Consider the following 72,089-nt stretch of genomic DNA (forward strand, 5'->3'; position numbering starts at 1 on the left):
CAAAAGTTTTCCCTGAATCAAAATTTCAGTACACTTTTTTATGTTTTAGCAATTTAATCCAGCAATTTTCAACTGATGTGCCATGTGTGCTGCAAGAATTATTAAAACATGCAATACCTATTTACTCCGGGGCACTGACCCCATTTCCCTTAGACTGTCAAATTAAAAAAAAAATGACAGTAGTCAACACAACAATAGCTGTCCCATGTGAATGAATCAATATTATACCTATTTTTTGTCAGATTGGCAAAAAATATATTTTTTGGTGTGCTGCAGAATTTTAGTAATTAGTTTACATGTGCCATGAGATGAAAAAGGTTGAAAATCACTGATGTGATCAATCATGCCAATTAGTAAAGCCTCCAGAGAAGTGCAAAAGAACAGGGCTCAGAGGCTCATGGGTTGGTGAGGGGGGGGAAGTGCTAACAGGGCCATGGCCCGGGGGGGGGGGCGCTCTCCTTCCCCCACCCCTTGTCCCGTGCATGGCTTCCACTGGCTGTGCCGGAGTGATATATCCTTTTATAATAAGCTCGTAACTTAGTAAGTAAACCCTTTTCCTGAGTTTTGTGAGCCCCTCTAGCAAATTAATTGAACTCAAGGAGGGGGTTATGGGAACCTCTGATTTATGCCTTGTCAGTGGGATGCACAGGTAACAACAAACTTTTCGTTAGCATCTGGTGTGAGGATCAGGGACAGTCTTGTGGGACTGAGCCCTGAACCTGCGGGACCTGATGCTGTCCTAGGCAGAGAGTGTCAGAACTGAGTGAAAACGCGGGCACACAGCTGGCGTCTGAGAATTCTTGGCGGGGAAGCCTCCGCACATTTGGTGACCAGAGTGCTCAGGAAGAGTATTGGAAATGAAGGGTAGTATTGTGAGTTATGAAGGGAAAAAAAGTTTTTTCCTTACAGTTGAATAGTCTTTAGTATCCATTTTTTTCTCTATTGGCTTCTTATCTGTACCTCCTTTGATTATTTCTGGTGGTAGCTTTAGGGTTAGTAATACACATACTTAATTTATCCGTATAGTAGGGTCGACACTTTACCAGGTCACACATCACCCTTCACTGCTCACAGTTACTATATCACAATTCTTTCTTCCTGCTCCCCTCCATTTTTCTTATTACGTTTCACACTTTAAAACCTCCATTTGTGAAATGTAATAACTTACAGTATTATCGTTTAATCCACCTACCTCTTTCCCGTTGTGCTATTACTATCATACCCTATACTTCTCTATGCATTATTAACCCCGCATTAAAAATTCTATCATTTTGACTTTTATAGGCATTTTCTTTTAAGGAATAAATACATTTCTTTCTACATTTATCCACTTCGTTATTATTTGCAGAGCTGTTCGTTCCTTTCTGAGTTTCTATCTGGCATCTTTTCCCTCCAGCCTGAGGCCACGCTATTGCATTTCTTGTAGTTCAATGCAGCCAAATACAAATTTTCTCTGATTTGATTTGTTTGTAAATGTTTTTAGTTTACTCTTGTTTCTGAGAGGTATTTTTGCTAAATAATGAATTCTGGGTTGATGAACTTTTTTCTTATAGCACTTTAAAGATATCTTTTCACCATCCCCTGCCTTGCATTTGTTTCTAATGAGAAGTTACATATAACTCACATTTTTATTTCCCCTCAGGATTGTGGGGGTTTTTTCTCTTCTGACTGAGTTCAAGATGTAAGCTTTCCATTAGCTTACAGAAACTTGGTTAGCAGTGTCCGCTATTGGCTCTGTTTGCATTGCTGCACTGGAGTTATGAGACCTTCCCCAGGTCTGGGCAACCCGTGGGCTTTCCTTGAGAACACCCTTTCTCTTGGGATTACTCTCTTGTGTGCCAGTTGTCCACTGCCTGGAACAGTTGCCTTGTACAACTTGTACACCGAATTGTTGATTACAGCAAGAAGACTAGTGTGGTACCATTGTCTACATCACAGCCAGAAGCAGAAATCTCTGCACATAAATAGTTTAATGCATTTCCTTCAACCACTTTTCTTCCATGAACTTTAATAAAGATGTGATTGATGCATACATAATTTTTACTTTATCTATTCATACCTAACACTGGAAGCATTAGCCAACATTGCTTAAGACAAGTATAAACCATCTGAAACACTTAATAGAAACAAATAGTGGGATTTGCAATAATTTTCTATAATTATAACAATTCAGAACTGTAGAAATCTTCCACTTCATAACTAATCCCGTCTTATGTTGTAATTATTATTCTTCGAGACTTTTGTGATGTAATCCTTGCTGTCAGTCACCCTGAAGCATGATGCATACAGGTGTTTCAGGAAAAGCAGCTCTGTTACAGATCAATGCTCATAATCTGGAGCGGCAAATGTGATTTATCACTAGTAATGACAAATACGACACTCATCAGCAACAGTAGGTAATGGAAAGTGAAGGGATATGTGGCAGATAAATGTGTATCCCTCTCTGCTCGTGTCCTTATTTTAATGCATTTGCAACCTTCTCTGAATTTTTTAAATGTAGAATCTCCACTAAGGATTTCTGTGGCTTTGCTGAATTAATAACAGACTTTAATATGACCATTCCATTAATATAGTTTATGCTTTTAGGTTCCTCTTTTTATTTCAGATATTGACATTAGTAACAGAATTCAGACACTGAACCAAAGTTATATTCCTTAGTGTATTTCACATGAGGTTTATATTTGAAACCACTGTTTGTCACCTCTGTCCACAACGGTGGAACACACAGGGCACGTCTCTCCATATCTGAAGAAACATACCTTAGGGTAGAGTTTGGATGCAATTCCAGTAAACTCTCCTGCTGCTCCCAACTGGCAGCAACTGGTAATAATGTGCTAGCAAGCATTTAACAACTGCAACTCCAGGAAGGAATAAGGGGGGGGGGGGGGGGAAGAAAGGCCAGAAGACCTGGCTCCTGGCAGGTAGAGTTGCTGCTGGGAAGAAATGCGCACGGTCCCCTTCGTGCCACTGCCACAGGACCTGTTCATCGTTTCTTGGAGCATAAGCAATGTCTCTTCAGGTGCTGAACTATTCCTCCCACCAGGCAACAACTTCAGTTATGCTTGGTGAGCAGAATTCTTCAGTAAGACCACCAGACATTTGTTCTGTTATCTATCACTTCCATGGGTCTACAGAAGAGTCTTTTTTCATAAGGAATATTTAAGCAGTCATCTTTCTGAGTAAAATTCAGGAAACTTCAGATTTGTTTCTCCAGCCTTTTTCCAGCTTTCTTAAGACATCAATGACAAATAAAATGATAGGATATTTAAAGTGTGCAACGATTTGACACACCTATACATCGTGAAAAGATACCCCCATTGAGTTCATTAATACACCTGTCACCTCACACATTCACTTTTCTGTGTGTGAGAACATTTGAGTTCTACTCTCTTAGCAAATTTCAGTTTTAGAATAATACAGTGTTATCAGCAATAGTCACCATGTTATACATTAGATCCTCAGACTTAATTCATCTAGTAACAGAAAGTTTGTACCTTTTTACCAATTTTCCCTTATTTTCTCCAACCCCCAACCCCACTTTTCACTTTTCTGCTCTGTTCCTATGAAGTGGACTTCTTCTTTCTTTCCTCCTTCCTTTCTCTCCCTCTCTCTCTTTTTAAGATTTCACTCTTAAGTGATACTTAGAATCATGCCCTACATATTGTCACAAATAACAGGATTTTCTTTTTAAACAGTACGGTAAAAACATCCCATTGTGGTATATACAAATCCCGTTATATAGATGGTATATTTTCCTTATTTGTTCATCCATCAGCAGACACTTAGGTTGTTTCCACATCTTGGCCACTGCGAATAACGGTGCTATGAAGAGGGGAGTACAGATATCTCTTCAAGATAATGGTTTCGTTTCCTTAGGGTGTATACCCAGAAGTGCGATTGCTGAATCCTATGGTAGTTCTATTTTTAATTTAAGGAACCTCCATAATACTATCCACCGTAGCTGTACCAGTTTACATTCCCATCCACAGTGCCCAAGGGTGCCCTGTTCTCCATTGCCGGCATTTGTCAGTTCTTGTTGTTTTTAACTGACATCCTAACAGGTATGAGATGATATCTCCTTCTGGTTTTAGATTGCATTTCCCTGATGATTAGTGAGGCCGAGAACCTTTTTATGTACCTCATTGGCCATATGTGTTTCCTCGGAAAGACGCCTATTCAGAATCTTTGCCCATTTTCTAATTGGTTTGTCTTTTTGCTACTGAATTAGAGGAATTCCTTGTGAGTTTTGGATACAAGCCCCTCATTGGATATGTGATTAGCACTAATTTCTCCCATTCCCTAGGTTGCTTTTCCATTTTGATTTTGGTTTCCTTTGCTGTGCAGAAACTTGTTAGTTTGATGTTGTCACCCTTGTTTATTTTTGTTTTTATTGCCTTTGTTTTTTATGTCAAATAAAAATCATTACCAAGACCAATGTCAAGGAGCTTACTCCCTATGTTTTCTCCTAGGAGTTTTACAGTTTCAGGTCTGATGCCCAAGTCCTCAATCCATTCTGAGTCAATGTTTGTGTGTGGTGTCAGACAGGGGTCTAGTTTCAGCCTTTTGTATGTGGCTGTCCAGTTTTCACAACACGATTTATTGAAGAGAGCAGCCTTCCCCACACTGTATATTCTAGGCTCATTTTTCCTAAATTGATTGAACATATACGCTTGGGTTTATTTCTGGGCTCTCTATTCTGTTCTACTAACCTGTGTGTCTATTTTTATGCCAATACCATACAGCTTTGATTACTTTGTAATATAATTTGAAATCAGGCTGTTGGATGCCTCCAGCTCTTCTTTCTCAAGATTGCTTTAGCGATACAGGGCCTTTTTCAGTACCACATAAATGTTAAGATTGTTTGTTCTATTTCTGTAAAAAATGCCCCTGAAATGTGATAGGGATTGCATTGAATCTATAGATCACTGTGGAAGATTAATTCTTCCAATCAATGAGCATAGAATACCTTTCCATTTACTTGTGTCATTTTCAATTTCTTTCATCAATGTCTTACAGTTTTCGGTACATAGCTCTTTCATTTCCTTGGTTAAATTTATTCATAAGTATTTTATTCTTTTTGATGCTATTGTAAATAGAATTGTTTTCTTAATTTTTTTCTGGTAGTTTGTTGTTGTACATTTAAATAAGGTTTAATATACCTTCTTGGTGCTTTTCAGGATGACTATTTGGTTTCATTTGTTATATACACTCTCAAATATATTTTGAAGCAGACACATGCACATAATATCCACAATATTTCTTTCAGCGGTTCTAACTTTCCAAACTCAGAGGTTTTTTTTATCAAACATTTATCACTCTCTGATATTATACTAAAATCTTTTCTTTATTGCATCATCAATAGCAACTACAACAGTGTGTGTAGTCACATAATAAGGATATGTTGAATAAATGAGAAATTAACCTTTAAAAATTTAATTAGCATTTGGAGTCCTTAGCCCCCACCAAAAAATCTCCATTAAAATTAGCTAAAATAATTAAATTAACAAATTCCTGAGCTTTACTCATTGAGATGTTTAAAATATTAGTGTAATAATACTATAAAAATAAGAAAGTAATTAATGAGCTACATATAGCCATTCAAAGTTAATTTCATGTGCTCCATGAGCCTATATTTTAGGTTATAACCTCTAGATGTGGTTAAAATCCATTTAGCATTTAACCTGCCATAATTATAAAGAGGGAAAAAAATCATACTAAGATCTACTTGATCATATATATGGTTGCAAGGAACTTTTTCCTTTACATTGAGTTCTTTCTGAAAATTATGTTTAATGATTACATATTTTGCCATAAAATATGTAATTTTTAACGTATTAGTTACCCCAGTTTCTCAAAACTTATAAGGTATAAATGGGACCCTCGTGACATTGCCTCCTTACATAAGTCCTCAGAAGCTGGAAAGTATTTTGGAGAGTCCCCTGTGGTTATCTAATAGTATCTCACATGTCCTCATGAATATGGATCTGATCTGCATCCCTGTGATTGCCACGGGCACGGACATTCTCTGGCCACCATGGTGCCCACAGGGCGGTGTTAACACCATCCCTGCTGAGTACTGGAATATTGGGAGAAATGCTGGACATCTCCACATTTACAGGGCAGCACTGCTTTCGGCAAATACTATAGCCTCTACTGTGCGATATGAGTGCTAGTTTTACCTCCTTCCAGGTGCATAAGTAGCTTACTAGTGTTTACCATGGATTCCCAGGAGCCACCACCATGGTATACTGGAATAATCTACCACAGAGTGGAAAAGAGTGTCATTTGTCGGGTTATACCAAAGCTGGGTTGGTTGTGCCCTGATACCGAAGAGGTAAATTAGCTTTTTTTTAAAAAAAACAAACAAACACCTAAATAGTCTCTTCCTGGGAACACAGAAGCCCTTGGGAATAGCTGATAGTATCCCCAAATGACTGGTTTAGAATCACCCCTTTCTTTGCCTCAAAGTCTTTAATGCAGGGTGAAGACTGGGATGTTTGGTGTTTTCTCCGTAGGATTAGCTCTCTACCAGCTTCATCCCCAGGCACTCTTTCATACTGATTTATAACTGTCCCTCCTTCAAACCCTTTTTCCCACTAGTTTACAGCCTAGAATAACAAACTTAAGCGCCACTGTGTAACTATTATCTTATTGTTAGACAGTAAGTAGTTTAGGTTTTCCCCCTGTTGTAATGGACATCTAGGAGTTTAAAGCTCCTTTCAATGTCAGAGGTTATTTCTTCAGAATAGAAGATAGATTATTTGGTCAAGGTTTTTAAAAAGTTGTAGGATTCTTAATATGTATTTGAAAGTAGATATTCTTATTTGATTTTTGCCTGTAGATAATCCCTTTCCTAATTTCAAGAAAGCCATTTCCTCATTAAGCAATATCAGTGGTAAAATAACTTTCATTCTTCCACAGACTCCCATCACTTTCTGTAAATATAACTATCTATACTGATAATGTGTCACACAAAATAACCAAAACCTTACCTTGTATTTCTCTCTTTTTTTTAAATCCTCACCTGAGGATATTTTTTCCATTGTTTTTCAGAGAAAGTGGAAGGGAGAGGGAGAGGGAAAGAGAGATGGGGGTAGTGAGAGAGAAAGAGAGAGAGACATAGATGTGAGAGAGACACCCTGACTGGTTGCCTCCATGCGCCCCAACCAGGGCCAGGGATCGAACCTGCAACCGAGGTACATGCCCTTGGCGGGAATCGAACCTGGGACCCTTCAGTCCGCGGGCTGATGCTCTAACCACTGAGAAAACTGGCTAGACCTGTATTTCTCTTTTTGAAAGTTCAATTCAACCCCTTTGTTAGCACAATATTATTCTCACAAAGTTTTGCAATTATTTAAACTTTCAAGTTTGAATGCCAAGGTTTGGGATCAGGTTTTGAAATCTTACACCCATAAATTCTGAGTATGTTATACACATAAAACAGTTTCTCCAGCCTAACAAGAGATATTGGTGGCCTTGACAGTATGTCATCTTCCTGACTTACCACTCATCACTGCCCATCTTATCACTCACAACCTTGAGGAGTTTCCATGAGCCCATAGAAAAGAATGTCAACTTATTTATAACCAGCTCTTATGGCTCTAAACCAACCAGTTGTGACCCTGACTCAGTGAGTTGTCCATGCCTATATCATGCTTTGTCCTTGCCTATATCAGCTATTGACATTTAAAGTGACTTTTCTAATATATTTATTATTGCTAAATAATTTTTAATCCTTTCTTCCACCTTCCTTTTGCCTTCCTCTTACTTTTTACTAAAAAGGGAAAGTAAAATGTGTAGGGTAGATAAAGCAGTGTGTATGTGCAGATTAAAACATCCCAGGCTAACTTGCCAACAGAACTGGAAGGCACATTAATGTAACTGTCTTTAAAATGTACAAGCCAGTCAAAACAACCTAAAAGCAGGTCTTACATAGGACTATGACTGTTGAATGAATACTTTGAATCTGTTGACTTATAAAAGAAAATGATCACGGTCCTCTTTCATGACCCTCACCATCTCAGATATGATGATTAAATGCCTCCTGTGTGTCAGGTAGTATCTCAAGCACTTTACTAATTGCATTAGTTTCCTAGAGCTGCCAGGACAAATTACATACAAATTTATTTTCTCACACTTATGGAGAGCAAAGTTGTGAAATCAAGGTATCTCTAGGGTTGCACTCCTTCCTCAGATTATAGGGAAGATCCTGTTCCTTGCCTCTTCCAACTTCTGGTGGTTGCTAACTTCTTTCAGTTTTTTTCTTCTTTTTATATTTTTTAAAAAATCAGGGATAACTGAAAAAAAGGAGAAAACTTTGACAAATTATCCCTTTATTTAGTCTTTAAGCACAGCCACAGCCACACATTGACTGGCGTGTGACTTGTATTGAGCAATGAGATCCAATTTGTTGCCTAGTTATGCTGGTGACTGAAGGCAGCATTTTCCCCCCCAGACAAATTGAGTGATAACTGAGGATGGCCAAAGACCACACTAGAGCTACTCAGTCACTATGGGAATTGTTTTGTGAATAAATCATTCAGCCTCCCTTTTTCTTTTTGAAGGAATTTGGGTTCACTCATTTCAACAAGCAACTAAAATTTTGGTAATATAGAGGACTAGGATTGAAAATTGTTAGATCCAATCTACTTGAGGAGTAATTTTCACAAAGTTGCTATTTTTTTCTGAGCTATTTCATTCTAGGATTTTATGTAGGGGGGCTGTTGTTGGTTGGTTTTGGGGGTTTTGGTTTTGTCTTGTTTGTCATTCATTCATTAGCCGTTCTTATGCCAGGGCACCTGTCATCCAGGTGAATCTTAGTGTTGTATCATAGAGCTCATGTTTGGTTTAGATGTACTTTCTTCTTGGGGTCATCCAACATTGGAGTCCTTATGTGTTCTCTAAACATTTCTGAATTTGGCAAGGAGTCTTCAGGCATTCTGAGGAAGATGACAACCAAATTTTTTATGGTAGATTGGTGCCAGATTCATAGATGTGAGAATGCAGTGGTTTGAAAGAGCAGAGAAACACTCTGGCGTTAGGATTAAAATATAATTGATTTGAAGCATAGCATTGAGGCACCCAAACTCAGAGGTACTTTAAGACATAAGAAACTAAATCATCCTGATATTTCTAATATTGAATTTTTTCTATAAAATACACATTATAACACATTTTAACCAGGGTTCATATGAAATTTAGATGAGTAATAATGCATGTTGAGTGTCTAGCACAATGCCTGAAACATATTAGGTTTTCAAATATTATTATTTATAAGAAATCAGGTAGGGCTGACAATTTTAGGAAGTTTTCTCCATAGCTTTTAGTGAAAATTTATCTTGTAGTTATTAATTTATCACCTGTGTGAGCGTTCCAGTGCTTACCGTTTGCCCCTCAAGCATACTAGCTCAATAAACTAAACTGAGAGAGCAGATAAGATTCTCAGGGAAAATTGCATTAACAAAATCTATGATACTGGCAGGTAAAATCAGAATGCTAATTTCTTAATTTTCTGCTTAAAACATAATTGCAGTTTGAAGCATGTGAGTGCTTATTATTTTATCTCTGTTGGCAGACTTTATGGGAAACAAAATCATAATTAGAATGCTATGTAGAATCTGAATTGTAATTACCATGAGTTTTATGTGGTTTAATAAATTCATCTCCACAACATGGGTGGTCTGGTTAAAAACACTGGAATGTTTAAATTACATTGTCTAATTTTCCCTTTCCTCAGAATGCTGGTGGGTTAAATATTGCATGTGTTTGCTTATATCACTAAACTTTTATGGGCAACCTTCTGGAAGATTGATCTCTTTTCCTTCAAGACATTCTCATCTCTCAGCTCTCATTCACTGTGTGTTGATTCTTACACTACAAATATCAGAAAGCAATGTCCTTTTTCTAATTTCCATAATTCTTGGACCACCCCTAACTGAAGGCGCTACTTATTTCTTTATGATCTTCAGGTTTCTCATTTAGAAATGGAGATGATAATAGTACCTTCCTCATATGGTTTTTGAGAAGCTTAATAAAATAACGCTTTCAAAGACTTAACACAGTGCCTACCATAAGTATGAACTTCGTAAATGTTTTTAAAAACTCCAACTCCTTAACATTTAAAAGTGTTTTGCTATGACCTGGCTTCTCATAAAAAGAAAGCCCTACCACAGCAAGACTTTTCATAATACATACAACTTACTCTATGTCTAATAGCACTTTCCCCATGATCATGTAAAGTGTGATGACCACCTTTATTTTTTTTAACTAGCTGCAGAAAAAGTGTTAGAAAGGCCTAAACTCTACTTTGTAAGGGTATCTGGAAGTTGAAGCCTTAGGTCCCTATTAAAAAGGAGTCAGGCAAGCTAAACAGAATAACGGACATGAGTGTTCTTTAAAAATGGCAAACACGTTTCATGAGAAGAAGTTAATTGCTATTATTAGAAGGATGGTAATTTTGTAGAGAATGTGGGGACAGCAAGTACATGAGTGAAGCTTTCTAGAGTTGGCGAAGAGACAAAAATTCCACAAAGTTTCATGCAATTCCTCTGATAGGAAACCTTGAGCGATTGCTTGCTTCTTTAGCAAGGAAATCATCACCAGGCAATCTAACAACATAACAAAAGCACAGCACTCCAGTTGTTGAGGCCTTCAGGTGACACCTCCTGAAAAAGAATCTCCCCTCCAGGGATTATAAAATAGCATTGCTGTTGCTTCACTATGTTTATAGGCAGCAAGGAGAAACTACAGTCAGACAGTCAGTCAGTCACTTATCCAGCCTCCTCCTTTCAGCAGCATTGTTATAAATAATCTCTTACTTGATTTATTTGATAATTCCACCAGAAGCATGTCAAGGATTATTAGTATATCTCTCCTACAGTAGGTATTGTTGAAAGGCTTAATAGTTTGAAACTTAAAATTATTTCTTAGTTATGTAAATGTTTCTAATCTATCCTTTGTTTATGAAATATTTCATGAATAGTGAGAGGTTAACATGAGACTTTCACTTTGAAACAAGAAACCGTTTACTCTAGGAAGAAAGCAGTCATGGGTTTATCAAGGTGATAGCAGCCAAGGAGCCGTTAGTGAAATACATGCATATCAGAATATACAAACATGGCAATTCTTAGGAAAATGTGGATCTCAAAGCAGGCTGCCTCTACATAAATTAGGCCATCTCTCTGTTAAAGGAAACCTATTGGAAAAGTTGCTTTTTAAAAAAAAAAAAAATTTTCCAATTCCAAAACCCACAAATTTCTCTCTAACAACTTCCCAGTGGGGAGCAGTCCTCCCACACCAACATGCCTTGGTGGCTGCCCTCTTGGGCAGAACCGACTTGAACTAGCTTGACCAAGGCACCTATTGTACGTCACTCCAATTGCCAATTTCTTTAGTTCCTCACATTATCAGATTGGACCAGAGCATGTTAGCAGCTTACCTCTTCAAAGATCAGGGCCTTTATTCTTATATGCTTTGTCCTTGGTTGACTTGAACAATCTGGAGAAATAATCTTTATTCTAATGGAATTACATTCGATCAGTCCATTCAGGTGCAAGAAGTCACGTCCTGACTGCAGAGGAGCAGAGACAGCCTGCATCTGCTTTGGGATCCAAATAGGAGAGAGAAGCAGGCAGGACATAAGCAGTTCTTAGTAGCCAAAGAGGCTTATGCTAGAAACTTAATTGAAAACCATGCATTTAAGTGACTGTCTTGTGTTTTATTTCTGTGGAGAGTTTTTCTGACAAAATATTGACTTAGCATCCCAAAGACAAACAACGCCGGACATTTGAGAGAGCATCTCAAAAGCTGTGGAAGTATCACATAATAAGTCCTCACTTAAGGTCAATGATAGGTTCTTGGAAACTGCGACTTTAAGTGAAATGACATATAATGAAATCAATTTTACCATAGGCTAACCGATATAAACAAGCGTTAAATTCCTATAGCACATTTTTGGTCACAAAACATCACCAATCTCCTAAATAAAGACTCAAAACAGTTTTATTATTAAACATTTAAGTAAAAGTGAGCTATATACAATTTTAAGAAAGATTAATAAAACAAGGAAGGTGATTATTTTCTAACCTGCTTATTCCAGTTCAGGGTCACATGTGGCCAGAGCCTGTCCCAGCAGCTCAGGTCACAAAGGGGGCACCTACCTTGGAGAGGACACCCTTCCACCTCAGGAACCACTAACATCTACCCAAAGTCACTCAGACTGAGACAACAGACACGCCAACTCACCTCACACACACATCTTTGGGGTGTGGGAGGAAACTGGAGGACCCAAAGAAAACCCACACAGACATGGGGAGAATGTGCCATCTCCACATAGACAGTGGTCCTTGCCAGCAATAATTTTTTCTCATCAACTTTATACCAAAATGACACTGAACAAAACGACATTTTTTGAGGACCTGCTGCTGTACATTGATTTCAGGAGCTCGGTTAGGTCTGCCAAGCACAGTTATATGCAGCATGTAGTTGGGCTTCGCCTCCTCTCATCACATAGCTCCTTGGCGTTTAGGGAGCAGTGGTGCTGATATGTAAAATTGCTTGAAAATACCTAAAAGTAAGAGGGTGTGACTGGAACGGTTCCTGTTGGCAAGTATAGCAAAGAGAGGTAACTGCACTGCCACCAAAGGCTGTGTGCGTGTGCGTGTGCGTGTGCGTGTGTGTGTGTGTGTTTGCAGTGTACAAATGAGATGTCTGTGGAAGGGAATGCCTGCTTTTGTCTTAAAATGAACCTCTCTCAAGACCATGTTCTAGAGAAGTGAAGGGACCCCAACAAGAGTGCGCTCTCACAGAAGTTGATGAAACCAGGTAGCCCAAGGAGGCATGTCTACAAGGAAGCAAATATAGGCAGAAATGTCTAAATTCTCAAGAGCAGTTCTGAAAAACCTATATAAGCAGCTCAAACAAACAAACAGAAATCTTAACTGTGTGGCATTCATCTTCAGAAAATACCAGTATCAATGTCAAAAGCATGGCCAGGTAAGACCACAACGTTCCCCTTTAATTTTATCACTCCCTAAATCAACCCGGAAAGTATCAGAAATATCTGGTAGAAAGGTGGGCGGTAAGATAAGAGGCCTGGAACACGAGCAAACAGATTCCTCTCCTCTTGGCCATTGCAGGCTCTCAAACCTGAACCAGCTCAAACAGGGAGCAGCTTTAAATTTGGATTAAGATTGGACTGTACCCTTCATTACCTAATAGTCCCTGGAAAGTCTTTTGGATCTGCCCAAGGTTTTGTCTGGATGTAGAGAAGAGCAGGTCCATAGAGTAAGTTTAATGGTGAGAGAACAGAAAGCAATAAACCTCGAAGATAAGCCGTCCTGTCAGCTCTAGCCCATTAAACCTGTACACACACAATAGCTCTTGCCTATAACAATGAATGACCAAAGAATGAATGAATGAATGAATGAATGAATGAATGAATGAATGAATGAATGAATATCTTAAGATTTAAAAGGTAGTTTCCTGACAACTAGGTCTGGCTTAGTCTAATCCCAGGAGGAAGCAATGCCGCTTTAGGGTTGCTGGAATTATAACTGGATTCACTGCACCCCTTCTTCCTCCTCTGGTCCGCCTTTCTCCCTGGGTTGTGTTTTTATCCACTCAGGGGCCAGCAATATCCTTACAATTGCATTTCCAGAGAGGAAAAGGAACTTAGGAAAAAATCCCAAAGGGAGAGTCCAATGGCTTGTTTTCGGTCGAGTGGCTGCAGTTAGATCACCATGGCGACGGGATGATGCACGGGGATCGCCACACTCACTAGGAAGCACTTGGGTGTGAGCGGAAGAAGTTGCTCCCCAAAGAAAATGGAGCGTGGGGGACTGATTCTGGGAAGACAAAAATGTTTTTCCTCCAAATGTACTCCTAAAAAATGGATTGCTAAAGTGCTCCGCTCACTGGTGAGAGGCTGGCAAATAGATGTGTGAGCACCGAGAGCTGACAGCTTTTGTCAGTGATTGTGATGACTTGCTGACAGCCACGGTTCAAAAGGCCTGGGGAAAAAAGACTAATAAATGCTTGGGAACAGGCAGGCGAGTAACGTTTTATAACAGTATTTCAGGTAAGGAAATGCTGATCGTTTGTTAGAAACCCTCCTTACTGATATGAGTGGCAAGTTCATCAGCCAATTCTAAGGAGACGCTTTGTTTATAAGGTTACATCAATCAATTCTAGTCTCCCCAACTGTATACATTCTGTATAGAACAAGATGCACACATTAAGTGCATTTTAGAACACAGATGTTCTCAAATATTTTATGAAGCATTTGTTTTCAGTTGATTTATTTGTGCTTGCAGGGCAAGACTTTTATAGCCAGTTTCCACATGAATGTAGGTTTCCAATAATTTAAGTAAATTGCCACAGAGAGTGGTATCCTGGGTATGTCTTCACAATCCAAAAACTCATTTTACCGTAAATTTGCAAATAGTATTATTAAAATCATTTTCTTCTTTTATGTATGTAAAATGAGCTCATTTTTATAATAAAGTTGATAAAAATCATTCAAAAATGTTTAAAAATCCAAAAATTACAGAAGAAAGTTACCCATAGTTTTTAATTTTAAAACTTTGGAAACTTACAGAATTCTTTTATTTTGAAGCTTCTTTTTAAGTTCAAGAGCCTCAGGATGTATTTTACTAATTTTCTACACTTGTTTGGTTCTTTTCTGGAAATCAATGAGTCTTTTTATTTTCTAGGTTATCTTTTTTTCCTTTGGAAAAACCTTGTGTAAATTTGGACATTTTCTGTATTTCATTTGTTCAGTTCTCATTAATTATATTTTAGATCTCTCAGTTCTCATTAATTATATTTTAGATCTCTACTGCCTGTCCATTTCTTTGTTTTATTTGTTCTTTAAAAATTATTTTTATCTAGCATGCTTAAAGTCAAATTCCACTTTCTGTAATACTGTTTTTATATGTTGCTGTTTCTAATTTAACTTGAAATTCTGTAGCCTCATTAAGTTTCTTTTAAATTTCTTACTTTAGCTGGAATAACCCTCTACTAATTTTGTTCAACTTATCCTTACCTCCTGACTCTCTTATGCATACTTTAGTCCTGTTCTTTTTTCTTAATAGGCTTAATTCAACCCCTTTGCTGGATAGATGAACAATTTAGGGCCATGAAGGTTGAATGACTTTTCGAAAGTCACAGTGAGATAGATTACTCTACAACTATCTCCATGTCCCTTCTCCATCTCCAGAACTGCCATTGCAATAAAAACACCTTGGTCAGACTATGGAGCTATAATTTTTGCAAATTTAAAAAGAAAAATACAATTTAAACAGGGAATTGTTTATCTACTGGTTCCATAAATAAATATGTTCATGTTAAGAGTTAGTATACCACAAATTTGGGAAGTATGGGTTAAAAAGGCTAAGGGATTAAGAAGTACAGATTACAGTTATTAAAATAGTCATAAGGATGCAAAGTAAAGCATAGGGAATATAGTCAGTAACATTGTAATAACTATGTATGGTGTCAGATGGATACTAGTGTTATCCAGGTGATCACTTAAGGTGTATCAATGTCTAACCACTATGTTGTATACCTGAAACAAATAAAACATTGTATGTTAACTGTAATTAAAGAATAAATTTTTTAAAAGGAGTTAGTATAGCATAAGTAAAATACCAGACACAGAAAGATAAATACTGTACGATCTCCCTTATATGTGGAATCTAAAAAAGTCAAACTCACAGAACCAGAGAATAGAATAGTGGTGGCCAGGGGCTGGGGAGCTGGGGGAAATGGGAGATGTTGGTCAAAGGGCACAAACTTTCACTTATAAGACGAATTAGTTCTGAGATTTTCCATATAGCATGTTGACTATTGTTAATAGTACTGTATCGTGTACTTGAAATTAAGTGTCCTCACCACACATAAACAAGGTAATTCTGTAAGATGATGAATGTATTAATTCACTGGCTGTGGTCATTATTTCACAGCACATATGTACATTAAATCATCATGTGGTGCACCTTAAATAAAAGAGTGAATAGAGCATAGTGGTAATGAACAGAGAAGCTAGAGCTAGAGTCCCTGGCTTGGAATCCCAACTCACCCATTTCTAAGGGTGTGGCTATAAAACCTAATTAACTGCTCTGGGTACAGTGTATTCATCTGTAAAAATGGGCAACAATGCCAGTGTTCACCTCCGGGGTTGTTCTAAGGATTAATTAATCGGATTAATACCTGTAAAACCCTTAGAAGTGTCCTGTACATACTCAGCAGGTGTTATCACAGCATTTCTCTCGCTATAATATTGAAGCCTGGATCTGGGGGCCCTGGCGGATGATCACTGCAGCACAGTGAAGGATGAGGGTGGATCCGACACCCAGGGAGCTGCTTGAAGACACTGGGAGAAAAAAGAAGAGAAAGGAATGTGCCGCCTCACTCAGGTCCCTTGACTGTGCCCAGCTTGTTACAAAAATGAGGTTACACTCTGTTTCTCTCAGTTACCCGCTTATGTTACATAAGCATTGAATTTAAAAGCAAATAATGCTGTGAGAAACAATCAGGCACCTTATGGAGGCCAGAGCCCGGGCAGGAATGAGATGACTCAGTCAGAACAGAGTAAGGAAGGGAAAGTCTTATTTACGAAGGTGCGAGCAGAGTAAAGGAAATCAAATTGGGGATAATGGATGGGACAGGTTAACATCTGGAAGTCACTGCCAAAGTTTTATAGAGCAGGTGCCTCGTAGCAAGAATCCCCAAAACAAGGACTGTGAACATTAAGACTATAGTCAGAGTGTAGAGACCAACACATTAACACCACACAAATATGGAAAATCCAACTCAACTGATTGTGAATGTAACATGCTGGTTATGCTTTGAGGAAGGGTGATAAATATCACTCTGTACAGGATTACTTATACATAAACAACTTTTTAAAAAGTATACGATTTAATTTTTCGTGCATTGGAAAGTACTTTAAATTATAAAGTATCTATTTTTTTACATTTAGAAAAGAGTCTATTAAACAAATCCAATAAAGCACCAGTTTTTAAGTGCCTTTTCTTCCCTCATTTGTTACAGAAAGTAAAAAAGTCTCTAAGAGGTAAAGAGATTAGGGAGAGGCAAAAGAGGAAACCCAGTAAGTTCTGATGTGGTTTGGCATAAGGGAAATGGATATTTTCACACACACACATATTAATTCACGGAGATAGTGAGTTTTAGAGCATCACTGAATGTCATGACCCTTTGAAATGTCAATCTACCAATATTCACAGTTCATTAGCTGGATTAATCCTTGCCCTTTGGAGGCCTTCAACAGAGTAAAACTCTCTTCTGGAGAGAAAACAGCTCTGAAACGTCAACTACTACAGACCAAAGTACATATGAAAATGTGAGATTGCACACACATTGTTGGGCCTGTAAAACTAGCCCTTTAGGGAACCCTATCATCACCTCATTTGTTTCAACTAGAGAATCACCCTTCACAGATTCTTGAACCAAAGCTGCAGTTGCTCCCAAACTCTGTATTTGCGGCACCTGCTGAAGAGTAATACATCGGACACGCACTCCCAGAGACGCTACCTTCAGTTGCTTACCTCAGCTACGGACGTCATGTGCCTGCAGGAGCATTTGTCCTGCTATGTCCCTTTTGTCAGGAGGACGGTGTATTCTCCTGTTCCTTTCCGAGGGGTCCTAACTAAGTTCCAGCAGCTTAATACGCTCCTCCATTTGGTTCCATTCCTCCTCAAACATACCCAGAACTCAAGCTGTTTGCTAAAACTCAGGGCCCTTGTGCTTCTTTACTTTCCCTTGTGTTTTTTGTTGGTTTTGGATCTGATGTTTGTTTTCATTTTATTTTTTATTTTTTTAATATATTAAGATGTTTGTTTTTAAAATACTCCTTTTGATTTTGAACTCTATACTGTCCCATAGTAAGATATATGAAATCAATGAATTCTGTTCAAAAACAAATCATGTCATTCTTCACTCCCCGATTTGGATAACCTTGTCTGGAGGGTTCCAACATCAGCTCTACAACTGCACTGATTAGCTCTCCATTGATATATCTCTGATTCATTGTGACTTTCCTTAATGCCCTAATTCTGTAACTTTCTTGAGTGTGTTCCCTTAGGGAGAGACAGTTGTTCAATCTCTGTTTATAGTAACCATGTTATAGGATCCCATCTAATATGGCTTTGGTAGTTCATGCTAATCCTTTGGTAGTTCACGCTAATCCTTTGGTAGTTCATGCTAATCCTTTGGTGTGTCCCTTTCAAGTCTGAGTTAATTTTTTTTCCTTCCCTTTCAATGTCTGTCTGTCCTGGACTATAAGATTCATTTTATTTTTCCTTTCATATAGCATTAGTTTGGCTTCCAATATTTCAATCTTTTAAGGAATTATCTTCTTCCTCTAACATAATCAATTGGTTTTTATTTATTTTACTTTCTGTCATCCACTCCCTCTACTCTGAAATAAAACTAAAGCATGTTTTACAAAACCCTCTAGATCCTCTGTTATGTCCTGAAAACAGTGCTGTATGTCTGAGACAGCACTGTAGGCACTGGCCTTTGTTGACTTACCTACTTTGAGTGCTTAATGATTTCATTGAGTTGTTTCTCATCCGTGGTTCTATGTATCACATTTATAACAGGGGGCTTCCATTCCTTCTTTTCAATCAGTTAGGTCAATTAAATCATTGTCTCAGTGTTGCGTATGCTTGCTAAGTCTGTGTCTTGTAGGCACATCTGCTAAAGTCTAAGGACACACACACACTCGTACACACGCCACATGAATTCATCAAGCGCAAGGCCCACACAGTTTCCCCATCTACTCCTGAAGACTTTTCAAAACATCAAATAGGAAGAACAGAATTTGTATAAACTAACCTAGAAAGGCCTATTTATGTTTGGCCTTAAATAGTTTGAGCTAAAAGCTTATACAAATTCTGGTATAATACAAGAAGGAGTTTCTTCAGCATAAAATCCTAGCCTAGAGTCCAGTCTCATAAACATCACAAACACAGGGAAAAAATAGTCAGCCCATTAATACAATAACATCTCTTATATCCATCCAGTCAAAGGGTTTGGGTTTGCCAATGCTCAATGAGTTGAAGTTATCCCTACCTTCATCTTCAGGTCTCTCCAACAGGGTCGTGGTCGATAAATATAGCACCTGATGGAAAGAAGATGTATAAGCTCCTGGAGGAAGACCCAGAAAGGGTGAAGCCACTGATTTTTTCCCCATTTCATTAATTTCAGATTTTGTTTCTAACAATTAATTCTTCTTACTTAACTCTGGATTATAACTATTTGTCATATCAGAATCGTGTCATTTTCTAATTTCTTAAGACAGAGCTGAAGTCATTTATTTTTAATCTTTCATATTTAATAATGTAGGCACTTACAGCCATAAATTTTCATAGAATAACAAATTTTATCACTTCATAGAATTTTTTATGAAGCGTTCACTTTTCATTACTTTTAAAACAAAAGTTTTGATAAGTTCGGCAGTTTTTCCAAAGTTGTACAAACAGTAAATACTGGACTCAGACTTAAAAGCTTCAGTTTCCTCATTTGCTTTCATTAAATGTCATGAATTTGTGTCGTATGGTTGTGTTAATGTCTGACATAGACGTTGTCTTAAGCTGAAACTGGAGCCTAAGGAGGCTCTTAACTTAGTACTGATATCCATCCTTATAACAAGTCCTCTTCTTAGCAACCAACTGATTAGGGGATTAGAGCCTAAGCTTCAGCTTTAATGGTAAGATGAAAGATGCCCTCATCTTCCTCTTGCTACCTGTAAGGTCAACTTATCACAGGTACTGCTGAGATCCTGATTAGACATCCAACAAATCTTTCCCAAGAAACAGATATACTCTGAAATCCTAGACCTTAGATCTCTTTCTACGGTGTAGAAAACCTGGAAATAGATACTTAGAAAATGAGTGGAAAAGCTGTACCAGGAAGAACCCAAAAGAGCCACAAAGTATTTACTTTCTTATTTTCAGCTGTGAAGCACTTTTAGTTCACTTTAGTTTTAGTCTTAGAGATACCTTACCACATGCAGCAGCCTTTGGTGTTTTATTAAAGAAGCAAATTCTTTGAAGATCTACTCATGGGCCCAGAGATTACACCTCTGTGAGCCAACTTCCCCACACCCCTGCCAACCATGCCCACTGGAAGCTGAAGCTCTGATAAAGATTTGGCCTTGCATGGGTTATTTTCACCAGCTCATTGTACATTCAGAGTTTGAAAAACAGGCCATGATGAAAAGTATAGAAATGTTTTATTAGATGGTAACTGAGAAAAGTTTAGACATTACCTTGAAAAATGTTTTGAAGGATGTTTATGAGTCTGCATAAAAGCAAAATATTTTCCTAAAATCTTTACCAACTCTTTACTCTGGAATGTTATGCTACATATTTTTTGTTTTCTCCTGTGGATCAATGTCCACCTTTCTGTATCCTGATCTATCTCCCAGAATACTGACTTCTGTTGATCGCATTAAAGGATTTCTTAGCTCACTGGTTTCCAGTTGGATTGAGTGGATAGCAGTCACTGAATGGAGAATACAAGAAATAGAAAGCTGAAAGAGAGTGAGGCTGGGGTATTTATCCTCTCTGTCCCCTTCTTGCTAAGCACCACAGGTGAGTTGTTTCCTTTCACCAAAGGCTTCAGCTTCTGTTGGGGGGGGGGACTCTCCACACTGCTACCCCTTTCCGTCTTCAGACCTAGGGATTGCGATGACTTCCTGCTATTGTTGGTACCCAGGAATTTTCATCCTGCACTGATTTCCCTAATCCCTGCTGACAAATCTTTCTAAATAGTTCCTTTAATGAACTCTCTTAAACAACCCAAGATGAGTGTGCCATGTGCTTCGTGCTGAAATCCTGACCAGTATGTAGTGTAAAAAGTATTCAATTGTGGATGGTATAGTAGTAACAAAGGGAAATATAAGAATTAATCATAAACTGAAATAAAAATACTTGGTCTCAATTTGAATATGCTTTCTTCCAGTTTCTAGAAGTGTTAGAGAAGTCTCTTGGCCTCTCTGAACTTATCTTCTTAAGGGTGAAATACTTTCTAAGAGGAGTATTTTAACATGAACTAGGTAGGATAGAAATTGTCACAGTGCCTGGAAAACATGATACTGAATAAATAAGGGTTGTGGTGGTTTTTGAATGGTGTCTGCATAGCTAAGCTAGACTTAGGTGTCCTGGAATCTCCTTGCCTATACAGTTCATGGTATGGTTGGCTCCAGGAAAAATCTGCATGATATTTGAAAGGCAGAAGTGAAGCAATAGCCATTTTTTTCTGAACAGAAATATAGGGCCAGGAGCTCTTGCAGATGACACATGTCCTTATTAATCTGCTGGCTCACCTTGTTGGTGTGGGGCAAAAGCTCGACCCACAGCTCCTTCAGCTTCCACTAGTCTCTCTCTCAGTTTTTCTGAGTCCTGAGCCAGGTGCAAGGGAGCCAGTGTCTTTTACAAATTGCTCACATCATCAAGGTTGAAGGTGCTGAGAGATAGATGCCAGCTCCAGTGTGTCCTCATGGATTCTAATTTGCCCTCACTTCCCTGGATTTTATGTCCAGGTTTTCTTCCTAACAACGATTCTGTGGACTTGTGGTCTTTAGGCTCCTGCCAGACACAGAGGCAATTTCCACAGACTTTTTCACAAGCTCCCACAATTGTGGATGGTCTGATTTGTAATGTATTGTATTCCCTTATTCTATACCAGTCTAATTGAACTGATTGAATTTAACTCATCGATTGGCCCTCTTCTCTTCTTTCCCTATTAGTGACATGATCACAAATATGACTGAGCAGATAACACAGAATATTAAAATTTGTTCCCCAATACAAATGGGGAGATGGGAATAATGTAATTAGCATTTTATCTTGTTGGATAATGAAGTAAGAAAAAAAAGGAAATAACATTTAAATTCAGAAGTCTTGATTTCAAGACTTAAACCCACCCCTCTACCTTAGTCCCAGATTTCAAAAGTAGCTTCAAGTTTAAATCTCTGTAGCTTTGTTTTCCTCCATTCTACAGGCACAATAAGAAAACACTTTTTTCAGGGTTTGGGAAAGATGATGGGGAGACAATTACTGATTATTAATTTTTACTAGGGTTATTGAACACACCCTCTACTTCTTTCTTTCCTCTCAGATTTCTGTCATTGTCTAGTCAAATTTAACTTCCAATGCTTGGCCCCCGGATAAAATTTCATGCTCATTTAGCACATGATACCTTCAGAGCTGACAGAAGCAATCCACCTGGAACAGCTGAGCAGCCCTATGTGGGCCCAGAGAGCTGCAGAAATAAGCTTCTTTGTCTCCTCCATTCTCTACGGGTCACTTCATAGAAGCAGGTCCTCTCTTCCTCCCCTTTTTGAATGGTGCTTTTGTGAGTTGGAGTCTTGATGCAGCTGTTAGAAACCTTCCACTTCAGAGGTTAAACTACAGATATAATGAGGGAAAATTATTTTTAGCTTAGCCTCTGGCACTATAAATTCTAGGAAATTTTTGAATTAAGCTTTATGACTTTATAGGAGAAATGTAGCAGGCTGCCAAGCTGCCTTTAACGCGGTCCCTTTCTCTTTTCCTCCTTTTAAGTAAAACTCTAACGAGGTGACTTTAAAATATGATTTTACATTTCTACATGATAGTTTAATTCAACAAAAATTCTCAGAGCCTTCTTTTGTGTGCATTTGTTTTCTAATTGGACCTCCATCTCTGACTACGGATGCTAGACTAGCAAAAACATTGCCAGTGATCAATGATATTCTGTTGTTTTCTCTTCACAGTGGAAAACAGAATTTACCCCTTAGGTCTAATATTGAGGCTGAAGGAAAAATATATACTGCCACTTTATCCTTAACAGTTGAAGTATTTCTCCTGAGGTAGAGTTTCATCCCAGCTCAGTCAATAAATAAAATAGAAGCTGAGCCATATTAGAAACAAGCCCAGTCGTGAATCACTCAGGGATGTCTCCTCTGCAATGGTTTACCCACGCCCTAGGTTTCTCTTCGCTAAATCCCAGCTTTGGACATTTTACTGCTAATTAACAATTTCACCCAGGACAAGGGACTGGACGAGACAGAGAGTAAAAGTGAAGAAAGCCCTTGTTTGTGGGCTGATGAGCATGAAAATAAAATATTTATTGTACCACTACTATGTGCATGGCGATGGGGGATTGGGGGTTTTTATCTTCAAGAAATTTTGATTATCATTGATGGGAAATGGTGGGCCTCATGACTCACTGAGGGAAACTATAGCTACATTTTAATGCCAGGGAAGGGTGTGTTGCAGGCAGATCTTGCAGTGAGGTGAGAAGGTCTCCTGGTGAAAGGTGCTGTGTGTATTATAAAAACTCTATAACTAAGGGGGGAGGAGTGCTAAGAAACAAAGAAAGACAATCTCATGCAAACAGTACAGAGACCTTGGAGTCTTGGTTTCAATATTAAAAAGATGTGCCTGTATTTTATTTCAAATGTGGGAAAACCAGACGACCAGTCATGATGGTAAGGGCAATACTTATTATATTCTATGGCCCCAGCATTGTGCTAAATCCTTTACATCCATCATCATACTTGTCCTCAAATAAGTATTCTTTCTACCATTTTAAAAAAGTAGAAACAGACATTCAGGAGATTCAAAAGCCCAAGTTTAGGTAGCACATAGACCCAAACCTTAGATCAATCTTATTCTAGACCTTATGATTTTAATACAAAAGAGAGAGAGAATGGCTCAGACAATGAAAACCATTGTACCACTGTGACTTAGGTAGTAAGATGAAATGTTAACGGAATCTGAAGAGTGGAATTTGAACTGAGTCTTGAAGGGTGGGAGGAGAACAGGAATACAGGGTATTCCAGGAACACAGATTGAATGAATACAGCTATACAGGCAAATAATGAAGGAGTGTTTGGAATCAGCGAGTCACTAGCCTGGATTTTCTCAAAATGTTTGTGGGTTGATAACATACATTATTCATGGATACCACTGAGACATGAAAATTTGTTATTGCAACATTTAATTATCTTCTTGAATCTATTAAGTTGAAAGTACGTAAAAGATAGAAAAACATTTGGCAATTTATTAGAAATGTATAACTTGGAAGCATAGTTGTGTCAATAAACTAATATAAATTTCAGGGACATCTAAAGTATGTATGTATGTATGATCAGAATTATTTTTAAAAAAATAAATTAAATCCCCATATCTTACCCCAAATAGAAACAAGTCTTCATTTGCAAATATTGACAAGGCCATTTAAAAATGATGAAATTCAGAGTGGACCTAGAACCAAATTATATTCTACCTTCTGGAAAATTTTAAAAAACATTTCTAATTCCAGCAGAAACTCTTCATACATGTCAGGGAGCCATGTAAACACAAAACTTTGAGAAAAAGAAGTTCTTTAGACATTTTAACAGCAGGCCCATGTGGGAAGAGCTCACACTAGAAAAAGAAGAAAAAATAATAACTTTATTAATTGCCCTTAGCAACATGTATATTGCTGCTGTAGGAAAAACTCTGAGGTAGGCTGAAGACCTGTAGGTCACAGCTGGCAGGGCTCAGTGGGTCATAACCTCAACGCTCTTGAAGACTTAGGGATGACAGTGATGTCATAGCAATGTTTCCAGAGGATCTTTGGACCTTTGCATTAACCTTACCTTCTACAAGTCAAATTGCAGAAAACTTCTTGTGTCTTTATATTAATCAAGCTTTGTCATATGTTAATAAGAACTTATAGTACTAGTTTGACGCAGATAAAGTATAGAAGGGTCTTACTTTCCAATGATTTAGAAGTTGTTCATTATTAAATTTTCCCAACAATACGTCCTATGATTATAGATGAAGCTGCATTTCCTTGGTTTTTGGAAGATTAATTTTCTGCTAAATGATTTATAGGTGAAGACAGTTTCATAGCATGAAAGACAAAGCACATTGTGTTAGATTGGCTTTCTGATGTGGTTGTGTTAGTACATTTTTATTTCCTTAGGAGACTGTCAAATAAATATTACTCATATCTGCTAAGTTGGTTCTAGAGCAAGCACTGAAGTCCTCAATTTTTAAAACAGTCTGGCTCACACTGGATTTAACTGGCTCACAATAGAGTATTGGCTAGTGAATCAGTTAATCAATGAATTTAAAACAAACTTCATGCTTATAATCATAATCAATAGAGATCAACATAGTTATTTTAATAGATCTGGAAATGTTGACTATGGTCTTCATTAAGATGTATCGGGAGTAACTATCAATGCTTTCTGTTTTCTAAAAGAGGAAATCCATGAGATTCTTCATTTAACATCAACAAAGACATGCAGAGAAATTTAGAGGAAATGGTCTTTTTTTACTTCAGGTTAAAGGGTACTCAGATAAACAATGAATTATAGCCGAGTAAGTGTCAACTCATTTTTTATCAATTTTCAAAAACAAGATTTCCATGCAAGTTCAAAAATCAGGATAGGCATAGAAGGGGCAGGAAGACAGCCTGCGGGTTCCTGGAGGTCAGAGGCCAAGCGCAAGCCTGGCAGAAACAACAGATCGTAGAAGAAGGTTGGCCCTGGCTCAGAGAGAACTTAAACCAGAGGGGGTTTATCATTAAAGCCTAGTATACTTTTTGTTTTCCAAGCATCTTGACTCTTAAAGAAGCCTCACCTCCTTTTGTTTCCGATACATTTCTTTGACACTCGGGGATCACCTGCATTTGATCATATTTTATGACTTGACTGGAGGTCCTGCAAGGGAATTATTCTCTAAGAACGCACAGCTACACTGTCCCTGCCATTAAAGGAATGTCTTTAGAAAACAAAGCTAAACCTTTCTCCCCCTCCTATCCTTCAGCAGCCACACAGCTGAGGAATTGCCTGCAGCCCCGTTGGTAACAGTGCTTCAAGTTTGGGTTGTCTTAACCGAGAGTGGGGTGGGGTGGGGTGGAGTGAGTCATCCTGGCTGGTGGGGCGCATCGGGGTCTCGGCAAGGCTTGGAGCAGCACTCCAGATGATTCTGGGATGTCTTAGAGAAATGAGCATCCTCCCTCCCTCCCTCCCCCCCCTCCCTCCCTCCCTCCCTTCCTTCCCGCCTGAGGCTCTTTCCTCTGGGGCTGCATGCCCCCAGGCGGCACGGCGCTGTCTTATGAACAGGCAGGCGAACCTGAACTTTAGGCCAGTCATGAGCATGGCCACACATATACAGAAATCAACTATTCAATGATTAATAACTAAAATAAAAAGTCGTAATATGGTAATCATTAAAAAATTAGGACTCTGTTTGAGGTCTAGTTCTGCAGTATAACTTTGTCTTCATTTTGAAACACACTGCAGGTGGCCAGACAGCAGGATGCTTTATAGCTTTAATGTTTAAAGTGGAAAAGCTCTGAATCTTGCCCTGGTTCAGGGTGAGAGACTCAGCCTGGGTGGAGCAAGGCCCCTACGGATTCTGTTTAGATGGTCTCTGCGTGTGAGAACTGTGATAATTCTGGGGCTGCCTCAGAAGCACGCAGGGCCCCAGACACACAGTCCTCTAAACATGCGGGCCCACTGCGATTTCACAGGCCGCACGGAGTAGTTACAAAAAGGTGGCTCCGGGGAGCACACAGACGAAGCGCACGGGAAAACAGCATTTGAGGTGACTGGACAACAATCGCGTTCTTCAGGCGACACCGCTTCCAGCTCTGCTAGGACCCGTGTGCCACTGTGATGCGGATGATGTGGTGGCTGACGAGCGGGCAGTTCTTAGACCCAGCCTGCCTTTAATAGACCTTCATCTGAGAGGAGGCTCTCTCTTGCTGTCCTATATAAATAGCATCTGAAGAAAGGCCGTTATTAAGGAGGCAGGGCAATGATCTCACCCTTCCCATCACACCAGGCACTGGTATTTTTTTTTTTTTCTTTCACTTCTGGGTACCGTATTTCAGTATTTGCAGATGCTCAGTGAAGCTAAAAGTCAATTTTTAGAAACCTGGAGTAAAAAAAGCATGTTCTTTTCTAGAAGACTTCAATATCATCTTACTCTGTTCTTTTTGGTGTTATTGTAACTTTTTGCATTCAAATAAGTTGTCTTGCAGAAAAGCTGTAAGAATGGTGCAACAAAGTGTATAGTACTCTCATCCAGAGTTTGCAGTTGTTAATATTTTGTAATGCTTATTCGTCATTGTGTGTGTTTGTCTGTGGGTAATATTTTTTCTGAATAATTTGGCAGAATGTCGCAGCCGTAACTCTACTGCTAAACAATTGGTGTGCATTTTCTAAAAACAAGAATATTCTCTTATACATATAACCATAGCAAAATTGTCTAAATAATGTGACCAACAGCCTGGCCGGACGTGGCTCAGCGGTTGAGCATCGACCTAGGATCCAGGCGATCGGGGTTCGATTCCCGGTCAGGGCACATGCCTGGGTTGCGGGCTTGATCCCCAGTCGAGGGCGTGCAGGAGGCAGCCAATCAATGACTCTCTCATCATTGATGTTTCTATCTCTCTCTCTCCCTCTCCTTTCCTCCCTCTGAAATCAATAAAGATATTTAAAAAACAAAAATAATAAAAAAAATAATAATGTGACCAACAATAGCACAACCTCTGATCTAATCAACAGAGCTTATTAAAATTCCACCAATCTCCAGAATGAGTGGCCTTTATAGCTACTCCAGGGTCCAACCCAGGATCAGGCACTGCTTGTCAGATGTCTTTTGCCTTCTGTAACTAACATTTTTTGAAAAGTACAGAAGTTCTTTTTTAGAATGTCTCTCAGTTTGGGCTTGGCTGGTGTTTCCTTGTGATAAGATTTAGGTGGCTCATTTTTGGCGGCAATATTACAAAAGTGGTGAAGTCACGTGATTTTGGTTTGTCCCATTATTGGTGATAAACTTGGTGGCTTAGTTAAGGGGATGTCCACCAGAGCTCCACGGCAAAGTTACTGAATTTTTCCCTTGTAAATAATAAGTCCTCTTTGAGAAGACACTCTGAGGCTATGTAAATTCTGCTCCTCAGCAAATTTTACCCAGTAGTTTGATGATTTCTGCCTAACTCAATTTTACTGTGATCATTGACAAATTGTAATTTTCTTTTTTCCCCCATTTTTTATTATAACGAAATACATAATATTTGTCACCTTAACCATTTTTAAGTGCACAGTGTAGTAGGAGTAAGTACATACACAAGTTTTAACCTGTGGGACTTAGGTTTAGAAAACTGAAATAACACATATACATAATAGAGTTATGAGGAAATTAAATAAATACATTTTCAAAACCATTAGCATTCTATTTGTTATGTATCTAATTTCATTATTATTTTTTAAGCCTTGTTTTTCAATTATAGTTGACATCAATATTACTTTGTATTAGTTTCAGATCTACAGCATAGTGATTACACAACCATATACTTTACAAAGTGATCCCTCTGGTAATTCAAGCACCCACCTGGCACCGTACATAGTTATTACAAAGTTATTGACTATATTCCCTGTGCTGTACTTCACATCCCTGTGACTACTTTGTAACTGCCTATTTGTATTTCTTAATCCTTTCACCTCTTCATTCATCCCCCTCAACCTTCCTCCCCTCTACTAAACTGTAATGTTCTAGCTCAATTATCTCTTTTATATTTGATAGCTGGCATTTTACTACAGTGAAGGGCTCTTTTTCGCCCATGTACATGCTTATTACTAAGAAATCTAGACCTGGGTGCAAAGGATGCTCATTGCTCCTGAGATGTCTTGCTTCTAGGACTTTCTGAGGGACAGAGCTAGAAAGTAAATGTAATGTGTACACACACATACACACACAAGTACACACATATCTATATCTGTATCATCTATATCTATCCTACATATCTTTAAAAATCATGAATTTATACTAACACCTTCATTTCAAATCCAACACCATATGCTTCATTTTATCTCCTCTCCTTCCATATGCCTAACTTCTCTACTGATTTCCTCTTTCTTAGAATATAGAAAAAGTAGTTCAGAAATATTAACCCACACTGCTCCTACAGACAAATTTAGCAATTAGATGCAATATTTGCTCAGCGTTCCTTAAAGCTTTAGTCTCAGAGTATAGAATGAAAAAAAACAATGTTCAGAAGTTACCTCTTGGCCCAACCGGCATGGCTCAGCGGTTGAGCATTGACCTAGGATCCAGGTGATTGGGGTTCGATTCCCGGTCAGGGCAAATGCCCGGGTTGTGGGCTTAATCCCCAGTCGGGGGGGGGGGGGTTGTGGGAGGCAACCGATCGATGACTCGCTTTCATCATTGATGTTTCTATCTCTCTCTCTCCCTCTCCTTTCCTCTCTCTGAAATCAATTAAAAAATATATATTAAAAAAAAGTTACCTTTTGTTCTAGTTGCCACACACTCATTAAGTGTAGCTATGTTGTTCATTTGAAACATAAGTTTATGAGTTTCTGTTTCTATTCCACTTAAGTTTTCCCTCACATCTTTGTTGATTTATTTATTTTTTGAGAATATAAAATAATAACAGGGTTCTGAAGTTAGAATTATGCAAAAAGATAGAAGAGTATCGGGCCTTTACTCCAAATACTTCTACTTTACTTTCAAACACATTGCAAGATAATCACAAACTAGTTTCTGGTTTATCTAACATGTAGGTGCCTATGGTGTTGTTTTTTGTTCTTAAAAATATAGGCAAGTATGTATATTTGAATCTCTTCTTCTTTCTTATGAAATAGCTAACATTAAATATATGTCACATTTTGCCTTTTTCACTTTGCTTTTGCATTTAACAATAAATATTTAAAAGTCACATCATTTCATTTCTCATTATTTGTTGTAGCTTTAGAGTAATCCATTGTGTGCGTGGAGAGTTTATTCAACCAAACTCCTACATATGAGCATTTTGGTTACCTTCTGATATTTTATCATTTCAAACAGAAATGCAATGAATTTTCTTGTATATATCTGTTTGCATATTGTTGGCTGTGTGTCTACAGGGTAAATGATGAGAAGTTGTATTGCCGGGTCAAATGCACATATAGTTTTGGCAGGCTTACCAAATGTCCCTCGGTACAAGTTGTACCAATTTTTGCTGCCAGTTGCAGTGAATGGGAGGGCCTGTTTTCCCACAGCCTTGCCAACAGAAGGTCACAGGCTTTCGTGTCTGCAGTCTGAGAAGTGAGAAATGATATCTCAGTGTGGTTTAAATTTGCATTTCTCTTATTATGAGTGAAACTGAATATCTTTCGTATGTTTAGGAGCCATTTTGAACTATTTGTTCATTTATTTGGCCAATTATTACATCAGGTTTGAGTCTTTTCCTTCCAACTTGTAAAGAAATCACTATTTATATAATGATTCATAATGGACTAATATATATGGACTATTAGTTCATCATCTGTGATAATATGTTATAAATGTTTTCTCCTAGTTTCTAAAGTATCTTTTGACTCCACTTATGTAGTTTTTGCTAGACAAAGGTTCTTGTTGTTATTATTTTTTAATTTTATGAAGTTACCTTTTTTTATGGAGAAGGGGGTTTTCTCTCTTCTTTTCCAAAGCCTTCGTCTTTAATTTACTCATCTTATTTAATTGCATTGCCCAATAGCTCTAATCCAGTGTTAAATGGTGCATCTTTGTCTTATCTTGGTCTTAGTGAAATGTTGTTAGTGTTTTTCCATTTCCTGGCATCTTAAGATTCTGGTAAATGTACTTTATCATGCTAAGGAAATATTCATCATCAAGTCCCATAACTTAGTGTGTTTCTGAATTTAAAATCAATAATGAGTGCAGAATGTCAAAGTTGTTCTTCTTTTTCTTCTCTCTAGCAGCTATGGATGTCAGTGTCCGTGTTTGAGTATTAAGACTACAGGTTTATTATTTTTCCTGGTATGCTTTTCTGAGGTTTCAGATTTTCCTTATTGAGAATGTATCACTATTATAATGAATAGAAATATAAGAAGGTCAGACCCACTTATCTCCAAGGTACTTTCCAGCTCCAGCATGGAACTGTTTTTACCCTTGCAAACCCAAGGGCTTGCTATGTGCTTCACCCTTGCTCCGCCTCTGCCCCACGTGTATGAATCCAGGATTAATGGCTCATGCCTGTCTTGCAATACATGAACAGTAGCTAAGCTCTCAAATAGATCCTGACATTTGAAGGCAGATTCCTGTGTGGGACGGCCATTTCCTCATACTAAGCATCCATTAAATGTGTCTGTGATAAATCTGGAGTGTACGTAGACTGAACTGAGGCCCTGATCATTAACGTACATCTGCATTCCCTGCATTGCTGGAGATTTTGTTCTAGCTTAAAAACATAGCCAGTAGTGTGGTGAAGGCCTGGGGTGAGGCAAGGGCTGGGAGGAGGGCGGTAAGGGGGGGAATTGGGGGACAACTGTAATATCATCAACAATAAAATAAAATAAAATTTAAAAAATAAAGTGCAAAGGCAATAATCTTTAAGTAATAAATTGTAAAATGTTTTGTAAATTGAAAATGAGATATTTGCGTTTTAAAATCATCTTTCATGTGGACATTTACTGGCCTAATGGACATTTATCTATCCATGTACAGAAGCCACCAAGGCAGTAGCAATGACCCATTAAAATAACACTAAAGCTGAAAACAAAACAAAACACATATTGGATGCAGTGGAGTTATCTGAAAGAGTTACAAATGGCCTCAGCTGGCAATTTCTTGTTCTCATCAGTTCCTTCTAGTACTGCTTCATGTTCCTGATGAACAAATGAGATCAATCTACTAAAAAGATTTTAATAACATTAGAAAGTTTAGTTGCCTGATACATTTTCTGGGATTTTAAAACCTCCTCTGATATTCTGTCTATAGCTTAGATCTAGATCAAAATTTGGTATTTCTAAAACAAAGACGGTGGTGACACATCCCTTCATGAAATATTGCTTGATTCTGAAAACTAGAGGCAGCATGGATCCAGCATGGACTTCAGATCTGTGCTCGAGTGCAAGCTTTATCATTTAATACCTGCCCAACTCTACTGGTTATTTACCTCTTCTGAATTTCAGGTTAGAACTCTGAAAAATTTGAATAATCTTCTTTAATGTGTAGGCCTGTTGCAAATATTAAATGATGCAATTTTAGAAAATACATAGTGGGAGTTCAAAAAATTAAAATTTTAGTGGTCATCATAATAGTCTAGTGATGTGGATTCCGATATTAAAACATAAAAAGTCAAAACTGAAATGTTAATTTTTTGCAGAACCCACTGTGTAAGTATTGTACTAATAGAGTCAACTAATGGGGGGAAAAAACACTCGTCCAAAAATGGATTCTTGCACTGACTTATTGGATAAAAGCTCAAACATTAAAAAATGCTAAACTAGAGCAAAGATGGTGACATTATTGGTAGCAATAAACTTAGGGGCTTCAAAATTATAACACTAGTTGAGGCTGAAAGAAGAATGAAAAGATGCTTTGTAGAAAAAATGGCAGGAAATTCTTTAAATATAGAGAAATGGATTTAAGAATCATTTATTTAATAAACCATCATTGGTTAACGAGACAAACATTTGTGTTTTATATTATTTTATATTACAATTTTGTCCTGCTAACCCTAAACTCGATTTATTGTACAAAAGAGTCATCTCTTTGGTTTAATTTTCATATCGTAAACTGTTGGAAAAAATAACTACCTTATACTTTTACTATAAACATTGAATAAAATAATGCTTTTCAGCCACACTAGTGGTTGCTCAAATATCATCTCTCCATTTATAACCACAGCAACTCCACAGTAAAATCCCCTCTCTAAAAAGGGACACTGAATTATAAAACTAATGCCTCAGTATGCCAGACAATGAGAAAAATCTAAAACAAGAAAGGCAGTTTCTGACGCCAGCCTCTCTCGTTGTACTTGCCTGAACACCCCTGCCTCGAGTTCTGATAAACATCAGGCAGAACTGTGACAGTGAATTATCCCCCAGGCTGCAGTTTCATCCTGGGGACACGTTCAGAGGCAGATATTACCTGGGCGTTGCAGGGTTATAAAAATGAGCAATGCTACCGTGCTTTAGCCAAAGCATCAGACTCTTCCAGACTCTCAGACACAGAAACCCTAACCCATCTATGAGCTTACGGCTCCCTTGAGGCTTATCTGGACATGAACACCGCTTTACGGAGCTTCGTGGGAATCCCCTCGAGTGTCCCTAGAAGAACATATGGTGTGTAAACTGAACAAAGAGCAGCTGTGGCCCTTATTAGCTCTGTAGCCTTACATGAGTCCCTGGTCTTCTCCAAGTCTCATTTAGAAAACCAGAACAAAAGTTCCTGTCCTGCCTACCGTAGAAGGTCATATGCGGGTCAACTGGGATAAAGGATCTAAACATGCTATGGGGGAAAACAAAATGCAATGCTCTTTGTAACCTCGACTAGGATCATTATCTTCAGAGGCAAAGCGATTACACTTTTAAAGCCTTGTAAATGATGTTAAGAAATACGGCCTTGCAGACATAGCCAGCGGCAAACTAGCAGGGGCAGTGAACGGAGATGCCAGGGCCAATGAGGGCATAACTGGAAGCCTCTGGAAACCGCAAGCTCTGTTTTGGGTCTTCCTCTGCTGGCATGTTCCCGTGTTCCTTGTGTTTTAAACATTCAGCTCCTGAAGACCTGAATTTATTTTCCTAGCTTATGTCTATCTTGTGACTGTCTCCAACTGTAGCCAGAAGAAAAAAAAGCAGCAGATAGTGACGATGAAAAAGGAGGGGAAAGAGGAGAGGAAAGGGCAGGCCAGAGCTGAGTATTGCTCCAGGGCCCCGCCTAGCAGGTCTGCTCTCCCCTTCCCATTCCCGAATTTTAGATCTTAGGAGCCAGGGATCCCCTAGGCATCATGGGTCCCACAGTGAGTGAACCGGTATTTTCTCTCGGCCTGGTGGGAGCAAATATTTGCATGTTTACCGCTTGTTCTAGGGTGATATTTATCGCTGAAAGTTTCAAGGGCAAACAAATATGCTGGCTAGAACTTTGGGAAAGACTTAAGAAGCTATAAAATATTACCTCTTGACAGTAAGATGTTTTATAATGATATTGTGCCTGGTGGGCAGGGCTGTCAGTGTAACACGAAGATTAAATCCCTGACTGGCAGTGAAGTTTTATATATTGCCAAGGACAGAAGCAAAAAGGTCATTTTAAGGAAAGGTGTTTCCTGCGGAAAGCGGCGCAGCACCATGCTTTGGGTGGCCGCTGAAATGGGAATGAGGGTAGCTTAGTACAAGGGGACTGCCCCAAGGTGGGGGCGACAGGTGCTGTCAGGGGAATACGCACAGAAGATCGCAGGCTGCACTCGCAGGAAGCTACCACACGCAAAGAAAGCGGCTTCCTAGGCACCGCCGTGGGCGCCTTTGCCCTCGGTTGTCGCGAAGTTCCCACAGTCCTCCCCTCACTGCTGACTTGCTGGCCGGTGGGGCGAGGTGGCTCTACTATTGAGAGGCCCTCACTGATTGTTAGCTACATTTAGGCCCCTGCTATAAAGGGGCTGCTCAACATCCTTAAGTTCTTTCGAGTAAGTTCAACCTTTGTTCTTCAGATATAGAAAGGGTTGATCTTCCCGAGTCCGTTATTTTTAGTGCTAAAGGGTTCAAAGGCAGTTCAGAGCGCCCGTCTGATGGGTTTTGACTGTAAAGATATGGCGAAGTATAATTCCCAACAATGAATTCTATCATCTGAGGTACACAACGGCAGGGTTTTTTGGTACAAGAACTGCATCTGTTAGAATCCATACCACAAGTGTAAAGGAAAGAAACCAGGTTATGTTTAATAAGTATAATTACTCCAAGAAGAAAACTGTGGTGCAGTGGAAAGAGGTTTAGAATTTGGAAATATCCAAAAAAATGTAAATAAACCCCATTATCTCATTGAGCTTCATTTTTCTAATCTGAGGGGAAAGAAAGTGAGTAATACATGTTGGGAGCAAATGTTTCTTTCCTGCTTCTGATATTTCCCTCCAGGTGAAGGGAACAGAAGGTAACAATTCTGGCTTCTTTCTGCCCCATTTGTTTTGCTCCAGAACAAATAAAATGACTTCATGGGAGGGTAAATTTGTGGAGAATAACCTGAACCTGCTCTGGTCAGCTCCTCTCTTCTTTTTGGGAAGGATTTGTGAAAGGCGCAGGCCCTCCCCTGGGGAGGGCACACTGAAGAGCTGACTGACAGGTGGGTCAGGTCAGGGTTAAGGCACTTGATAATGTTCTTCAAGGTCAATGCTTAAGATGTAAAGCAATGTGTACAGACCTGCTTAGAATTTTCATTTTTCAATATTTCGTATTCTGGCATGGAAGAAAAGTTCTATTTAATCTCGTAAAAATAATAATCTGTGATAATAAAACTTGATAATAAAAAATATATAGGGTAATTATAAATGGAAAACAAATATAGCTAAGTTGTAAGTTGGGTTGGACCCAATCATGGTATTCCATTGATCTAAACAACATATGCAAATCTTGGTCAGTCCCAGACGATAGTAGAGAAATTGATGTTTATTAATGTTATTGAACCACTGTACTATGTTTCAGATACTGCACCAGTTTATGTATGTAATCTCTTCTATTCCTCAGAGAACTCTTTTTGAGTTGTCAGGGTCATTATCCCCAATTTAAAAATCAAGGAATTGAGAATCAGAGAGGTTCTTGATGAAATAATATTGAGCTCACGGTCCTTGCATGATGTTACGCTCTCTCTTCCCTTTCAAAGTCATGTTTTAAAATATTTTGAGGAGCAGAGCAAGAAAATGCCTTTGGATACTATATAGGGATTCAAAGATCATACTAAGATTAAATTATTGGTTGACTATAACAGGGCGACCTTGGTTCTTAGTGATATATGGGGCAGTGTCCTCTCAAGAGATAAAAGCCAAGCAGCAGGTCTGCTTCATGGAAAACATTAGAAAAGAGTTTCTTTGAAGGAGAAACATCTGCTATTAAAGTTCATTTCAGAGACATTTTTAAAATGTGCTTTGTTCTCTAAGATTGTGGGGAAAAAAGCATTTAACTACCAGCCCAAATTGCCCTGAGTCATCTTGGAAAAGACAGGCTAAATATTTTTTATATGTTAAGCTTCCTCCCACTTTTCAGCAAAGAAGGATGAGGCAAGTGCTCCTCTTTAGAGCTGATGATTACCTAAGGCCAGCAACAACAGCTCCAGGCAGGAACATAGCAGGCAGGTAACATAATTGATTCAAAATGTTTATTTTCACTGTACTGCAATTAGGATGCATATCTAAAAATATGTACAGAGATATATAAGCATCTTATCTACAAATATCTTCTTTTTAAGTGCAGCCACATAAAGTGCTGGAGCCAATCTGGTATTTTCAAATCCTGGCTCCACCTCTTAAAAGTTGTGTGACTTAGGTTAGGTTACTACACTTCTCTGGGCCTCAGTTTCTTCATTCATACTAACATAATTATAGTGTCTACTTTATAAAAGAGCCATTATGAGGGTTAATTAAGTTCGTAGTTATAAAGTGCTTAGAACAGTGACAAGTGCTATAGTTCTGCTTTTATAAAAAATAAAATTAATCCCTGAGAACATTATGGAATCATAAAAACAAAAATAGTTTTCTTAGGAATCCTTGAATCCCAATGTAGCAGTTTTTTAAAAGTGTCTTGCTCAGGTCACACAGTAAAATGTGGGCAGAGTGAGGGCAAGAGCTTCCAACTCTTAATGGATATTCTAGATCGTTTCCCATCTTGCACTCTCAGTATTTGTCAGCCACGAAAACATGCCATTAGCTCTTCCTGTTCTTTCCTCTCAGGCTCGGAGTTTCCCAGTCTTGTAAATTTGGGAATTTACAAGCATGCTCTTGGTGCTTCAAAGCCTTCCCAGCCCCAGAAGGCAAGAGCAAGTAGGACAGTACTCTTCAGAGCTTTTGAGCTAAGCAATTATTTCCTAAAGGCCATGGTCAAAATGAAAATTCTTTATTATACTGTGCACTGAATAATTTACCTGAAAAAGGATTAGTCAAGAATGAGACCAGGTCAAGTAGATTACCATGAGATGATCAGTTTTTGGAAAATGTCATTGGTAGCAACTGGCAATAGTTGGAGGAGGGGAAGGTGAGCAGAGTTTACTGAGAAAGAAAGAGCTGGAAGCCAGCCCACAGAGCAAGAGAAAGAGAAACATTGCACATGGTACCTTCATGTCATTTGATGTAGTTTCTCTTGCTTCAAGAATATAATTAACTGGTGAGAAAACAATAATGGATCAGGGAGCAAGAAGAAAGAAGAGAAATGGAAGCCACTCTCCTGCCCAAAACCCATCACCTTGTGCCAAAAGGTATTTGGCTACATCTCAGAGAGAGAAGAAATTGCTCTTCTTTAGTTAACTATTTTTAGCACCAACTGACTAGCAGGTTTATCTTAAATGATCCTGGAGCTACTCCTGGGGCCTGGACTGCTGCAAATGCAAATACTACTTGTGCTGATAACACTCAGCACAACTCTGCCTCCCAGCTCATGCTAATCCAAAGGCAGACTACAGGGCCTTGTTTCATGTACATTTGTCTGAACTGGATGATTGTCTTGAATTCTCAGCCTTGTCATCACACTCTGCTATGTTCAACATGTTTGCTTCCTTGAATAACTCATTGCCTGAAAACCAATTTCATCTGTGTTTTTTGAAAAGAGAGGAAGAGGTCACTAAGCATAATATTATAACCGATTTGGAAGACTCGCTTATACTGAAAAACATCCTGTTGAACACAGTTCGTAATTGCATAAAAAGTCATGAATGAGAGAAACTGATTTCTTCAACTTCACATTCTCCACAGGACCCGATAACCCCAAACAAAAAAGGACTGGTAATGGTGGGCTTGCGGCTGAAGGCAACACATTCGTATTCATAATTAAAATTTTTATGGCCAAAGTGAGCATGATCTTTACTGATAGTGGTAGTTAAAGCATGAATACCACTGTAGATTCACAGACTTTAATCTGTTTATATAATCATGAAATTTTCCTTGAACCTTCCCTGGCTGTCAGATGCCTTTGTTAATGATGGCAGCTATGACTTCATTAAAGTGCAAGGCCTTGTAAATAATGTTGTGTTTGACTTTTATATGCTTGTAATTAATGTTGTATTTTGCTTTTGTGTAGTTTTAAAAATATGTTTTTCTATCTTTCTGTAATTGCTGTCTCTTCTCTGAGGCACCAAAAGATGGCATTTACTAATAGACATTTATTTGTACTGAATATGTACACAGCACAGTGAGGAATATAAGGAAAAGAAACACTTAAGAAAGTTATTCAGTGTTAGCTTGCACATTAGTTCTGGTTCTGTCACTTGTTAGTGAATCAATGACTTTCAGCAGGTAATTTATATCTGTAAGAGGCAGCTTCCTCAGCTCATAAGAAAATAAATTAAACAGAGGAGACTAATAGCAGTCTTACTTAAAAAGAGTCTGTGAGAGGTAAATGAAATAAAATTGATAGTTGTTAAACACAGAGCCAGACAAAAAAATGCCCAAGAAATAATATGTTTTAAAAATAATTATATTTGGCCTGGCCAGTGTGGCTCAGTGGGGCGGAGCATCATCCCATGCACCAAAAGGTGGTTGGTTTGATTCTTGGTCAGGGCACATACCCAGGTTGTGGGTTCAGTCTCTGGTCAGGGCTATTCAGGAGGCAACCGATTCTCTCTCACATTGATGTTTCTCTCACTTTGATATCTCTTTCTCTCTCTCTCTCTCTCTCTCTATCTCTATCTCTAACTCTATCATCTCTATCATCTCTCTCTATCTCTATCTCTATCTCTATCTATCTCTATCATCTCTATCTCTATCTCTATCATCTCTATCTCTATCTCTATCTATCCTTATCTCTATCATCTCTATCTCTATCTCGGTTCCCTCCCTCTCTCTAAAAAAAATTTAAAAAACCACAACATTATTATGGGCAATACTAAAAAAGAAACTTCTGATGTCATATCATTTCATTGTTTTCTGTAAAACAATTGACTAGAAATATAATAAAACATTTTTCTTTCATTTATGGGAGCCTTTGATATATTTCCTTAATTTTTTTCTATAAATTGTTTTATATTGTTTTGGTTACATACCCTATTTATTTTGTTTATGATATTTGACTTCCTCCTTTTTGAATGTCGGAGTCTATCATAAACAGATTGACGTATTATTCTGTGTTCTGTGGCTACGTTATATTTCATGAAGTACAGATATTGTATTACATTTTTGAATTGATTTTTTAGAGAGAAGAAGGGAGAGAGAGAAAGAGAATCATCGATTTGTTGTTCCACTTACTTATGCATGCATTGATTGATTCTTGCATGTGCCCTGACCAGGGATAGAACCTGCAACCTTGGCGTTTCGGGACAATGCTCTAACCAACTGAGCTACCTGGCCAGGGCTGTATTACATTTTGATCACAGGATGTGGTAGCCAAGTCATGAAGTTTATAAATACTAATGCTTCATTCATTCCCTGCTCCACTCAGTTCCACTGTCTTTTAAATCTGTCCACTTGTCCACCCTTATGGCTGTAGCCCTTGTTTAGACCACCTTCCCTTCCTTAATTTCACCTGGAGTTAACAGCAGCCGCTTCACTGAGCTGCCTGTCTCAGATCTTGCCCCCTTTATTCCAACCACATCTCACCCTGTAAACAAAATAGTGTCTACAAATTTCATATATGACTTTTTTCTCTGTTTCTCAGAGCTTTTCATTTTGCATCTCAAGAAATGCACTTAACACTCATTGACCTCAAGAACAAAATCCAAAGTCCTTGAGGCTTTCACAAGGCCCTTTAAGAGCTGACTGTCCTTTAAATATATTGTGTCTAAAATATAAATAAATGCAATTCTGCACAGAATCCAATTTTTTAAAAAAATTGAACTAAAATGATTCAAAGTTAGCACAGAAAGGTAAACAGCCTCAAATACTCAAGAACACTGAAGAAAATAAAGAATACTAAGAAAAGATGCGCTTTCTGATACCACATGAACTAGATGATTGCCTTAAACTCAAAACCACGTAATATTGGCTCTGAAACAGATTCATAGATTGTTGTAACAGGATCAGAATCAGCACATAGAATAAAGTAGGCAGGAAAACAAGTGACAAAGATGGCAGTTAAAATCACAAATTATAAATTTGGCTAGAATAAATGACTTCTTGTTGGAATGGAAATAAAGCTTGGTTTTCTTCTTCACGTGATATACAAAACTCAAAAACCACAACATTGACTATTAAATGTGGAGATAAATAATTGAAATAATTTAAGCCACAATAGAACTGTGTAGTCCATAGAGAATATACTTTGTATATATAACTTATGGGTGGAGCTCTCTTTGACTATGACAGTACATCTAGAACCTATATATATGTAGATGTTATAAATATACCTTTACTGTGCAAGACAAATCTTGTAACAGTTATAAGTAAAATAATGGCATAAAAATGTTTACAATAAAAATATATGACAAAAATTTATGATATTATTTGAAAAAGTTTTTTCAATGATTCAAAAAAAGACCAGCAACCTTATGATAAAGTCGTCATGATAGACAAAGAGGCAACTTACAGAAGAGGAAATAATAATGTCCAGAAAATATAGGCAAAGGTGCTGAACATCAATTGTGGTAAAAAAAAAAAAAAAAAAAAAAAAAAAATTAAAGTAAAGCAATAATCAAATACATTTTTATCAGGTTGGCAATAATTATAAAGCGCAGGACCACCCACTGCTTGCGATGATGTGGATAGTGTGCCCCCAATATATTGATGCTAGGGATGTGAATTAATACAGCATTTTGTCAAAGTGGGTTATTAAAGATGAAATACTTTAACACAGTTTCACAAGACATTAAGCAGACAGAAGATACAGGAGATCAGAGAAAACTGCAGCAGGGAATAAAAGTAAAAGATTATAATTGAAGCGAAAAATAATTTGCCTTGTAAAATGCTAGAGAAGTCCAGAATTAAGGAATTCCAGCATTGATGTTAAAAACAGGCAGGTTGCTTAAAAAGCTACATACAGAATAGATGAATCTTGTCCAAGAAATTGTGAGAAAAAATTATTTTTGATAAAGTAACTGAACAGATCAATTTAAATTATACTCATGATCAATGTAATGTGAGTTAGTTTGTCCATGCTTTATGCATTTATGAGTACTTTTACTTTTTGTTCTGTATTATGTTTTTATATAATACTGTTTTAATTTTGAAAGTATTAAGCATAGGCTGATATATACAGGCTTCTTTCTAGATGCTTGAGCCTAACATTTATTCATTCATTCATTCATTCACCAAAAAGTTATTGAGCATCCACTATCCTGAACTATGAAAAACTTTATACAAATAACACTAAAAATTTAGCTAATGGATAAATTATCAGAAAAACCTTAATTGCCAAAACTGAATCAAGGAAAAATAGAAAAACTGAACCATTAAAGAAATAGTAGTAAAAAAAAAAAATTTCACACACACACAAAAAGATGGTTTACGGGTGAGTTACCCAAATATTTAAAGAATAAATACTATCAATAAATACTTCTAAAAATTCTTCATAAAAAGGAAACATTCACCAACTCATTTTATGAGCATCAATATAACAAACACTGACTTATAAAGCATAAAGATCTCATTTTAGAGACGAGGAATCTGAAGCCCAGAGAGAAGTCATACTATTTGCCAGTTATTTATCAGTCTTTAATGCAACAAACCACAGTGTCATATACTTCTTTCCCCAGGAGAGATAAAACTTGTTATAAATAATAGAAATTTAATTTAAAGATATTTGAAAATCTGTCATCAGTTACAAATGATACCTTTCTACAATCTAGTCGAGGGTTATCCTAGTTAACGGGGCTTGGAAGTTAACAAATTGAATAGAAATTGTTTATATAATCAATCAACTGACAAAATGTTAACTCCCCATGGGCAAGGTCCAATAAGGTAGACAGAAAAAAAGCAAGATTCTTGGTGCTCTATCCCTCAAGACTTTTTAAAAATAATGTTGACAAATGAGCTACTGAAAGTGTAGTAAGCGATACCACACGATGAATGATGCAGACGATAAGGGCCAGGGGGATTTCAGGGTGAGGAAAATGTCCCGTGTGCCGGAGGGACAGTGTGGTCTTCACAGAAGAGGGGAGGGATTGGTAGGTAAGCAAAGGGCACGTAGATAAGGTGGAAACTGAATTAAAGCCCAACTAATCATGGTATCTATTTCCTCTTCTTTCTTTTTCTTTATTATGGTAAGAACATTAAATTTATCCTCTTAACAAATTTTTAAGTGCACAGTACAGTACCGTTGTCTACAGGCACAATGTTATACAGAAGATCTCTAGAGGTTATTCATCTTGCATAATGAAACTATAAACCTGTTTAATAGCAACTCCCCATTTTCTCAGCCCCCCAGAGTTTTGTCCCCTCCGTTAGACTCTCTGATTCCCTGAGTTTGACTATATTAGATAATTCGTGTAAGTGGGATCACGCAGTATCTGTCCTTCTTGACTGGTTTATTTCATTTAGCACAATGTCCTCAAGGTTCATACATGTCAAATATGACAGGATTTCCTTCTTGCTAAGGCTGAATAATATTTTGGTTTTTGCATATACCACATTTTCTTTATCCATTCCTCCGTTGATAGATTTTTAAGTTGTTTCCGCATCTTGTCTGTTGTGAATAATGCTGCAAAGAACATGAGAATAGCCTGGCCGGTGTGGCTCAGCAGTTGAGCATCAACCTAGGATCCAGGCGATTGGGGTTCGATTCCCGGTCAGGGCACATGCCCGGGTTGCGGGTTCCATCCCCAGTCAGGGGCTTGCAGGAGGCAGCCGATCAATGACTCTCGTCACTGATGTTTCTCTTTCTCTCTCTCCCTCCCCCTTCCTCTCTCTGAAGTCAATAAAGACATTTTTTTTTTTTTTTTTAAAAAAAAGAACATGAGAATATAAATATCTCTTCAAGATGCTACTTTCAATTCTTTCAGAAAGTACCCAGAAGTGAGATTGCTGGATCATATGGTAGTTTTATTTTTAATTTTTTTTTAGAAACCTCCATACTGAATTCCAGAGCAGCTGTGTCATTTCACATTCTTACCAAACAGTATACAAGGGTTCTAACTTCTCCACGTTCTTGTCAACACATCTTTTTTTTTTTTTTTTAAATATCCATTCTAGGTGTGGGGTGATATTTTACTGTGGTTTTGAATTGCATTTCCTTGCTGATTAGTGTTGTTAAGCAAATTTTTATTTACCAATTGGTCATTTGTACGTTTCCTTTAGAGAAATATCTATTTGTGACCTTTGCCCATTTTTTAATTGGGTTATTTGTCCTTTTGCTGTTAAATTATAGGAATTCCTTATATATTTAAGATATTAACCACTTATCAGATACATGATTTGCAAACATCTTCTCCCAGTTCCATAGATCGTCTTTTCATTTCGTTGTTTCCTTGGTTGTGCAGAAGCTTTTCCGTTTGATGGAGTCCCACTTGTCTAGTTTTGCTTTTGTTGTCAGTGCTTTTTGTGTCACATCCAAGAAATCATTGCTAAGATCAATGTCATGAAGATTTTTCCTTGTTTTCTTTTAGTAGTAGTACAATTCTGGGACATGGTATCGATTTTTTTAAAAAACACATTTACAGATTTTAGCAGAGAAGGCCCTATGACTGTGCAGTTCACCTTGATAGCTGATCATTCAATTTTAAGACCTCAGACATTTTCAAGAAATATGAGGATTTCAAAGTACATACAGAAACATCATTACAGGAATAAAAGTAAGTCTGAGTGAAGGAGGTTAAATCAGAGGTAAAATATTAACCTCTAAAAAGCTCCACTTTTCCAAGAAATTGAAAGCTGAGAAATCAACATTTCATAGAAATAAAAACTATAGCTATAAAATCTAGTTTTTAGAAAAAATATAATGTCAGTAGACATTCACAACTGTCTACTTAATATTTTAATATTTTATTTTCTGTTTATCTTAGATATAAACGCACACAGATATCGATGTTGCTTTGTTTTTCTAAATCTATGTCTCCAAATCTAGTTCAGTGCCCAAGCTGACAAGTCAGTCGCACCAGACATTCTTAGTGCCAGTCGCGCCATCCCCAGGACTGTCCAAGCATCCTGGGGCTCACACTGTCTGAACACCTGGAGCTGGGCTTCTGGTCTTCAGCCCGTCGTGCTCCAGCTGACATGCCCGGGCTCACGCGGACCATTCAAATAATCTGGCCCCCAGGCCGCTACCTGACGATCTGGGGAAGCGAACACTTTCACCGTAGCCCCAACTCCAAGAACAGCCTATATCGTCTACCTTTCTGATCAACTGCACTTAAATTCATTCTTTGAGCCTGAAACACAAAATATTTTGCTTCCTTCTCCTGTATACATGTACCTGCTTAGACTTTAAAAATACACTACTGTGTGTGTGTTTTTCTTTTTCAGAATATGGGGATTAAAAAAAAAAAAGAAAGTTGATTTCCCCCCTGACGACTTCACAGCCCAAGGAACAAGAAAACAACAAGGTAATTATTTTTCTTTAAAGTTCAACTTCTGACATGTGTTAAAAATCTGTCTCTAATTAATTATTTGAGCGTCCTGTTATGAAAATGGAAATATAAGTTGACTCAAGATTTTAAAAACCTTACTGAACCCCTTCGACCCTCATCTTGTTTGTTGGTTTGTTAAATTACAATTGTCAAAGGCTCCTCGAGGAGACAATCTTGCCCTTCTTCTGGGTGAACTTGGACATGGGCAGGGGGGATTCTGGATTTAGGCTGAAAGGTGGAAATAGAAAACTGTCAAGTCTAGAGGCCCTATTATCAGTGTATTTTCGTTCGTTAAAATTACTTGAGAAAAGCACCCCAGGAGATCATTGGCCCTTTGAGGATTTCATACTGGGCACCTTTTGTTTATATCTAGGGTGATAAAAGGATTTAGAAGAGGGAGGTCTCCGTTATATCTGATTTGCAGCTTTCAGAAATAAAGTGCTGCTTATGTACTGAGGGAAATTTCCACAATAACATAAATTTGCATATAAACTGATTATTATCTTTATACCACCTCAGGAAAGATAGTGAGAGAAGGGCTAACCTGAAGAAAATCTCTGCCTCCTTGGGAAATGCAAGGCAAAAAAATGATTCCCTAAAAAACAAAACAAAAAAGGGATCCCACAAGGAGGGCATAACCAGAACTGCTGCCACTCTGGAAATCTCAGCCAGCCCAAGGACCAGAGATATTTCCCGCAGAGTTTAAGCCAGAGCAGCAACCACCAATAAATGGTGCAAAACTCCAGCCAGGACAGAAATGCCTTTTAATGGCATAGCTGGACGCCTGGTGATCCTGGGACAGAAATGCCTTTTAATGGCATAGCTGGACGCCTGGTGATCCTGTCTGGGTAGCTCATCAGGATTTTCTGTTGATTTCATTAACCTCATGGTAATACAGCGTCATATTTTACTTGGTTGAATTGTTTGGGTTGGAATATAACTCTTAGTAGGCTAGGGAGATAACATTTTTCTGTAATCCAACGTAATTTCAGTGTTAAAGGCACAATGCCTCAGAGCAGCAGAAAACAATGGGAAGCAAATCGGAGCCTTCCTTTTGTGCCGGGCTGTGTCTAAGGGGCTTACCTCATCCAAGGGGAGGCGTGCAGGGTAATGGGGAGAAAACTGTTCGTCACTATCCCTAGCACTGTGCATCATCCCAAACGATTATCTATCACTGATTTCAAGGTCACGCTTGTCTTTCCGGCTTCTGAGGGTCTGGAAGATCTCTGCTGTGTCTGTAACACAGATGGAGGCTCAGAAACATCAACAGCCTTTTTAAGAACTCATTTGTTTGTGGGGACGTTGCTGCCCTAGGACTCTGCCTGGGAAAAAGGCACAGAGCCTCACATCTGGATCAAGCCTCTTTCCATCCTTCTTACCCCAACCTGGGAGAATCTGCCTTCTGGTTGCCACAGAGATCCCACCTTCTTTCAGAGATATAACCTGGTTCTTAAGGGAACTCCATCTCAGGACCTATTTTTATAATGGCTCAGGTTCAGTTTTCTCATGTTTATGAGCTTTTCTCAAAACCAGTCACTAAATGTAGATTGGCTTCATTTTAGGTCCTGTTGGTAGGACTCTGTCTGTATCCTTTGACGTTTCAGGTACCCACGCTCACATAAACCATAGTCCCAGGCAGTGCATGTCACATTCTTTTGACTATATTTCATAGGTTAGTGAGCCCTGCACTTGTCCCAGGTTTCACATAATTTACTTGACTATGGTCTCCTGACACCCACATGGAGCTTTGGTCCCCATTACTCCGCAGGGGGCAAATACCAGCTGCGTCCAGACTCAGAGCCCAGCAGTCCCTGGCTCCAGCCCCTGATTACTAAATTACTACTGTGATTTTCTATTTCCATATCTTAATCATTTCCCGTCCTTTAAAAACTTTATTTCCCTGTTATATTTAGAGTTGGTAGTGAAGTTCAAGCCTAAACTCGTTCTACTGCCACCTTGATCCTTAGTCTCAACTTGTGGGTCTCTGATTGTCCAGTTCTCAGAGTGAACTGGGGACTCTGCACATGAAGACCCAAGTAGTAGGCAAGGAGCACTCCATCCTGTCCTCGACCCACCTGACCCAAGGACGAAGATTAGCTGTAACTGTGTTCTACAACATGCTTTGCTTAAGATGTAAAGACAGAATTAAATTCTAAAATGAAGCTTTTGCTAGATAGATGATAGATAGATGATAGATAGATGATAGATAGATAGATAGATAGATAGATAGATAGATAGATAGATAGATAGATAGATAGATAGATGATAGATAGATAGATAGATAAATAGATAGATAGATGATAGATAGATAGATAGATAGATGATAGATGATATAGATAGATGATAGATAGATAGATAGATAGATAGATAGATAGATAGATAGATAGATGATAGATAGATAGATAGATAGATAGATAGATAGATAGATAGATAGATAGATAGATGATGGATAGATGATAGATAGATGATAGATAGATAGATAGATAGATAGATAGATAGATAGATAGATAGATAGATAGATAGATAGATAGATAGATGATAGATAGATAGATAGATGATAGATAGATAGATGATAGATAGATAAAACAAAATCCCAAAAAAAGGCTGTGATTGAATTATTTTAAACAATGCTTCCAGACATATTTCTATTATAGTTGACATACAATATTATATTAGTGTCAGGTGTACAACATAGTGATTAGACATTTATATACCTTACAAAGTAATTACCCTGGTAAGTCTAGTGCCCCTGTGGCACCATACATAATTATTGCAATATTATTGACTATATTTCCTATGTTGTACATATTTATCTTCCTAATGCTTTTTGAGGTAAGCCAAGGAAGGCTTACAACTTGAAAATACTGAGCAGCCCATTCTCCCTTCTCATGTTCCTTCTCAGTGTCCAGTACTTAGCCCACTCCATTGACTTGACTTAATGAGCCTCATGTCTCAGACTTTCATCAGAACTTTACTACTAACTCTTCCAGGAGCTCTTACAAATTGCCAAAGAAACTGAAGCCAGATTATGGCTTGGAGCATGTCTTCTCCTGGGAGATTTCATCTAACAACAATAACCCTGTCCTTTGATTATACAGTTATATTTGTGATTTCTACTTGATATTAATCATGTTACAAATTAATATATTTCTAAATGGTTGTTTTTAAAATGCTAAAATATTTAATTTAGCAATAAAAATGAATTAAATATGCCCAAATAACAATCCTTGCCAATTTTAAGTTCAGAATATACATGTTTCTAAATTTCTTTTTTTTCCCCCTTGAATTTATTGTGGTGACATTGGTTAATAAAATTATGTAGATTTCAGGTATACAGTTCTATAATACATAGTCTGTATATTGTATCATGTGTTCACCACCCTCTAAGTTTCTTTCAACCCATATAAAGTTTTTTTTTTCAAAATAAAGAAAATATAAAAACCAAATAAAATATGCTTAAAATAAATAAAATATTTTAAGTAAAATAAAAAATATATATTCATTTGTTTTTATGACCTTTGAAGAGGTTTATAAATGTAAGATGTCTATTATTATTCATAAATCTCCCCAAAGGCAATGAGTCTAACCTTCTATTTGTTGCTTGGCTTCCTACATACTATTTATTCAGATTTTCATAAAATATTTCTTTAGATCTGGCAGATTATTGATGTTTGAGTATAAAAATGCTATTTCAAGTAAAAAGTACACACCCTAATCAATAAACCACTGAAATTTATTTCTGCCTTTCAATTTACCCGCTTTTGATTGAGGCATTTTCTCCCCTTTAATAGAAAGTCACTATTAAAATTGAGGATATTTCTCAGGAAAAGCAATACTTGGCTTAGGGACAAGGTAGGTAACAAATGCACAAAGCTGTGGGCAGAAATATTCGAGAATAGTAGGAAATATGAACTTGAGAATGAATTCTTTGCCTACCAAGTTCATTTATTTTTGACACTCACAGAATGAAACCAAACAGATAAGCACTTTCCTCAAAAGCCACCATTTTGAAATCCTGTTTCAGCTGAACTGATAAACTATCCTGAAAAAACTATCTTGAAATAGCATCCTGTGAGGAAGCAAGACTAGTCAGGTAAGCTCTGATGAAGAACAGATTGGAAAAAAAGGAGGGTTGCTCTCTAGAGCTGGGGTCCCAATATCCCCTGGTTTCCACCAATGCCATTGCAACATCTGCACCTTCAGAGGCAGCCGAAGTTCTCTGAGACTGTTCGTGGACAGGGCCGGGTTCATTCTCTTGCAAAGCAAAGGAGCCTCTACTGACCTCATGGTTATTTCTGTATCGCTTACTATAAATAAATTTTTTCCAAAGTAGTGGCTGTTACAGGTTTTCACTATCTTCTTTACCATCTCACACAGAATTATGTATAAGACAATACTGAGGAATTGTTTCTTGAAATTGATTAAATTCATCATTTTATCTCAGATAAAATCGAATTTTAATCCCTGGCCTTCAAGTTTGGAATAGTGTACAAAAAGCCAGTAAGACAAAGATGCTCCAAAGCCTCCTCAAAAAAGCAGTATTCTTTCCAAAATTCTGCTAAGTGCAATGAGAAGCTATTGTGAATTTTGAAGGTGGTGTCACTATTATTATCACTTTGTTAAGCATTTTAATCAATTTTAAGATAGCAAAAATTCATCAATTTCCCCTTATATTTTAGTCAGTGACATTTGGTACATTAAAAAACATCTGCCAAACTGTGCAGGTCATTGCCTATATGGACAATATTTTACTTTATAATATACTATTATTTTCTACTGTAAACCCTTGAGTCTTTAAAGAATCAAACTCATAAAAACAGGTTAGAATGATGGTTGCCAGGAACTTGGGGAAAGAGAAATGGGGAGATGTCTGTCAAAAGTTACAAATGTTCAATCATAAGATGAATAAATGCTGAGGTGACTAAATAAGGTGAATAAATGCAGCACGGTGACTAGAGTTAATACTATAATGTATACATACTGTATACTTCACATTTTCAAAAATTAAAATTCACAAAAAAAGGTAGCTATGTGAGGTGGCACGTGTGTTAATTAACTTGATTGTGGTAATCATTTTGCAAGGTCTATGTTCATCAAATCTTCACATTGTACACTCAAATATATATCATTTTATTTGTCAATTAGACCTCAATAAAAATTAGTAAAAGATTTTTTAAAAGCCTTGTCTTCATTTTAGAATATCTAAATAGCTTTTAAAACAGGAAATTGTCTGTTTGAGAAAAGTGTCTTCATGTTACAGTAAGAGCCAGCACTTGAACCCAAAAGATTCAACTCCACACCAAACCCTCTTTCTGCTCTGCCAGGCAGGTTCCTGCCTGCCACTGAGCTGGTGAGAGTCATTTAATTCTTTATGTGTTCATTCAAAAACTATTTGTTGAGCACTTGTACTTCAGGTGTTAAATAATACTCAGATATTGCTCTTGTGATACTTAAAAGTCAGGCAGGGACAAAACACAAGAAATGAAAAGTATTATGAAGAATTATTTACTTTTGTTACAAATTGAATAAATTGCTTGAAACAGAAATGTAAGATGCATGAGTGCATGCAAAAATAAAGTTAACTTTTGTTTGGGATGATAAGACTCCTCAAGGAACATTTGAAGTTAAGGCCTTAATGACAAGTAGGTACTTATAGGCAATTGGGATTATTATAGAGTAAATGTTTGGATCCACAATTCATGTGTTGGAATTCTAATCCCCAATGTGATGTTATTAGGAGATGAAGTCTACTGGTGATGATTAGGTCATGAGGGTGAAGCCCTCATAAATGGGATTAGTGCCCTTATAAAAACACACACACACACACACACACAAAGAACTTTCTTGCCCCTCTGCTACATGAGGACACAGGGAGAAGATGGCCATCTATGAACAAGGATACAGACCCTAAGCAGACACAGAATCTGCCAGCACCCTGATCTTGGACATTCCAACCCTCAGAACTGTGAGAAATAAATTTCTTTTGTTTATAATCCACCTGGTCTGTGGTACTCTGTTACAGCAGCCCAAACTAAGACAGGGATGGACAGAACCTTTTCAGGAAGAGCAAATAACTTTCATACAAGGGAAGATCTTTGTTCATTAGAAAAATTAAGTCAAATGTTGGTAGACTATGAGTGAGGGGCTAGGCCATGCTTATATACAAAAAAAAGCTCTGCTCCACATTTGAATCACAGAAAACCACTCTTCTATCTATGGCTGCATGACCTGCTTCCCAGGACCCAGGAGCAGTGATTACCTGGAATAGTTCTTTCCCCTCAGTGCAGAGAGGCACTTTAAAGTTCATACAGAACTCCCATCTTGCCTTTGCAAAGACTCTTGTATGGTGGTCTATTGTGCTACCTAGAGATGCAGGAATGGGAGCAGATAAATAACCTTTCTGCAGAATTTTGCAAGACCGTGCAAAGACAAAGTTCCCTCTGCATTTCCATAGAGAGAAGACTCAAAAAGGGATAAAAATGTATCTATAGTCCAAAAGAAGAGGGGAAAAGGAGATACACACTTTAAATGAGAATGTGTTTTAGCAATTCACTTTATAATTTATCCCTGAGCTGAAGTCCAAGCAATTCCAATGATCAGGGACTTGCAAAGGTGCCAGCTGATGAGGGGGAGGAAAATTTATTTCCCATTTTCTCTTACAGAAAACCCATGGACCTCAGCTTTCATGCCTCATCCGCCCTGTCAGTTTCCTCAGTATTTTGGGGTCAGAAAATGTTGGCTAAATTAAGTTGCTTTTTATTGACACTGCCTGTTCTCTGAAGTCTAAAGTTGATGATTTCTATGTCTAGTATTCATTATCTTCATTATTAAGAATTCTAGAAAGACATGATCATTTTCTCCTGAGGATCACATTTCTTATATATTTATAACCAGCTATGTTTCTTTCTTTTTCTTTAGAACTAATTTCAGTGAAAGAATGATATGCATATATTCCTATACTTTTAAACTTTACTCGTCCTCATTCCACAAAAGGACTATTTATAACCTAATTATGCAAAATTATTAGTGACACGATGTCAGCTCAGGGAAGGATACTGTTTGGCACATGATTACACAGTCTGCTGCTAATTGGATGAGAAAGTGGCATACGGTGGCACCTATTAACAGCAACACCCTCATCCCTATCAGTACCATATATACTAAGGACTTACCCTGAAGACAAAAATACTCTGAAATAGTTTATGAGTGATTATTGCATATAGGACATCCACTGGCACACTGGAAACTGGCACAAAGCTAGAGAGAGAGCTGGTCGTGTGACACCCCCGCATCCACCATTCATCTTCGCTGAACAATACCAAAGGCCAAGCTAAGAGCTCGACTGAGCTGCCTTCTCAGCACTGACTGAAGGGAGCACAATCATCCCCACAAGTCTCACCTGCAGAGGCTGATCCTTCCATCGTCACGCTGACTCTTAGCTGACTTACTGTGTATGCCACTGACTCCAAACTAGATTTCCCAAGGTCAGGGATAATTCTGAACAGATCAATTGGTAACTACTTTGTAGTCTCTGTCAAACTAACCTACCATTGATTAAATCCTTACTACAGTATGTGACAGACAAGTCTTTCCCAAAGGGTGGGACTCTCACCTCACGTAGTACACCATTTGGTTTTAGGTAGTACATGTCTACACTTTAAAAACAATCTACAAATTGCTTACCTTAATGTATATTCTTTCTTAACATTCCCACAGCTGCTCCTTCAGTTCATATCTGAACTATTATACTCCATACCTTATATTTAATAGGTATTACAAAAATATCTACTGAGCCAATTTAGTGAGAATGGCAAGAAATAAGCATACTCTTATACAATTTCAAGTAATCCTTCCTACTTTGATGAATGATCATCAAAATTTTTTTGATCAATGCTGTTCAAAGCCATAAGAATTGATTGAAGGTTTAGTAAAATTCAGGGAAACAGTTTATCATAATAGTTGAGGGCATGGGCTTTGAAGTTGGAGAGTCCTCATATCAAAAATCAAGTTAGATGCTAATTAAATGCATGTTTTGGGCAAGTTAAACTTCTCTAAATCTTATTTTCTTTAACTGAAAAACTGATATATAATAGTTCTCAATATTTGGTGAGTGAAGAATTAAATAAGATACTGCTTATGAAGTCTACACAGTGACTTCCTGAACAAAGAAATTCCTCTGTAAATGATAGCTATTGTTAGTTTCATGATAAAGCTAGGATTAAGGCTCACTTTTTTATTCGGTTCATGTGTAGTTTATTTATAAGTGGATCTTTCCTTGCAGAAGTGTACTGAACCAAGTTGAGTCTCATTGATTTGAGCATAGTAAGACTCAGAAGTGACTTTGAAATATACTCTCTAAAAATATTGGAACATGCTTAATGAAATGAAAACTATTGCATCAAAACCTCAGTAATATAAATTAATCATGTATAATCTTACGTCCAAAAATATTTTACAACATTTTATTTAAGCTTTACACTAATTAATTTTTAATTCCTTAAAAATGTCTTACAGGTCTCCTATAGTTTTCTAGGCTTAAATGAAGCTTTTCTCTGCCAATTTCCAGGTGAAAAAAATGTTTACCAACTGCTCAATTTATCCACGTGAATAATCTGTATCAGTGTAACCATGGTGATATTCAAAATATTTCCCAATACACATTTGTGGCCAGTCAGAATGGAAGCAAGTTATGAGCAACAATATGGTTGCATTAATGCACGTCAACTGAATATCATTATCCTTAAATGTTGCAAATTCCATAGTCCCTCCCACCCTTAACTGTGGTTTCATTTTCCACAGTTCAGTTACCAGCGGTCAACCGTGGCCAACTATGGTCTGAAAATATTAAATGGAAAGTTCCAAAAATAAACAATTGATAAATTTAAATTATGTGCCATTCTGAGAAGTGTGACAAAATTTTGGTCTGATCTACTCTACCCGACTGAAAATGTGAATCTTCCCTTTGTTCATATTATGCTGTACACACTACCTGCCCTTTTGTCACTTAGCAGCCAGCTCAGTTATGAGGGAGAGGGACAGGGACAGGGACAGGGACAGGGACAGGGACAGGGACAGGGACAGGGAGAAAGAATGAGAGAGAGAGATTATATTCACATAACTTCTACTATAATATATTGTTATAATTGCTTTATTTTATTAGTTATTAATCTCTTATTGTGCCTAATGTGCACATTAAACTTTATCATAGTTATTTCTCTACAGGAAATACCTACTATATACAGGGTGAGATACTTTCGATGGTTTCAGGCACCTACTGCGGGTGTTGGAACATATCCCCATGGATAAGGGGGGATTACTGTATATACTTTCTCAGCTCTTGTTAGCACTTACCACCCACATTACTCTTCCTTTGTATTCAAGTCTAGTTTTCTTAGAGGTTGGAAACTGTGTGGAGTTAATAGGCTCCCCTAGTTCATACTTAGAGATAAGACAAATAGATATTTTATCCACACAAACCTATATAGTAGTTAACACTGTAGGAAATGGCACACTAACATCAATAGGAAAATTACTAGACATAGTGTAGAACCATGAAACTAGTAACTGTAGAGCTGCTATCACCTCTAGGTCGAAGAAATGAGACAAGAGGTTCCCAGCACTGGGTTGAGAGTCCTGTGAGAGGGCCACCTGGACAGGAGCAAGAAGCAACCTCCCAGGGAGGGAACCAGGGTCTAAAAATCCTCCCCTTCTCCTCCCTTCTTCTGATCGCGTGCCATGGCTTCTAGTTGGCCAACCTCTGTCAGAAGCCAGGAAGCAAGGGGTCACCTCCATTTTGCCCATAAAATTCAGTCCCTTAATACAAAATATGAAAGGAAGGTAGCAAGAGAATTAGTTAATCTGGGGGCACAGAAAGTACATACCTGATACAACTAGCTTGTCTTTATCTCATTCCCAGAGTTAAACCAAGCAAAGCTAAAGATGGTCTTTACCTTGGCTATACTCTGATTTAAATACTAACTAAAGGGCAAATATTCTAAGAATAAAATAAATATGTGATACCATCTGTTATCAGACTCCGTTTCCTGAATTTTCCTTTAGAAAAGGTAAATTTCTATTGTTCTTCATATTTAAACATATCAATCCAGTTTTCAGACTGACACAGGAAAAAGAGTTTAAATTTGGATCCTCCAACTTACTACAAAGATGTACTTTCCTTAAATCAAAAGAAGGGGATTGCTGCATACTATGAACTGGAAAGGCACACCCAATGCTCCCATGAGTGAGTGGCTCTGACAAAGCCAGCTAAATGAGCTAACAAATTTTAATAAAATATTACTAATTCCAAATGAGACCAATTGCTTTGCTAACACTTACTATTAAATGTCAGATGATTACCCCATACTTTGCCCTGTAAGGAAACAGATACAAATTACATAAATAGTCCACTAGAAAATAAAGTTCCAAGATTCAAATAGGGGAGTTAATGGAGCAGAAGAAATTTCTAATACCTTATGAATAGAATAGCCATCTCCCAAGAACAGTGGCAGACAAATGTTTTCTGGGAGGCCAGGCACAGCTGGGTTCAGACAAAGCTGTTTATTGGGGAGGGAGATGAAGGAAATACACCTGGAATCTCCCAAGCAAAAAAGTATCTTCTCTCTGTGAGGTCCATGGAGTCTAGGAGCGACATTATTAAGACACTGTAAGAATGAATAGGAAAATCTAGACATTAACAAAGGCAATGGAGTGTTACAGGAGCATTTTGCTGGTAATGAATAAAAATGTATTCTATAATGACAGCCAGAAAATTCTCCACAGGGTCTAAAGAGCTCACAGTAGAATCAAATGAGAAAAGCATCTCCAGACCCCATGAATACCTTCAAACATATGGTATAATAAAGGCTAGGAGGTCAGGCTAAAAATCAAGGAACTAGTATTGATGATCTACTGTCAAAAAGATCATTCTGCACCTGCTGCCCTAATACGCCAATATTGTAGTCGTCTTTGGTGCAGCTTCCACTTTATTTCCTTATTGAATAAGCTGCCTAGTTATAGAAAATCCAAGTCAGAAAGTTTGGGAATCAAGACATGGATTGCATAATGTCCATTCAAGGATATTATATAGTTGAATTTCCTCTACCAAAATTAAATGAGCTGTATTATCTGTTAAGCTTCCAACTCTGAACCCTTCTTAAAGGACCTTAGAGGCTCATCATTGATGCAATGACATCACGTAGAATTAGGATGTTTCCCGAAAGGATAGGCTACAGGTGATCAAATATTCAAGGATTGCCCCAGACAGGCCAAAATCCCCCCTTGGGTCCTCCTAAGGGTTCAAAGCCTTCATTTCCCTCCTGTCTATTCAACTTTGAAAAATGATCAGCAGACTCAAATCTGCTAGAATGAGCCATTGACCAGTTGTGTCTTCTTGATCTTATAACAATTATATATATAAAAAAAAAAAAAACAAAAGATTCTGTAAAATAAAACTGAACCATTTCCTTCCAACAACCTGAATGTTCCCAAAATTTACATTAGGGAGACTTAGTACCTAAATTTTAACTCTTAGAATATTTCTAAACGATTTGCATGATCAATTTCAGACACGAAATCATATGCAACCTAGTAACTATTTAAGCATACTTTGTGTCCAAATTATCATGAGGTCATAGCAGCCACAAGAGGAAACCGGAGTCATGCCAGAAGGCAATCAGAAGAGTGTAGACATCTACTCCAAAGAAAGCCCTCCAAAAGCCCAAATATTCATTCTCTGGTTCAAAGAACAAAGAGGACACTTAAAAATACTGATGTTGCATAGACTGTGGATAAAGGGAGCAAACTAAAATCTTCACTTATCTGAGTGAAAATGATCGTTTATTTTTAAAGTATCAACTAAAATCTACCTAAATTTTCAAGGCCAGTGCAACAAGAAATAGTAAAAGCTTGCTAAATAGTAATTTAATGTTTTTAGTAAAGTCAGTGAGAGACTTATCCATATTTACTTATTTAGATTCCATTGCCATTGAGACTGTCCTGGAGAAAATAGGGACAAAGCCTATCTTTATAGCCAGTATAATTCCTTCACTTAAAGGTGCTCTAGTGGATATCTAATATTATTGGTTCTCAATCTTCTCTATGCGTTAGAATCAGCCTAGAAGATTAAAAGAAATGGTTCTGGTTTACTTGCTCTGGGATGGAGCTAGTCACTGTTATTATCATGTTTTCAAGGTAATTTGGTTGCACAATGAGAGCTGATGATCATTGATCTAGTTGAATCTGAATCACCCATTTCATAAGGGAGAGGACTGCAGAAGTTATATGATCCACACAAAATCACTGTTAGTAGAAAGAAGACTCAACTTTTGATCAGAAGATATTGCTTTGAGTTGTAGCATTCTTGCTAATTAATAGGGTGAAATTGGACAAATAAAATCAACTCTAAGTTTCAGGATATTCATAAGGAAATGAAAATAAAATGCCTGCTTGACTTACTTCACAGGGCTGTTGATCGGATCACTGTAAAACTATGTGACATAAACTATGTAAAATCACTTCATAAAGTGCAAACTACTGCACACATATTATGAACTGTCATTTGTAGTAGAGGCACGTCTAGAACACAAGTCGCTGCTATCTCCTAGTTCTTTAACTTTTAAAACCATTTTTTTAAATCAATGACTATATTATATTACTAGTTATCTGACATTACATAAATCAGCATAGAGTATTAACTAGCTTATCCCCATACAGTGGTAATTAGTTTTCATAATCATGACCCAGATGCTAGACAATTTCACTACTCAAAGCACCGTTGGACCAAACCAGCAGCTTTGGCATTACCGGGCAGCTTGCTAGAAATGCCAGTCTCATGTCTCACCTCAGACCTACTGAATCTGGCCGAATCTTCAGTTTAACAAGATGCCCTGGTGATTCAATGAACATTAAAATTTGAAAGGCACTACGAGATTTTAAGATGTGTTTGGGGTGATGAAACTAGGTTCAGTGCCATTCGAGCAATTCTTTTTCCACTTTAATTCTTCCCAAACTAATAATGCACATGATACACACATGCATCATTCCATCTGAAACTGTTGGGTTAAATAAATGTTCCCCTTCTCTGTTTGAGCTAAATAACAGCATCCGTTGCATTAATTTAATCTAAGCCTCTGTAGATTTCTCCTCATAATAATCAATTCTTAGCAGCAATTTTGATTCATTTGAACTAATCACTTTAAGTTCCTGTGGAAGCTTAGAGATTAAACAATCTCATTTTAGATGGGAATTTTTTGAACAGAAGTGATTAGACTCTATACAATCAAAGTCTCCCATTGACTATTACCTGCCTTTTCTCCCATTCCCCAAAGCCATAAGCTCTTATTACCCAGCCCAGGTTGAAACTAATTTATGATTCTTAAGGGTGACCAAAGTATACACAACTTATTATTTGGATCACATTTTCTTAGAAGGGAAGACATATCCTCAGTGATTTTAATTTAATAAGAATATTGCAGTCTTTGGGGGGGTGGGGTGGGTAAAAGGAGAAGAATATTGTCTCATTATTCAGACATTTTTTAAAAAGAAAAGGAAAGAAGTAAATAGTTTTGCCTTTTTCCCCTCAAAGATGCTATGCTCCAATTAATTACCCTGTCTTAAGTCATTCCCTAAGCTCTGTGCAAATTAGGAGTGTCTGAGTGGAAATTAAATAAGGTGAAATCTTAACAAATGGCAGTTACATGAGTTACTCAGCCATCAAGCAGACTCTGCCTACTGAGTGAATGGAAATTTTCTTGCAACCCCAGATTTCCCTCCACATCTAATTGGGTGTAAATTGCTGTCTATTTCTAGTCCACCTATAAATAGATGTAAGTCCAAAAGTGTCATGGGCTGGAGGTATATTGCAAGAGGCTTATGATGAATTGATGAATTTATTTCCAAAAGAAATAACGATTTTTGAAGAGTGTGGCCACAAAACGTGAGCAGGGGAGCACAATGTGGTAGGAAAGATGTTTTCTAGAACATCTTTTAAACCTTTAGTGAAATAAGCCAGCAGTAAGGAAATTCAAAGTGGTCCACTGGGCTTTGGCAGAGGCAGGGGAATAGGGGCTCCCACTTGGGCAATGAATAATTAGAGACCAGGGAATGGGTTGTTTAGGGCCTTGAAGGCTCAGGTGAGAACTTCAGAGGGCAGGATGAAGGCCAGATCATTTGAGGTCAACTTGAGGGAGAAAATTTTAACAGTTAAAAAGCACTGAACAAGCTGCTTTAGAGAGTAGTGAGGTTGTTACAAAGGGAATTCATCCATAAAAGAATCGCTACCATTCCTGAAATTATCTGATTCTTTATGTTAAATTTCCAACAAAAATAAACGAAAGGCATAAATGAGCTGGAACAGGATTCTACATAGACTCTGTTAGACCTCTGCAATCTTAAACAATGGAATTTGATAGAGATTGCCAAATCTCTATCAAATTTTATTTTTATTTTTTATTTTTTTTGTACAGGTTTTACCAGGTTACCTTCTGCTAGGGAATTATGAAAAGGCTTGTCAAACTTTTTGACCTTTGCCAATCTGAGAGGTAAATATGAAGACTAATGTAGTTTTGGTTTACATTACTTTTATGATGTGTGATGTCAAACAAATTTTTATATGTTTAAAAGCCAGTTGCATTTTCTTACAGATTTAAAGAGCTTGAAGCCATCTTTCAGTGATGATATTAGCAATGCTTCTCAGAGTTTCATGTTTGTCTTATGACTTTACTCATTGTGTTTTTTAAATATAAATTTCAACCACCTTTCTGGTGGAATTTATTTATTTTTCCTTCATGTCTGGATTTTGTGTCATATAAGAAAAGGATTTTTAAAATGATTCTCTATGTATTTGACCAATATTTTCAGCAGGTCATATTTCATGTTTAAATCTGTAGTTTATTTAAGTGTGAACTATGAATCCAATTATATTATTTTACAGGTAACTGCCCATACATTCCAACATTTATTGAATAATCAATCAGTCAGTTCCTTACCAATGTGACATTTACCCCATAGTTAAAACCTCATGTATACTTGGTAGTATTTCTGGAATGTCTATGATATTCCATTGATTGGTCTAATGTGTATTATACTGTTTTAATTATTCTAGGTTTATAATATGTTTTAATGTGTAGTAGGACCATACCCTCCCCCAGTCAAGCCAATGATGTCCTGGACATTGTTGTTTGTTTATTTTTCTCATATCAAATTTTTCCTATAAGAAGACAATGTAGAAAATTGGTATTGATATAATATTCAATTTATAGAAAAAATTAACAATATGAATTGTAGCATTATTATGTGAGTTCTTCCAAGGATATGGTATTTCATTTTATGTTTGTGTTTTGGGTCCCCCAGTAGTATTTTTGTTTTTCTTCATGTAGATGTTGCATATTATTCATGAAGTTTATTCTTTCATGTTTGTTTTTCCTTGTTTCATTCTTGTCTGTTCTTTCTCAAAAATGGGATGTTTTAAATACAGGACAGGGGTTTTTATTTTTAAAGTAGGAGAGAGTTGGTATATCTGATGAATGACAGGGGTGGCTGGATTCACTCTTAATGACTGAGGTCAAGTCTTAAAAAGCTTGAATGCTATGAATTTTTAATCTTATTTTTTCTCATATTAAAAATTACATTAAGTTCAATTTTTATTAAATTATAACATTGTATAAATGTAAGGCATATAACATTGCTTTGCTATATTTGTATATTGTAATATGATTGCCATTGCAGTGATATTTATCACATTACATAATTATAGCACAATATTATTGTCTATATTCCATATACTGTGCATTAGATCTCCATGGCTTTTTTACCACTTGATATAAATTTGTATCCTTAAAGAACACTATTAATCGTTTTTTTCTTACCCGGCCCCCCATCCTCTGATGGTCACCATTTTACTCTCTCTCTTCTTTTTTTTACCTGTTTGGTTTTTTTAGTGAATCTTACTTTTTAAACACCAATTAATACCTACTAGTTTTTAGAAGTAGATATAATATTTTTGGAAGATGATAGTTCTAGAAGCAGCATCAAGAATGGACTAGAATCTAATCAACGAGTTGCAAGGCATCTAATTTAGAATCCTGTTATGCTCCCCCACATATTCAGGAAGAATGAACAGAGAAAGTCATTACTTACCAAGGGCCTAGTGTCTGCCCAACATTGTGCTAACATGTGTAGAATTTTCTCCCAAAGCAGACTCAATTTGAACCCCTTCCTCTGGCTCCTTAAATCAGGGTACCCTATTCATGTACCATCCATTGCTGGACTATAAAAGGAGACTTAAATAATAACTGGCATACTATAATTTATCAGCACACTTCCCATGACACACCCTCCCTCCTATGACAATTGGTTTCTACCTGTTTGCTCTTCATCTCGCTTCTCTAGCTCAAGGTCATATCTCTGTGACCTCAGTCTTGAATCCACAGGTTGGGCAGCTTCAGATTCACCCACCTCATCCTCACCCACAGGAACACCTGGGCTTCTACTCTTCCTCACCAATTCTGGCTTGGCCTGCTTTCTCAATCAGCACTTTTCACGGGCAGGTAACGATCCTGTGCATCAGCTCTGGTCCCACACAACTGCATCCTCAGCCCAAGCACTGGACCAACTTTCAGATTTGGAAAGAGGAAAATCGAAGGTAGGTTGTGTTTGAAACTCAGTAATCCTATATTTCACACTATAAAAATGAAGTCACACTTCATGTGTATCTGGCTTTCATTGGTTTGATATCTTCTCTCAGCCATACCTCTGTCCCTCAGTTGTTCGAGGTCATCTACCTCTTATAAAATCTTAGAAGGTTTCCACTAGTATCACACATATTTACAAATCCCTCTGGTTAGGGCAATCAACTTGACCCAATTTTCCCAGGACTCTCCCAATTTAGCACAGAAGTCCCCCATCCTGAAAAATGCCTCAGTCCTAGGCAAATGGTGATGGTCAGTCATGCTACTTCCAGTGCTCCGCCCAGGCTCCTTCTTGCATCTTCTCTTTCAGCATTGCTGTGTGCTTTCCTCTGGAATGAAATGTCCCATCATCATGGCACCTACTCATGCGATTACCCATTTTCAGGACACTAACGTTCCCAATGTCACTTCTAATCATGGCACCTCCGAAGCTCACCTCCCTCCAATCTACTTGAGCACACCGCTCGCCTTTTTTTCCTGGATCTCACTGTGCTGCTCAGTTTTCCCCAGCCAGCTGGCTTGAGCATCTAGGTGTTACACATATTTTAATATTTATAGATACAATGCTTCCCTCTCCTAGGAAGCATACACACTACTCAGATGGCTGATTCTGACTGGTTTCATGTACAAAAACAGTATACCTCTTTTTAAATTTATCTTTATTGTTAAAAGTATTAGAAATGTGCCCCTTTCCCCACATTGATGCACTTATTCTTAAAGCCACTTTTCCCACAGGACCCTCGGGCTCTATCGTGGACTCTGGCTCACTGAGCTAAACCGTTCCTTTGCTTAGGCTGAATGAGTTCTCTCCTGAGCCTTCTGTACTTGTGTCGTCATTTCTCCACCTCTATAGGTCTCCATACATGTTCATGTATTTCTGACCCCCACAAATTAATGGGCTGAAGTTCATAAATTCTTTGCCTGGAGGCTCCAGACCCCATGCAGATCACTGGGTCCAGTTAGGCACGCGGCCAGGCATGGGGTGATAATATGTCTCCAGTACCGCTCTGCTCTGTAACAAGTTGACGTACCCGACCCAGAGGCAGCAAATTTCTACTCAACTGCCGTGTCAAGTGCAGCTCTGAAGCACAGCGCTGGCACTTAATAGGTGCTCGGTGCACAGTGGGTGATTTTCCCGCATCTCTTAGTCCTATGTCCTCGACCAGCCCCATTTTTTCTAATCCTCTCTTCTAGGGCTTATTACATCCTGCCTTCTATTATAGTTGTTTATATACATTTATTATCCCACCTCATAAATTACCAAAATATTGTAGAAATGGGAATTTTATTCATCTTTATAACCCCATTAATTTAGCGCCCGGTAGGTGCCTAATAAATAGTCATGGATTAAATATTCCCTGCTTGCTCTTGGCACGATTCACCTGGCAGCATTTATTCAATGCCCTGTCCCCAGCGAGGGCTCGAATCCTTAGTGGAAGTGGCGATGGCTTATAACTTACTATCTCCATTGCCAGCCTCAGGCCCTATACAAAATGTTCACTAACCACGATGAACTACAGAACAAACTGAAATATCCATTGTTTAGCACGTTCCCTTATTCCTTTGATTGGACCCTTCCTGTCTCCCGGTAGGAAACACTACAGCAAAGCAGAAGAAGGTGGAATGGAGGCGAAGCGCTCCCACTCGGGGGCCGGGCACCCTGGCTTGGAGCTGGGTTCCGATCCAGGCAGTTACTGCTTGAAGACCTTGGAAATTCTCTCACCTCTCTAAGCCTCACTCTGTCACTTGTAAGCTGGGGGGAAAGAGTTTCACCTCATGTGGTAACCGTGAGAATAAAGTGGGGTGATGTACGGGTAACACAACATAGTGCTTGCACAAAGCAAGCGCGTAGCAAACTCTGGCTAATGCCACCTCCTCCAGGACAGCTTCCTAAACTGCCCAAGCTGAGGCTCTGCCCAGAGGGCCTCTGCGGTTCCCCCTGATTTTCCCTCACTCAGCCCCTTTATGGAAGAGTGAATTATGGGGTTCCTCCACCGTTTACACTAGATGGCAAATCCCTAGGCTACAGCACCTGCACAGGATTTGGCAAGGAGTCCTGAACAGAGCGTAGCTAAAGGAATATTTGTGTATCCTTTCCCCACACTTCTGCACTTCTGCTTCTGTCCTCTCCACAGTAATTATAAAAATTAAAAGTTGCTACTGCTTATAACCCGGTGCTGGGCCCTCTTTTAGCGGGCAGCTTTGGCTTAGGCCCGTCACTGCTTACTGTTCTGGTGGCGAGCAGACCCAGTTTCTCTTCTAACCTCCATCCCTGGGCATCTCTGTTTCTCTCTTTCTTTCTCCCTCTCGCTCTCGTTCTTTGTCTTCGGAGCCGCCCCGAAGTATGTGTTACTCCTAATATCTATCTTCATTTTTTTCTCCTTCTTGGAGAGAAGGAAAAAGAGTAAATATTTAAACTTTATTTTACAACACAGCTCTAACCAGAGAGCCCTAGTTGGGGCATACTGAGCTCCGACTGAACATCATTCAGTCTTCTTTCGTCCCGTGTATACATTTCTCTCTGTCCAGAACTCTGCCGGGAGAGGAGGTAAATGGAGAGCAGGATCTGGCTGTTTCTTTGTTCTTGGAAGTTATACCCTCAAAATTCCGCCCCCTGAATATCTATTGCACAATAATAGCAATGCTGGTAATAACAATAGTGGCTAATAGGCCCTGAGCTCCTCATGAGCCCTTCTAAATGCTTTACATGTATTAGCTCATGTAATCCTCAGAACAACCCAATGAACTAAGTATGGAGGCACATGTAACTTAACCACCTTCCCAGTGTAAACAGGCTGATAGGAGCAAAAAGCTGGGATGCAAAGCCAGAAATGTTGGCATTAGCAAGTGCCAGCTCTTATCCTTTCTAATACACTGCCTCTCACTAGGTGCCTATAAGTAGGAGGTAAGTGCAGAAATTGATCTGCTTCTGTCTACCTCAATTAGAAAGTTAAGACAAACCCTTTACAAACTGGATTTGAATGAAATAAAATAAAGCAAGTGTAAATCCATTTACAGGAAGAAACAGGGAAATGTCTTTGAGGATATAACAGATTAGTAGGACAAATATCTGACACCAATAGGGAAGCAAAGATTATCAGAGCCTAGGTGTGACTGGCAATGATAGCTTCTTTTCTCAACTAGATTTGAAGATTTCACATTTTATATTGAGAAGTATGGAATCAGATTCCAACCACATTTCCACATCCCAAGTCTTCATATTTACCGAGATTTACTATTCTCTGGTAAAGAGTTACGCCTGTCCACACCTAGGACCTGTCACCCCTGCATTCCTTTGTTTCCCTTGGCAGTGGGTGGGTCTAAAGCCAACATGCCTTTGTATTGACGAGCAGTATGAGGTTAGTGGCCTTATTTAACAAAATTCCACTTTGGTAATTCACCTGAGAAATCATAGAGCCAGAAAGGCCAGATTCCACTACATTTTAAGATTTGCATCCAGTTTTGCAACCTTGAACTATGGACTAATCAACAATAGCCACACTGCCTGATTAACTGATGGCGTGACAACGATCCTGACCACTGGCAGATGTTCAGCCACTGATAAGCTAGAAATAGGAAGAAACCCATCCAAAAATCAAAGCATATTAAGCAAGCACAGATTGAAGCCTAGATCTGCCCAGCAGCACAGTAATGAACCAGATTTGGACCCTGCCCTCAAGGGGCCTAGGGTCTGCGCAGGGACCTAAGATTTAAATCCAGAAGACAGGAGCCAACACAAGACGGCAACAAGAGGTAACAAAGACTGTGAAGAGCTAGCGGTAAGATTAACAACTGTTGATGTTTCCGCTAGCAGTGAAAAGGCATGTAATTATATACCAGCTCTGAACAACAGCGTTGCATACAAATTATCATTCACCTAAAAATAATTTTTTTAAAGTTTGAAAATGCATTTTTCATACGTTCTACCTGTACTAAGTATAACAGTGTGGCTCAAACAACAGAATCCTGGGATATGTGTATGCTGCAGGATGGGGAAATATTAATAACAGAAGGATGTAATAGCTAAAAACTTCTAAATAAAAGAAGTGATTAATTTTTCCTTGATAGCACATATGGCTATTGTACTTAGTAAATCATTGGCCTGATGATTTGCTTAATGTCAGACTAGCCCTTTTTGAGAAAGAATTCTTTCTGTGTTTTGCTGTTTATCCTGAGTCTATTACAGCAACTGAGGCATAGTAGGTGCTCAGTAAATAATTGTTAGATGAATGAGTGATGGACAAGATAAGTACTTAAGCAATTAATCACATGAACTAATCCCACTCAAGTTCTATGAAATTAAGCAGTACAGGCTGACAGCAGCCCAGTTGCATGCGGAAAGAGCACATTTTCTCTCCGTGAGGAAATTCAGTGTGTGCTATATGTGTGCTCTGAGTGAGCTGCAGACAACGACTAACACGCCTCGTTTCTCCATTTGTGACTCAGCTGCGGTTTGCTTAACAGGTTAGAGAGTGACATCTTCCTGGACTCAAGAAAGACACTGAGGGGAACTGTTAAATAGTGTGTTGTACAAATGCCAAACACCCCAATTGTCAGTGTTCCCCAGCCATTTCATAAACAAACTCCAAAAGTCGATTGGTTTAATTGAACTGTCAAAGTAGGTCAGACCGAAAGGGCGGAGAGCACATATAAATAGTCCAATATCTGCCAGTCTCAGGGAGCTGTGATTAGATTCCAATCTGCTCATAATTAATATGTTATTAAAATCCTCACCAAATAAATTGGCTTCATTTAACTCAGACAGTTGAAGTCAGACCAAAGGAGGGAGGAGGGAGAACAGTCAGGATGACGGTCTGTCCATTCCTGGAGTGAGTTCCAAATTGAGGCCAACCTGCGCGGGCTGTGTTAGTTTTCTGCTTGGAGCAAATAAGGGATATATTTACTTAGTAGTAGTCTACTCATATTTTAATGCCTTGGAAATGGAGAACAAGCATTCCCAAATGTGTCCGTGAAAGGTCAGAGTCATGATTTTTCTCAATCCGTTCTTTCGTCTCCAACAAAATAAACGAGAGAAGTGCATCGGGCCACAGGTGTAACTGTGCCCAAAACAGGGGCACGCTTGGCACAGTGCCTCGCTGAGCAGAGGAGTGGACACGTAACAAATATTTGTTGGAATGACTAGAATTCTAATAGCCAAGAATAACTCATTCATGTATTTTCCAAACTTTTTCTAACTTAATCTGTATTTTCTTACTGGATTTACTATAGAATTATCCTGTATCATGAAGCACAACATTTATAAGAAATTTTAAGAAAAATTGTGTTGAATGTTTGTTCAGTACCAGAACCGACTCTCATTTACCCTCATAACAACCTTATAAAGCAGGTGCTATTAGTATGCCTATTTTACAAATGAGGAAATTGATGCTTTGAGAAATCAAATAAGTGGCCCAAGTTTATGCAGCTAAAAATGAGAGAGCCAGGATTTAAACAAAATCCTTATGTCTTCAAAACATCAACTTCCCTTAACTCCAGCTTCCAAATTAAATGTAGTGAGAGAAACAGCATAACCTTCTCCCCTGAGCACAGTGTTTCTCTGTCTGTGTTCTAGGATCTCCCACTTCAAAATCTTTGGAGCTGGGACAGGGGTAGGGGTAGGAGAGAGGTCTTAATGAAAATGCAAATTAATCAGTTTCACAAAGAGTTTACAGAAGGAACATATTCAGACCTACTGAAGAAAGGTGGAGCCCTGAAAACAAACAAACAAACAAACAAACAAAAAACAAAACAAACTAAAAACACCTGCCACATTGGAAGGAAGCTGAAAGAAGTGAAATAAAATTTCGATGAAATATTAATATTCAGAACTGGCTAATGGGAAAGGCAACTATATTGTGTACCTATGGCAGCTAAGATTAATTTCAAAGCAGAATCTCAATCACTTCAAATACCACTATTAATTTATAGAGACCAAGGGTAACAGGTTAACAAAGAAAGTTCAGCACTGTTGACAGGAAGGGAAGAATTCCTAAGACAGAAATAGATGACCAGTGTGCATACTCTATTGGGTGGCCCTGAACACATTATTTAAATCTCTCTAAGCCTCAGTTTACTCTTCTATAAAATGGGGGCAATAACATCTGTAAAGAATAACAATACTGTAAGTGAACATGTATAATTGAGTATCTGCTATATAATAGGCATTAAGCCACAAATATCTTCTTTTTCTTAAAATAGCAAGCTTCTCTGTGGGTAGCCCTAAATTCCCTGTATATTTGTAGAGCATTTTGTTCAATTTTGGCTACATACTAAGCTAGAGGGCTGTTTCTATGGTCCAACAACTGTACTGCAAAACCACCCTCCATGATCAAGAATTTAAAAAACACCCACACCCATAGCATTGTCTTGTGGGTTCCCCAGAATAGCAATGTGTTCATTTTCTTAGAAACTAAATGCCCTTTACTGACACTGACCAATGCCGAGGTTGTTCTGTTCCAGGTATTCTAAAAATGGCATAAAGACTTTTTCAAGTTAACCATCCTTATTGGGTTAGACACATGACCTTGGGGTTAGGACAGCAGGATTTATCTGAGAGAAATTCAGCAACCACCTTAGAGTCAGTTCTGCTGGGTAGAGCTGCTAATAAGGACTGGGTCACGGGTTCAATCCCCATATGGCCCTGGTACATTCACCTTCTCATAAGACCTCCTTGGCAGTACAGCTTGGGCCAGTCTTCCCAGCACCACAGCAATGGCCACAGGAAAAGATAAAGCAGAGGGCAAGGCTACGGCAGAAACCATGTCTATTCTTAAAAATCCTCCGTGCGCTAACTGAATGTGAGGCATTTCTGCCACATTCCCTTAGGAGGGACACCAGCTCTTTCTTGCTTTACTCTCAAAGCATATTCTGAGTCTGTTTTCGTTGCTGAAGTGAAAGTGCTCTATCGAATCAATAAATGGGGAGGTGGGCAGAGGAGAAACATATGTGCATGAATTTGAAGGGCAAGGACACAGGGGTCTTACAGTATTTGCATTTTCAAAGAGATGTGCTTCTGGTGTTAGAAAAATATGGAAAGGGGATGGTAGAAAAAGGAGGAAGCACTGTGAGAACCACCTCATATAAACCCTTTATTCAGCCACCGATTAACTATTTCTACGAGTCAGGAACTGTGCTAATAAGCTCTGGGAAACAGAGGGACAAGGCAACCACTGTTCCTTGTTTTTATAGAATTTACTCTCTGGTAAGGGAAACAAATGTTGAACAATTAATTACAAGCGTGACGTGTGTTATAAAGACAAGGGCAAAGGGTACTGCAGAGGCATGTGACAAGGAAGGGCTCCAGTTAAGATCTCTGAGTGTAACACACAGAAACCATTTCTGAGTAAATTTAAACTGAAATGGGTTATGGAATGAATATTATGACAGTTCACAGAATCCAAAAATAATATAGTATCTAGGCCTCTAAGGGGACCGGCTACAGTGGAACCCCGGGATCTCATGGTCAGCGGGACATCATGGGTTCACCTGGGAATCCCACCACTGCATGGCTCTGCTACAAGCATGGCCGGCTCTGTTTCCCTAGGCAAGAGGAGTGAAGAACGATACCTGATTGGTGTTTGTATGGTCCTATGCCAAACTTTGGCCAAGGTAGTGGGATCTGTTACCAAATAGAGAAAGAGCTGGGAGTAAACCAGCTATATTCGGCAGACAAAAATATTTTAAAGATCTTGAATTATAAGACAGGTATAATTATGTTCATTTTACAGATAACAAAAGTAAGGTCTAGGAAGATTTAGTAACAGACCTATCTAGGGTTACAGAGCCATTAAATTAAGGGAATGGGAATAGAAATTCAAGATTTTCTGATTATAAAACTAATGAGTTTTTCCATCACATCACATTTTCCCAATTTTGAAGTAATTAATATAATTAAAATTTGGGCTCTCTAAGATATCCTGGGCTAGTTTTTGAAATTTGATGTCATTATTAATCCTCAGGAAAACCAACATCTTTTACTCTCTATCCCTGATGTATTTTGCAGTCTAGTAAAGCTGTAACAAAATCAACCTTATAAAACAGTGGTTGCATTTTATACATATGTAATAAAACTGCAAGAAAAATCAAACTTAGAGGAAATAATCAAGATAGCCCTTGACTTTTGCCAATTACTGCCAGCATGGCCAAAATCAAGGGAAGCAGTTGAAGACACAGCAGATTGAGGTGGGGGAGGGGTATTTCTCTGCTAGTTTGCCTCTCCGTTGTCAAAATGTTGGCGAATTAATCATTTTCCCAATATATAGCACAAATAAGCAAATTACCAAAAGCTAGAATTGCAATCTTTTTTTTTTTTTTACCATTTTAACCATAGTAGACATGACAGTTGGTGGGATACCCTATAGGGAAAGGTAATAAATAAGATACACTGGCCAGGCCAGTGTGGCTAAGCGGTTGAGCATTCACCCATGATCCGGGAGATTGTCGTTTGATTCCTGGTCAGGGCACATGCCTGGGGCCCGGGTTTCAGGCACAATCCCCAGTAGGGGACATGCAAGAGGCAGCCAACCAATGATTCTCATAATTGATGTTTCTCTCTCTCTCACTCTCCCTTCCTTTTTCTGAAATTAATAGATACACTATTAATTTTGAACAATTCAAAGCACTGGCTGTATTTCTTTCATCACTTTTCCTCCCAGTCAAAAAAGCATACCAAAATACCCATGAGAATAATAATTACTCTCTCTCGCCCTTCTGGTAGTCAGGATACGTTTCATTGGGCACCATCCTCAGGGTCTCAAACAATGTGAAATAGTGAAAAAGTAGTTGTGCCACCCCTAAAAAAGAAGAACTTTGAATAGAAAAATAAAAGGAACTAGAAGGGATACCATTTGAATTTAACCCTTACGGAGTTTCCAAGAAGGGATCCAAGTATCCTGTAACCAACCCTGAAAGTCTCACCCAGGAGGGAAGCCATCAAGCTCACACATAAAATAGCTAAAATAAACGAGATTTTCAGATATGAGTACAGGAGTATTAGGAATCCACAAGAGGAGACAACTCAGCAACCACAGTTTTTGCAGAGGCCTCATCCCACCACCTGTGGGACAACTGTGGAATCCACATTTTAAGATACTTTATATTTGGAAACATATGTGAGAAACAGCCTGGGATCTCTAACTGAAGATATTACTAAAGGGTGGCATTTGGCATTAGTAGTAACAAGAACTAACTGAACTTGAATGATTAGTGTTAATAGGATTCAGCTTTTTACCCTGGATTTGGGGTTGAGTAGTCTAAGAAAACTCAGGATATATAAGATTCTAAGTCACCCCTAACATTTTGGCAAGTAGAGATGGTGTGTAAAATAATAATGATAATAATAATAACAACAACAACAATAATAATAATGCATCCTAGGTGAAATTTAAATAAGTTCCCTTGTTTAACACCCCCTTAGTCTAGATGCCTCTTTTGGAAATTATTTACATGTGTGTATCCAGAAATCCTGGGTAACTGAAAACATACTTTTACTGCTTCCATGGAGGATTTCCAAACTTACTTCCATCCTCTTTATAAAAATTTAAACTGAAATCTTCCTGAAGAATGGCAGAAAGAATTTCTTTTCTATTAGATTATTTCTCAATTACTCACATAAATGGGAATTTCTGAGGTTTGAAAAAAAATGAGGGCTCACTAAACCAGCAAAATTCATTCACAGAACAACTGTGCGTTCTGCACAGAGATGGATCATAAATCACATCAGGGCCTCCTTTCTCCCAATTGCACACAATATTAAATAATGCAATGTAACTTGAGTGCCCACTGTCAAAGAAGCTAGTGGGGTCACCTACATCTTTCCAGCCATTAATCACCTTCTAAATATTTCTCAACCCTTAGAGCTAGAATTTAGGGTAAAATTTTAACCACATACCTGGCTGGCGTGGCTCAGCGGTTGAGCATCGACCTAGGATCCAGGAGATGGCGATTCAATTCCCAGTCAGGGCACATGCCCGGGTTGTGGCTTTATCCCTGGAAGCGGGCATGCAGGAGGCAGCCAATTAATGATTCTCTCATCATTGATGTTTCTATCTCTCTCGCGCGCACGGTCTCCTTTTCTCTCTCTGAAATCAATAAAAGTATATTTTTTAAAAATTTTAACCATAGTATAAAGGCCTTGAATCAACTATAACCAAATCATATTTTATTGAAATATTTAGTATGCATGATTAATTTAAAGGAAACATGGGCTTGGTAGTAAAGTCAGAAAGAATAAATACCTGCCATGACCCTAAGAACCATCAGATCTCCCCATACTTACTCTCTTACTGTTTATTTACCTTAAATAAATTTCATCTGTGTTCCTCTTACTTTGCCCTACTATTTTATGCCGAATGTGTTGTGGGTTGTTAACATTGCAATTTACTCCATAACTTAGAGAATATCAAGGGATCATCACAGAACCAGAAGCAGAATGGGTGGCGTAACAGGTCAGCAAATACATGTTAGAGCTTATTTTATGCCAAGCAGTTTTCCAAGCACTTTACCTATATTAATTCATTTAGTCTTTTTAAGAAGATAGGGAATAGATAATTACAAATGAAAAAAATCAAGGAGGCAAGGAGAGTTAGTTGGTTTTCCAGGGTCAGAAAGCAAGAATATAATAGAGCTGGAGTCTTCCCTAGGCATCTCTGGCTCCAAAGTCCTCCTCTTAATCACAGTATTAAAAGGAACCTGATCAAATGTTGGGTCCCACTTCATATGGAAATAACTTTCCAAAGGGATCTCAAATACCATTGGATTGGCTGGGTACCGAAGTCATGGAAGAGGTGCTTACACGACAGGCTGGATCAGCTACCACATGGAACTTAACTGCCTCCTAATGAGACATCATCTATAAATATTACACTTTCCTACTTTTTTTTTTTTTAATATATCTTTATTGATTTCAGAGAGAGGAAAGGAAAGGGAG

At 38.1% G+C, this 72,089-nt stretch overlaps 1 long non-coding RNA gene across 1 annotated transcript; it reads right to left on the reverse strand.

Moving 5' to 3' along the window:
* Positions 1–3,082: 3,082 nt before the first annotated feature.
* LOC107531926 (uncharacterized) lies at positions 3,083–19,139 on the reverse strand. The gene is made up of 3 exons (XR_001602661.2): positions 19,096–19,139; positions 11,438–11,599; positions 3,083–3,229 (listed from the first exon to the last, which is right to left on the reverse strand). It is a non-coding gene; the product is annotated as an uncharacterized LOC107531926 (long non-coding RNA).
* Positions 19,140–72,089: the final 52,950 nt, after the last annotated feature.

This window comes from Miniopterus natalensis, chromosome 11, assembly GCF_054644295.1.
Source record: "Miniopterus natalensis isolate mMinNat1 chromosome 11, mMinNat1.hap1, whole genome shotgun sequence".
In the NCBI taxonomy this organism is placed as follows: domain Eukaryota; kingdom Metazoa; phylum Chordata; class Mammalia; order Chiroptera; family Miniopteridae; genus Miniopterus; species Miniopterus natalensis.